The sequence below is a fragment of the Borostomias antarcticus genome, assembly GCF_949987555.1.
Source record: "Borostomias antarcticus genome assembly, chromosome: 32".
NCBI lineage: Eukaryota > Metazoa > Chordata > Actinopteri > Stomiiformes > Stomiidae > Borostomias > Borostomias antarcticus.
In genome coordinates, this window is record NC_140265.1 from 350,870 (window position 1) to 422,958 (window position 72,089).

At 45.6% G+C, this 72,089-nt stretch overlaps 2 protein-coding genes across 2 annotated transcripts in view; one reads left to right on the forward strand and one right to left on the reverse strand.

Annotated features, from left to right (window-relative positions):
- nalf1a (NALCN channel auxiliary factor 1a) overlaps window positions 1-8,552 on the forward strand; it is a gene marked incomplete at both ends in the record, with an annotated part of 46,606 nt that extends 38,054 nt beyond the window's left edge. The window contains 2 exons of the mRNA XM_084460517.1: window positions 2,950-3,121; window positions 8,254-8,552. Coding sequence (XP_084316643.1) covers window positions 2,950-3,121; window positions 8,254-8,552 — 471 coding nt within the window. The remainder of the gene's footprint in view (window positions 1-2,949; window positions 3,122-8,253) is intronic.
- Window positions 8,553-44,613: 36,061 nt separating this feature from the next.
- On the reverse strand, window positions 44,614-57,523 carry cckbra (cholecystokinin B receptor a; the record flags this gene model as incomplete). The annotated part of the gene is made up of 4 exons (XM_084460450.1): window positions 44,614-45,227; window positions 46,344-46,471; window positions 49,802-50,063; window positions 57,286-57,523. The coding sequence occupies 4 exons, from the start codon at window positions 57,521-57,523 to the stop codon at window positions 44,614-44,616; spliced, it is 1,242 nt and encodes a 413-aa protein (XP_084316576.1).
- Between the last annotated feature and the right edge of the window lie 14,566 nt (window positions 57,524-72,089).

The following is a 72,089-nucleotide window of genomic DNA, read 5'->3' on the forward strand; positions in this document are numbered from 1 at the left end:
CACACACACACACACACACACACACACACACTCACATTCCAGCGTCCAGGAGGTTGGACCAACCACGACCCCCTGACCTGTAGTTCACTGTACCAAGCCTTTACAGGAGCCCCGATACTCTGTGCTATTCACTCACTGAGTGGCGTTGTGTAATGGGTGTTTGATCACATACGTACAGCATCATGATAAGTAGGTTGAAGATATTGACCCATCTGACAGACAAACCGTATTCTGGAGCTCCATCGCTTTAAGCAAGGAAATGGTCAGGAAATGAATAGTGGACTGGTTTGGCAGAGCATCAGAAAACCTCTTGAGCCTGCATAATGATCACAGAGTGAGAGACAGTGCCCTCTAGTGGCGGTGGATGATATGAGCCCGGATGCAGATTCAATACAACTGTTCCTCCATGTCCTTGTGCAATATCAGTCATATCTTCATTGAATATTGAAGCGTGATCAAACCACATTGTACTGTAGCTGTGTTCACTCTTTCTGGAGGTTAATAGTGCCTGTAAGGCTAAACTGGATTGGTCTAAGCTCACAGATGAGGATGTGATGTTATACTACGGGAGAACTGATGTCCTTCTAAGTAATGTATATCTACCCAGAGATGCAATTATGTGTCCTGATGTGAATTGTAACAAAAGCTCTCACTGTAAGGACATCTGTCACATGTATAATTGTATTGTGGGAGCTGTGTATGAAGCTAGTAAGCCATGCTTTACTCACTCTGATAAAAGACACAGCATTAAGCCAGGGTGGAATAAACATGTGGCTGCTCATCATGCTGAAGCTAAGAATGCCTTTAAGGAGTGGGTCCTGGCCTGTAGGCCCAGAGAGGGGCCTGTCCTGGATCACAAAAAGCGTACTAACGCTCAATATAAATATGCAGTTCGTTATATCAGCAAACACGAACAAGTAATGAGAGCGGACTCTATGGCTGAAAAGCTCCTTGGTAACGATGCTACTGGCTTCTGGAAGGAGGTGAGAGCTCTGAACAGAGGCAGTACATCGTTACCATGTACCATAGAAGGAGTCTCGGGAGCCGACAACATAGCTGATTTGTGGAGACAACATTATTCTGAGCTATTCAATTGTGTTAAAAGTGACCCCTACAAAGTGGGCAACATTGCCAACAGTGACACAGTGGGAACAACAGCCAATGAGGTCTATCAAGCAATTACACAGCTGGCTGATAACAAAGCTAGTGGCTTAGATCAGATCACTGCAGAGCACCTCAAACTTGCAAGTCCGAGGGTTGCTGCCCTTCTCGCAATCTGTTTTACTGGCCTTATGAATCATGGTCTGCTGCCCGACTACATGCTGTCCGTGAGTCTGATGCCTGTCATCAAGGACAAAGCGGGCAAGGTGGGGAGCTTGGATAATTACAGACCGACTGCTGTAGCTAGTGTGTTATCAAAAGTCCTGGAAATAATTTTATTAGACAGATTATGCTTTTATTTAGGTACCACAGACAACCAGTTTGGCTTCAAGGCTACGCATGGTACTGATTTATGTATTTATGCCCTGAAGGAAAGAGTTGAAATATATAGAAGACAGAATTCCTCTGTGTTAATTGGTTTTATTGATGCGTCTAAAGCCTTTGATCGAGTCAACCATCATAAGCTGTTCCTAAAACTGAGTCAAAGAGGAGTGCATAACGGTATAATTAGGGTCCTGGCATATTGGTATGCCAACCAGAGCATGCAGGTCAAATGGGGTAATGCAGTCTCTGGATCATTTGGGGTTGGTAATGGGGTTCGCCAGGGGGGGCTACTCTCACCGGCCCTCTTTGATGACATGAACGATTTATCTGACCAGCTAAGAGGCTGTAAAACAGGATGTATGATTGGTAAACAGGATGTATGATTGGTAAACAGGATGTATGATTGGTAAACAGGATGTATGATTGGTAAACAGGATGTATGATTGGTAAACAGGATGTATGATTGGTAAACTAGATGTATGATTGGTAAACAGGATGTATGATTGGTAAACAGGATGTATGATTGGTAAACAGGATGTATGACTGGTAAACAGGATGTATGATTGGTAAACAGGATGTATGATTAGTAAACAGGATGTATGATTGGTAAACAGGATGTTTGATTGATAACAGCCTGATAAACCATCTTATGTATGCCGATGATCTGGCTATCTTCTCTCCTAGCAGTGCTGGGTTTCAACAGATGTTGAATATATGCTCTGAGTATGGTGTCCGATTTGATGTGAAATACAATGCTAAAAAGAGCGCTGTCATGATTTGTAAAACAAAAGGGGACAAAGATCTAATCTTCCCATCATTTCACCCATCAGGGGAAGTTCTATCTGTCTGCTGTAAAGCTAAGTATCTGGGACATGTCATCACAGATCAAATGTCTGATGATGATGACTTGTATAGACAGCGCCGCATGTTATATGCACAAGCTAACATGTTGGTTAGGAAATTCCACTGGTGCTCAGACAATGTCAAGATAAGCCTGTTTAGAGCGTACTGTACTCCTCTCTACACTGCTCCCTTGTGGATAAAGTTTAAAAAGGCTAGCATCCATAAGCTTAAGGTTGCCTATAATGACTGCATGTGCATATTGCTTAAAAAGCCAAGGTGGTACAGTGCAAGTGAACTGTTTTGTAGTGCAGGTGTCAATACGTTTCATGCCCTGTTGAGGAATCTGATGTACAAATGTATATGCCGACTGAATGGTTCTCAGAATCCCATTATTGTGCTGCTGTCAAATCCTGGTTTCAGTTCTGAGAGATACCAGTCACCTATGTGAGATACCAGTCACCTATGTGAGATACCAGTCACCTATGTGAGATACCAGTCACCTATGTGGAAACACTGGTATTGTTGCCTTTTTATAATTTTTGTTGTATGTGTTTTGTAATGGACAATGAGTCTGCATAATAAAAGTTGATTGATTGATTTCTCTCTCTCCCTCTCTCTCAGCTGGCCTATAAGCCCTGGCTGTGTGCGCAGTATTTCCCGACCACCCAGAGGCATTGTGGGAGGAAGGTGCCGTGTCGCCAGTACTGTCTGGAGGTGCAGCAGAGGTGTCCCTTCATCCTGCCCGACAACGACGACCTCATCCACGGAGGAAGCCCCAGCTTCATCTGCACAGGTGTTCTGCTCTGTCCCGTTATCATCTCCACACCTCCGCTCTGTTCTCCTCTCCTCTCTCTGTGTCTCTCCTCTCCTCTCTCTGTGTCTCTCCTCTCCTCTCTCTGTCTCTCCTCTCCTCTCTCTGTGTCTCTCCTCTCTCTCTGTCTCTCCTCTCCTCTCTCTGTGTCTCTCCTCTCCTCTCTCTGTCTCTCCTCTCCTCTCTCTCTGTGTCTCTCCTCTTCTCATACTCTCTCCTCTCTCTGTCTCTCCTCTTCTCATACTCTCTCCTCTCTCTCTGTCTCTCCTCTCCTCTCTTCTCATACTCTTTCTAGTGATCTCATTTGATCCTGTCCCAAAGGACACTTCCATACTATACGATAGTCTCTCTAGAAACCTGGTAAATTATCTCCAGTCATTGATAAATCGTCCTTCTGACGCCACCCAGTGGTCGTTGGGGGAGAAGCAGGTTAAAACGGCGTGTCCTTATGTGTTCATCACATCCTGCGGTAGTGATGCAGCGACAGGTCACGGCAGGGGGCGTGGCCCGGGGGGGCGTGGCCCGGGGGGGCGTGGCCCGGGACCACAGGCCCTCTCTGCCTCAGCTGGAGGATTTCAGCAGGTGCTGGAATTAAAAGGTGCTTTGATACTGAAGTATGTTGACTTCAATTGTCTTTTATTATTATGTCCTTATTCAGCTCTGCGTTGTGTTTTGATTTCAATAAAAGACGGCCCCCAATCTCTCTCAGATACCACACAGTCCAGTGTCCCTTCGTTCTGATGTATCCCAAGAATGAGTCTCTCAAACACGGGATTTGAGCGACAATCAAAAGCTGTTTATTACAGGAGGTTTATAGAATATAAAAAGACGATGGCATATAGTCTAATGTCGGCTTGCCTGCCTGTATGGCTGTCTGGCTCCAAATCAATTAATCTGAGCTCAAGCAAAGTTCTTATGGTTCGGGGGCGTCCCCGTCCCCCCCCCCCCCCCTTCCCCGATCAGACTGGTCTGGACCGGTCTGGTCCCTCCTGTGGCTGAGGCCTCGTAGGCGAGATAACCGGCCGACGCCTCGGCGCCCAGGTCTCTATCTAACCACAACAATTGGTGTCTGTCCACAGAATGTACCAACCATGGAACGTCACCCTTATCTCTGATGGGATGTATGTCTAGGGAAGGGAGACACTTTTCTTCTAGAAAACTCCGGCCGACAGCCACACTCAGGGGTCAACATCATACTTAAAAACAGCTGATAGATCAGGTTAAACCAAGACATTTCTCTGAAAATACTAAAGCACTAAAGAGTCGGCTATTAGATGGAGGCTTGTAAGAGCTGTTTTTTGTTGTTGAAGTTTTTTTCTGGTGGCATCAGTGACATTTAGGAGATGACACAAAGCATGTCACCAGAGGCTAGTCTTTTACCATGATGCATTGCGGTTCCACCTCTTCCTTATCGTCCTGTGAGGGAGGTCAAACCAAGGTCATTGTGATCAGACTCTGGCTGGACATCTACAGTAACTAGCCTAGGATCCCTGCTATTGTTTTTTCTATGCAGGTAACACATGACATCATGATTTCATTTCTCATCCATTCACCAGCTATACTATTATAGAGCTACGCTCGGCCGGCCTGTCTGTCCCTCTATCCGAACGTCCTCGGACACTGTCGGCCTGTCTGTCCGTCCGTCCCTCTATCCGAACGTCCTCGGACGCTGTCGGCCTGTCTGTCATCTGTCCGTCCGTCCCTCTATCCGAACGTCCTCGGACACCGTCGGCCTGACTGCATTCATATTCAGCACGCGTCTCTGCAGGGGTCTGGACAGACCGTAACAGGGTTGAATTTTTTATTGATTTAAAGTCGCACTGAAACGGACGTTTGAGATCATCTAACTTCCGTAGTTTGACGTATTTCCGATGCAAACAAGCTATGAGGGTGGGACATGTGTTTAGAGGAATTTGATTGGAACATTGACAAGCGGACGGGTTTTAAGAACTTTAGACAGATTCGATAGAAGGATAGCGTTGATTGACGGGTGGATGTCGTGAGGTTATTGGCCTAAAATCTAAGGTACCTGTTGTCGTCATTGCACGTGACCTACCGCTTTCCAGGAAGTAAGAAATGATATACTTTGATATAAGATTACAACAAAAGTAGAATTTTGTAATTTTTTTGGCACACATCGTTGAATAGGTGAACACTATGACCAATTATGTGAACCAAAATGGGACAGAATGCTTTTTTCATTTCAGTGCGACTTTAAGTTTTGGCTAATTTTAACATAAAATACAAATCCGAGCCGACAGCCAATAGAAATGCTGCTCTGAATAGAACCCCGCCCCCAGCGTTCCAGCTGCCCACTATAGAATTATCCAGCTGCTCATCAGCTGCAAGGAGCTGCAGCTTTGCCCAAAGTTAGTGTGGCTGCCCTGATACAAACACTGAGCTATTACCTCACACCAGTCCTGATACAAACACTGAACTATTACCTCACACCAGCCCTGATACAAACACTGAACTATTACCTCACCCCAGCCCTGATACAAACACTGAACTATTACCTCACACCAGCCCTGATACAAATACTGAACTATTACCTCACACCAGTCCTGATACAAACACTCAACTATTACCTCACCCCAGCCCTGATACAAACACTGAACTATTACCTCACACCAGCCCTGATACAAACACTGAACTATTACCTCACACCAGCCCTGATACAAACACTGAACTATTACCTCACACCAGCCCTGATACAAACACTCAACTATTACCTCACCCCAGCCCTGATACAAACACTGAACTATTACCTCACCAGCCCTGATACAAACACTGAACTATTACCTCACACCAGCCCTGATACAAACACTGAACTATTACCTCACCAGCCCTGATACAAACACTGAACTATTACCTCACCCCAGCCCTGATACAAACACTGAACTATTACCTCACCAGCCCTGATACAAACACTAAACTATTACCTCACACCAGCCCTGATACAAACACTAAACTATTACCTCACACCAGCCCTGATACAAACACTTAACTATTACCTCACCCCAGCCCTGATACAAACACTCAACTATTACCTCACACCAGCCCTGAAACAAACACTGAACTATTACCTCACACCAGCCCTGATACAAACACTGAACTATTACCTCACACCAGCCCTTATACAAACACTGAACTATTACCTCACACCAGCTCTGATACAAACACTCAACTATTACCTCACACCAGCCCTGATACAAACACTCAACTATTACCTCACCCCAGCCCTGATACAAACACTGAACTATTACCTCACCAGCCCTGATACAAACACTGAACTATTACCTCACACCAGCCCTGATACAAACACTGAACTATTACCTCACCAGCCCTGATACAAACACTGAACTATTACCTCACCCCAGCCCTGATACAAACACTGAACTATTACCTCACCAGCCCTGATACAAACACTAAACTATTACCTCACACCAGCCCTGATACAAACACTAAACTATTACCTCACACCAGCCCTGATACAAACACTTAACTATTACCTCACCCCAGCCCTGATACAAACACTCAACTATTACCTCACCCCAGCCCTGATACAAACACTGAGCTATTACCTCACACCAGCCCTGATACAAACACTCAACTATTACCTCACACCAGCCCTGATACAAACACTGAACTATTACCTCACACCAGTCCTGATACAAACACTCAACTATTACCTCACACCAGCCCTGATACAAACACTCAACTATTACCTCACCCCAGCCCTGATAAACACTGAACTATTACCTCACACCAGCCCTGATAAACACTGAACTATTACCTCACACCAGCCCTGATACAAACACTGAACTATTACCTCACACCAGCCCTGATACAAACACTCAACTATTACCTCACACCAGCCCTGATACAAACACTCAACTATTACCTCACACCAGCCCTGATACAAACACTGAACTATTACCTCACACCAGCCCTGATACAAACACTGAGCTATTACCTCACACCAGCCCTGATAAACACTGAACTATTACCTCACACCAGCCCTGATAAACACTGAGCTATTACCTCACACCAGCCCTGATCCAAACACTGAACTATTACCTCACCCCAGCCCTGATAAACACTGAACTATTACCTCACACCAGCCCTGATAAACACTGAACTATTACCTCACACCAGCCCTGATACAAACACTGAACTATTACCTCACACCAGCCCTGATACAAACACTCAACTATTACCTCACACCAGCCCTGATACAAACACTCAACTATTACCTCACACCAGCCCTGATACAAACACTCAACTATTACCTCACACCAGCCCTGATACAAACACTCAACTATTACCTCACACCAGCCCTGATACAAACACTCAACTATTACCTCACACCAGCCCTGATACAAACACTTAACTATTACCTCGCGCCAGCCCTGATTCAAACTCTTAACTATTACCTCACGCTAGCCCCGATACAAACACTCAACTATTACCTCACACCAGCCCTGATACAAACACTCAACTATTACCTCACACCAGCCCTGATACAAACACTTAACTATTACCTCACACCAGCCCTGAAACAAACACAACTATTACCTCACACCAGCCCTGATTCAAACTCTTAACTATTACCTCACGCTAGCCCCGATACAAACACTCAACTATTACCTCACACCAGCCTACTCTAGAATTATTTTGCCATTGCTCACATTAGTGCGTTCTATTTCCCACCCCATCCCTAGCTTGCAAACAATAGCCAAACCAAGCTATCATTCAGGAGGGACTTGTCAAACACAACAGCTGGGGGGAGATGGGCATATACAGTACTGTAATGGACTAAATGGACAATTACAGATTGCTCTAACGGGTATCAAGACTAGCAGATAAGTTAATTGGATGGGCGTAGCTGGAGTGATAGCAGATGTACGGCATTTATCTGGTGTCCATAGTGATCCAACGGGTATCAGAGCTAGTTAGTCATTATCTGATCCACGCTGTCCAGCTGTCCACAACGCTACACTCTCCATACTGCTCCTTGCTTGTGGACATGGGTTCATGGTGGTAGGGATGCTAAGTGGAGCACGTGAGGCCAAGTGTTGTCCTGCTCACCCTCTCTTCTGTGTCCCCGCCAGGACTTCTGGGTGACCAGCAGCCGGACGGCGAGGCCGAGTGCTGTGACGTCCGGTGGGACTCCAAACCCGACAACCGCTCACGCGGGACACTGAAAAGGACTCCGCCCTCCTGCCACCACCAGGGGGCCTCGGTCACCTCCGCCGCCGCCCCCAGACTGTGCAGCGGGCGTCTGAAGCTCTGCCTGCTGGTCCTAGTTCTCCTGCACACCGTCGTCACCATCACGGCGTCCCACAACTCCACGGGGATCAGCATGACAGCCGTGTTCTCGCTGGAGGAGAGCGCCCCCAGTGAGGAGTGACGGGACCACCGGCTCCTCCTGGCGTCGTCCTGGGCCCGAGCTCGCAGAGAGGAACCTCCGTGGTCCGATCGGACCCACTATGGCTACCTTGACTCCAACCAACAACACCCCGGAATGTCCCCGTCTCTCTGCGGCCCAAGCCACATGGGACACAGGAAGTGAGAGGGATTCAGCAGAAGCGGTTTGATTAGAGGCAGAGAGGGCTTGAGGCTGCACCCTTGGGGGCCGCCATCTCATCCTGTCACTCCAGGACCTGTCGCACTCTTTCTGTTCCTCCCTCGCCAGGATGTGTCGCGTCACCTCCTCCCCGCGTCCCTCCCCTCGTTCACACATTTGTGACGTTTTGGAATGTGAGTGGGTTGTCGTAGAGTATAAGGGCCAGAGGATACTAGGAAAAGATGTAGCCGACTTCATGTGTTTCTATACACCCATATCTTTGCCCTGACCAGTTTTCACTGCTTTCAGGTACCAGATGGTTGTTATGTACGATATACTTTTAGACCAGACTTGCTTCATCTCGTCATCGACATGCCTGGATTAGAGATGGAGGAACTGGATGGTGGTAAAGCCAATCTAGAGCAATAGTAGTCGGGATGGACGTGCGGGAGCACTTTCCTCATTGCAAATTAAAACTACGTACTATCTGAATGTGTGATGATTTTGAAGCCAGGTTTTTAGTGGCGTCTTCGGGATGCTAGCTCTCAGTGGTGTCGTCCTTCGTGGGTTAAAGGGTTCCGTGTCGATGGGCGACGCACCTCATTGTGTTTTTTCTATAGCTCGTTAAGCGTTATAAGTGTTGTGTGCGCGAGGGGCCTAGAAGGGCGTAGGTTCAGCGGAGCTCAATTTACCTCAAATCATGACTTGTTTTCGGAGACGCTGCCCACCCCATCACGGTGTTGCACGCCGGCGGCTTCTCTTTCCCGTGTGGAAGGGGTGTAACGCCGGTGGCCCTAGACACAGCACACAGGCGTCTGCTATGGGGAATGTTTTTGCGAGTTGGTATTGACACAATCAAATCGGTCAACCAATCAAACGGCCTCCTTCTGGCCCCGTTGTCACCTGGGTAATGTAGTGCGTGTCGTGAGCAGAGCTAAGGGCCTCAGCGTGAGGGGGAGGAGACTAAAGGGCTGATAACATTACTACAGTATTTCCTTCTGTTCTGTGCTGCTAGCTGGACTCTGACATCACGGCTCATGAAGGGGAAGATGGGAAATAGAGTCTTTTATTCACCCCCCCCCTCCTCCCCCCCCTCCTCATCTAACAGTATATATATCTCCACACTTCCTGGGATTGATCTGGACACACATACAACACACTACACACACAACACTACACAACACTACACAACACTACACAACACAACATACAGTACACAACACTACATACAACACACTACACACACAACACTACACAACACTACACACACAACACTATATACACAACACTACATACAACACACTACACACACAACACTACACAACACTACACAACACTACACAACACTACATACAGTACACAACACTACACAACACTATATACACAACACTACACACACAACACTATATACACAAACTACACAACACTACATACAACACACTACATACACAACACTATATACACAACACTACACACACAACACTATATACTGTACACAACACTACATACACAACACTATATACACAAACTACACAACACTACATACACAACACTACATACACAACACTACACAACACTACACAACACTACACAACACTACATACACAATACTACATACAGTACACAACACTACACAATACTACATACACAACACTACATACACAATACTACACAACACTACACAACACTACACAACACTACATACACAATACTACATACACAACACTACATACACAATACTACATACACAACACTACACAACACTACAGAACACTACACAACACTACATACACAACACTACATACACAATACTACACAACACTACACAACACTACATACACAATACTACACAACACTACACAACACTACACAACACTACATACACAATACTACATACACAACACTACACAACACTACATACACAATACTACATACACAACACTATATACACAACACTACACACACAACACTACATACACAACACTACACAACACTACACACACAACACTACATACAGTACACAACACTACACAACACTACATACACAACACTATATACACAACACTACACAACACTACACACACAACACTACATACAGTACACAACACTACACAACACTACACACACAACACTACATACAGTACACAACACTACACAACACTACATACACAACACTACACACACAACACTACACACACAACACTACATACACAACACTATATACACAACACTACACACACAACACTACACACACAACACTACATACACAACACTATATACACAACACTACACACACAACACTACATACACAACACTACACAACACTACATACACAATACTATATACACAACACTACATACACAACACTACATACACACCACTACACAACACTACACAACACTACATACACAACACTACACAACACTACATACACAACACTACATACAGTACACAACACTACACACACAACACTACATACAGTACACAACACTACACAACACTACACAACACTACATACACAACACTACATACAGTACACAACACTACACAACACTACACACACAACACTACATACACAACACTACACAACACTACACAACACTACATACACAACACTATATACACAACACTACATACAGTACACAACACTACACAACACTACACACACAACACTACACAACACTATATACACAACACTACATACACAACACTATATACACAACACTACACACACAACACTACACAACACTATATACACAACACTACATACACAATACTACATACAGTACACAACACTACACAACACTACATACACAACACTACACACACAACACTACACAACACTACATACACAACACTATATACACAATACTACATACAGTACACAACACTACATACACAACACTATATACACAATACTACATACAGTACACAACACTACACAACACTACATACACAACACTACATACACAATACTACACAACACTACACAACACTACATACACAACACTATATACACAACACTACATACACAATACTACATACACAACACTACACACACAACACTACATACACAACACTACACAACACTACACAACACTACACAACACTACACACACAACACTACACACACAACACTATATACACAACACTACATACACAACACTACACACACAACACTACACACACAACACTATATACACAACACTACACAACACTACATACACAACACTACACAACACTATATACACAACACTACATACACAACACTACATACACAACACTACACACACAACACTACACACACAACACTATATACACAACACTACATACACAACACTACACACACAACACTACACACACAACACTACATACACAACACTACACACACAACACTATATACACAACACTACACAACACTACATACACAACACTACATACACAACACTACATACACAACACTACATACACAACACTACACACACAATACTACACACACAACACTACACACACAACACTATATACACAACACTAAATACACAACACTACACACACAATACTACATACACACTACTACATACACACCAGTACATACACAATACTACATACACACTACTACATACACACCAGTACATACACAATACTACATACACAATACTACATACACAACACTACATACACAATACGACATACACAATACTACATACACAATACTACACACACAACACTACATACACAATACTACATACACAACACTATATACACAACACTACACACACAACACTATATACACAACACTACATACACAACACTATATACACAACACTACACACACAACACTACATACACAATACTACAGTATAGGCAGTATAGAGAGTGGTGAGAGGTCATTGAAGGCAGGTGTATTTGTGAACTTTGCATCTCCCACTCATTCTATTCCCATTTGCCTTGATTCTCTCTCATAGAGATTCAGATCCACAGAGAAGCCTGATGTTATTCTGTCAATCAACCAAACAACTTCACTGTTTAACTGAACACTCATGATCTCACCCCCTCCACCCTCCACCCTCCACACACTCATGATCTCAACCCCTCCACCCTCCACCCTCCACACACTCATGATCTCAACCCCTCCACCCTCCACCCTCCACACACTCATGATCTCAACCCCTCCACCCTCCACACACTCATGATCTCAACCCCTCCACCCTCCACCCTCCACACACTCATGATCTCAACCCCTCCACCCTCCACCCTCCACACACTCATGATCTCAACCCCTCCACCCTCCACACACTCATGATCTCAACCCTCCACCCTCCACACACTCATGATCTCAACCCTCCACCCTCCACACACTCATGATCTCAACCCCTCCACCCTCCACACACTCATGATCTCCACCCTCCACCCTCCACACACTCATGATCTCACCCCTCCACCCTCCACACACTCATGATCTCAACCCTATGGATCTATGCAGATGACCTCCCCTCATTCTTTCTGTTGTAAATATGTCCTGAAGAAGTGGGACCTCAAGATGGCCGCCCCCGAGAGACCGTCCTCCCTGCTGCGGTTTCTGTTAGCGTCCTCTTTGTCTCTTCTGTTACTAAATGTGGACAGGGTTAGGGTTAGGGTCAGGGTCAGGGTCAGGGTCAGGGTTAGGGTCAGGGTTAGGTTAGGGTAGGGTTAGGTTAGGTTAGGTTAGGTTAGGGTAGGGTTAGGGTAGGGTTAGGGTTAGGGTTAGGGTTAGGGTTAGGGTCAGGGTCAGGGTCAGGGTCAGGGTTAAGGTTAGGGGTTAGGGTTAGGGTCAGGGCTAGGGTCAGGGTTAGGTGGACAGCGCCGTGTCAGTCAATCCGCAGGAATGAGCTGAATGTAAAGCAGGGAGATTGAGATTGTCTGGGAGAAAATAATGATGACAAATGTTGGGAAAAGATCATTAAAAAGGGTTAAAAGATATACATAGATAAATTATTATTATATTGTTATCATATTGTCACAATAGAGATGCTTTAGTTTGCAATTTCTTTTTTTTTCTTTTTTATTACAAAAAGACTTTGATGAAATTATTTATAATGCGACCCAAAAGTTCTGATCTTTCCGGGACGTAAAGCAAATACAGACACATTTATTACATTTTGTTCAAAAGAGAATAAATAGAAATTGCTAAACATGACTTGTGTGTTTTCTTCTTATTTTCTCCCACGTCCACGTTATAAACTACTGTATAAACATTGACACTAAAATAAATATGTCTGATCATCTCATGAAAGCACATTTAAATCTTGTCTTTCACAGCAGGACGTTGCCAGCAGAGGAGTGTAAGTCCTGCGTCTTAATTCAGCAACTGGATTTCCTATAATAACAGACCTAGGTCCAAGAGCCATGTGAAATCATTTAAATTACTTATCTATGCTTGATTGTTCCTGGCTGGCTGAATAAATGGTCTCCATTGAGAGGTGTGAGGCTCACGATCCTGCCCATGAGACTGTTGGGAATGTGACCTTCGACCCTCCAAAATGTAAGTCCCCAAACAGACCCTGATTGGGCTGAACCAGGGTGTGCGCAGTCCCAGGTTGTACCTTTCTCAACCACAAGGTGTCACTATATAACCACAACACACTATATAGCCAACATACAAGCCAGAACAAGACACTGGACCGGTGTATGGAAAAAATGTGGTCTTTAAATCTTAAGAGCGACGCAGTGACACCTGTTACAGTGGTGCTGTGACCCAGACACAGCAGGGCTCTGCTCAGCCAGCTGGGGTCACTGTGGGCGGAGTGAGTTTAGGGGGAAGAGTGTCACCAAGTTGAATTGGTTAAACCCACTCCTCAGAATGAATAACGCACACCGGCGCCATCGAATCGCTAGCTTTTCAGTGGCGTAGCTGGCCAAGGTGGCGCTCATGAGAGGGGGGTCACGTGTGTGTAAGTAAGAGAACCCGAGATCGAGCCCAGTGTGGGTGAGTGAGGGTGGAAGCCATCCTGACGAGCGACGCGGTGACACGTAATACCTACAGTCCCCAAGTTCACATTGCAGACTCAAATAAGAAGCTTCCTATTTCACACATGTTATCTCCTTGAGTAGACGAATCCCAAAGTCCTTTTTGACACCATGAAGAATACTGTCAGTTCCGTACTGTCTACTGTACCTTTGGAATTGGAATAACACACACACACACACACACACACACACACACACACACACACACACACACACACACACACACACACACACACACACCAAAAAAGAAAAACCTTGTCTAGTCCCAACACCATGTGCCCACCCCTTTGCACTTGGCTCAACTCCTGTTGTTTTTAAATGTGCTAAAAGTGACTTGGCGTGACTTTGTAAAGGGCTGTTTACCCTGATGTGACCCTTTGTGAAACATTAGAGTGCCGCCCAGGCTCCCCGGCCCCATCCCTCACTTCTCATCGCCCTCTTGTCTGTCCATTCATCACCCTCAGGGCCAGCGATGACATTAAAGGAGACACAGTTGGGGATGAATTTGGGATGAGGGGCATTCGCATCAGAAGAGATTTAGAAGAAAACGGTTTGGCAAATAACATAGGCTAGATCTCCTTGAGGGAATCATCAGGTATGTGCTCTTCAGCGGACATTTTATAAACTTGCTCCAAAGCCTGTGGGGCATAGCAACAGTAACTGGGGGAGGGGCTTGCTACCTGAATAGGAAAGATCTATTCCCATTAGGGTTGGGCTTATGAACGTCATCGTTGACGTTCCCCCGCCCCCCTCGACAATGTCATCGTCCATCGGCGATGTTTAATAGCCAAAAATGATGGTTGAGAAAACATTGTTACATCGTGTTAAAATAAGTGCACTTTTTTTTAACACTTAGGCTTTTAAAATGAAGTTGTGTATTTATTAGAACAGCGAACTGGAGGTCGAGGCAGGCGGCATGCCTAATAGACTACTGTAGTCAATCTGTGAGAAAAGTGTACAAACATGAAAAAAAAAGCAACATACATGTTTTTTGGGGGGTATTTAGCTTATGAAATCTTCCCACTTAACATACCTAAAAGGTATTGTGATTATGAAAAAACTAAACGACCCAAAGAAGTTTTGGAAAGTAATAAATACCTCTTCTGGCTGAACCTTATATTATTAAAGACTCTTGCAGTCTATCTGATAGGTCAGCCATGCTTCACTGTTTTAACATTTTATTTCTGCTGGCTTTCGATTTGAATCTTTGTGTCTGGAAAAGACAGCTACTGATGTGCAAGTTGACACTGCTTGCCTCTATCAGGTAGACGTATTGATACTCCATTCCAATGTATGCCTAGATCTGCCTTTGAGGTCCATAAAGCATTAAAGGACAATGCTCGTTTTTGACAACCTGGACCTTATTTACGACATATTATAAGACGTTTCACTCACCGAGATCACTTTGGTGTAATTCGGAGGCCTGTAGAAGAAATTTAAAATCCAGCACGAGCCAAGTATATCCATGTAATGGCGGGGGACGGGGCACTGAGAATGCAGCTTCTAAAAAATCTATTTTCTGCCGCGAAACGGTTTTTTTCATCAATCTGTCTTTATGAATCGCTAGTTGTGCTTACATAGAGCGAGGGCTTGTTGTGGTTTTCACATGCCTCTGTAATATGATCTTTAGAAACGTCTTTAGAAACTAAATAAAGCTTCCCCACTTGCTCCAGCACGCATGCGCACAGCTAGACTGGTTTGAATCAGACAAACAGGGACTACTTTGTGTCTATAGGCAATTACAAATCCGAGCTGACAAAAATGACCTGTGGAGTTCCCCAAGGCTCCATTCTGGGGCCTCTTCTGTTCAACATTTACATGCTCCCACTAACTCAAATTATGGAAAACAACAAAATATGCTACCACAGCTATGCAGACGACACACAAATTTATATCACCATATCACCAGGGGACTATAATCCCATACAAGCGCTGAGTAAGTGCATTGAACAAATCAACGATGGGATGTGCCAGAACTTTCTTCAACTAAACAAAAATAAAACTGAAGTAATTGTCTTTGGAGCCAAAGAAGAACAATTAAAAGTCAGTGCTCAGCTCCAATCAGTAATGCTAAAAAACACAAACGAAGCCAGAAATCTTGGTCACATTAAGACAATTACAAAGTCAGCCTACTATCACCTGAAGAATATATCAAGGATTAAAGGATTTACTGTATGTCTCAGCAGGATCTGGAAAAACTTGTACATGTGTTTATCTTCAGTAGACTCGACTACTGTAACGGTGTGTTTACAGGTCTCTAAAAAATCGATCAGACAGCTGCAGCTGATTCAGAACGCTGCTGTTCGAGTCCTCACTAAGACTGAGAAAGTGGATCACATCACACCAGTACTAAGGTCTTTACACTGGCTTCCTGTCTGTCAAAGAATTGACTTTAAAATACTGCTGTTGGTTTATAAAGCACTGAATGGTTTAGGGACAAAATATATTTCTGATCTGCTGCTACGTTATGAACCATCCAGACCTCTCAGGTCGTCTGGCACAGGTCTGCTTTCTGTCCCCAGAGTTAAAACAAAACATGGAGAAGCAGCGTTCAGTTTTTATGTTTCACATATCTGGAACAAACTTCCAGAAAACTGCAACTCTCAGTTCTTTTAAATCAAGTCCGAAGACTTTTCTTTTTGCTGCTGCTTTTTATTAAATCAAATAAGTATTTATTCATACACTGCACTGTACCTTTTATCCCTGTATTTTATTTTTCCTGTATTTTATTTTAAATGTCCTTTTTTGCATTTCATTTTATATGACCTTTTATGTGTTGCACTTTGTCTTGATGCTTTTAATGTTGATGTAAATCGATGTATACAGATTCTTAGACCAGACAGATGGGTACCCGGAAGTCGCCAATGACGTGGGGATTTATTCATAAACAATAAGCATATAGTGGTTACAAAGACAATAGCCTAGCTTTACGCTAGGCAGAATACAATCTTACATTGTTATAATAGCAATTGTATCGTTACCGTACAGAGGGGTCGTGGCAGCAGAGCATTTAGGGAAGAATGCAGCATGAAGAGAGCACCTGTGGGGGAAGCATGCTAACAAGCTAGGATGCTACAGTCTGGCTGAAAAGCTAGGAGGCTAAGAAGCTAAAAGCTAACATAACAGTATGGGGCTGTCTTAAATACACTCTAACCAGGGGGACGGGGTGACATGTGACATATCAGGTTATTGTAGGACTGAAATCGGGCTTGATATTGTCAATTGCTTGATATTGTCAATTGTCAATTAGCCAGGTCAAGATTAGATCGTTGCTAGGGCGACTGGACATTCAAGTGGCCAGGCAGCACCCACGACAGCTTCATCTGGGCCAACTCGGGTGTGGGGCAGAAGGCTGCCAGAGGGGAGTATGGTAGGGGTGTGTTCCTTGAAGACAGTGGCTACCCTCTCCGAACCCACCTCATCACTTCAGTGGCAGATCCTCTGACCCCAGCTGAGCGGGACTTCAACTCTGCCCACGGCCGCACCAGGAGCCTGGTCGAGCGCACCATCGGTCATCGGGGGGGCTGAAGTTGTCTCCTATACCAACATATCTCCGACACTAACATGTCTCCTTGAGAAGCTCATGTTAACATATCTCCTACACTAACATGTCTCCTTGAGAAGCTCATGTTAACATATCTCCTACACTAACATGTCTCCTTGAGAAGCTCATGTTAACATATCTCCTACACTAACATGTCTCCTTGAGAAGCTCATGTTAACATATCTCCTACACTAACATGTCTCCTTGAGAAGCTCATGTTAACATGTCTCCTACACTAACATGTCTCCTTGAGAAGCTCATACTAACATGTCTCCTTGTGAAGCTCATAGTAACATGTCTCCTATACTACAGTAAGAGAAGTTGAGAAGATGATACTGTACTAACATGTGTCCTTGAAAAGATCATACTACAGTAACATGTTTACTATACTAATATGTCTCCTTGAGAAGATCATACTAATATGTCTCCTTGAGAAGATCATACTAATATGTCTCCTTGAGAACATCATACTAAGGAATCGGCAGAAACAGTTGAGCTTTTAGCAGAGGAAAAAGAGATCAAGCTCTCTTGTCTTTCTATAAATTTGGTCAGTAATAGAATGTGTGTCGGCCTTTTCCTTAGTGGACGACATGACAAAACAGGTCAAATAGTAAATGAGGTTATTATTTATATGCATTTAGGTTTAATAATTGATATGTCCCTTTTGGGGATGCTGTTATGTGCTGTGTAGCTAATGTAGCCTGGTACAACTTTCCCGTTTTCGCAAGCTCACATTCTGTTTCACTAATGCAGAACGGTCTGGCCTTCGCCTCCTCCAGGGCGATTAGGACAAAATCCAGACCATACCGGCCAATCAGGGACTGCGTTTTAACTGCTGTTAACCGCTGATATTGCAGAGTACTCTCTACATATTCCAGAGAGAAGCAAAAAAACAGTATCACCCAGGGGCCAGATAAGTGAGCTGTAAAAATTCTTCCCTGACCCCTCTCAACAAGGCGATCGAGCAAGCTCCAGGAGTATGTTTCTCTAACGGCTAAGAACATTTATAAAGCAATAAATAACATTAAATTACATTTTCAGAGTAAGAGAGGCTAAAACATCATAGGAGAGACATGGCAAACACTGGTGTATGTCTGTGTGTAAGTGAATGTGCCTGGGCCCAGATAGATATTACATGTGTGTATATGAGACATGCCATTATTACATTACATGTGTGTATATGAGACGTCATTATTACATTACATGTGTGTATATGAGACGTCATTATTACATTACATGTGTGTATATGAGACATGTCATTATTACATTACATGTGTGTATATAAGACATGCCATTATTACATTACATGTGTGTATATGAGACGTCATTACATTACGTGTGTGTATATGAGACATGTCATTATTACATTACATGTGTGTATATGAGACATGTCATTATTACATTACATGTGTGTATATGAGACATGTCATTATTACATTACATGTGTGTATATGAGACATGTCATTATTACATTACATGTGTGTATATGAGACATGTCATTATTACATTACATGTGTGTATATGAGACATGTCATTATTACGTTACATGTGTGTATATGAGACATATTATTACATTACATGTGTGTATATGAGACATGTCATTATTACATGTGTGTATATGAGACATGTCATTATTACAGCTGGCTCTACTGGTTTTTAACATGCATTTCCGTCTTTACATCCATGCTACTTTCATTTTTTGTATCATTATTTTTATACAATCAGTGGATTTCATTGGAAATTAGACCAGGGAAGCCAATGAAGGCTGTGAAAACAGATTATTGGTGTTATGACACCCTTCTGAGGAGCTGCTTCCAATTCCAGAATCTCCTCGACGACTCGGTGGGAGTGGGAGGAAGTGCAGTGTCACTTGGTTAATGTGTCTTCTTCCCCCGACACAATCTCTCTCCTCCTGGAGAATGTCAGTGATGAGCTCCAGTACCATGAACCCGGCCTTTCTGTCTCATTTAGATGAGTAACGGGGGTCGGTAGACACACGTCTCTCCCCATCTCTTTTTTCTCAGTGTGTAAATGTGTGCATTAGACTGCATTAGATGTTGCTTTAACATCAGGCCAGTGACAACAGGTGAAAATTAGTTCGCTAATCCTGGCACATTTACAATTGTAAAATTGTTGATTAATGTACGATGTCCCTGAATCAAATAAATCAATAAAGTTACTGAGTAGATCAGGAAATCGTCTTTTTTAGTCTCAGGATTTATACACTTCAATAACTGTGGAAATCCTTTATACAGACATTCTGCTGATTGAACTGAAAGATAAATTCAAAGTATCAACTATGATTAAAGCAAAGTAACTTGGATGGATATCATGAACGGATAGACAGAGACAGTTACTTGTTTTGTATTACCCCGACAATAAAGTGGATTAATTCATAGTACAAGAGTGCAAGTTTCACTGTGTAGGCAGACCAATCATTCACGAGTGACTTTTGATGTCTGAATCAAGTCACTGTACTCATTCATCTTGGCTGACAACATAAGGGAAAAGCACAAAGAAGTCTATATTTACACCCACATTTGTACAAACACACATACACGCACACACACACACACCTTCAAATCAATGCTGTCCGCCCACTGCCTGCTAACAGTTAGTCAGGGAGGTGAGTGAGGCGCAGTGCAGAGCAGGGTGGAAGGGAACGCTCTGTTCTCCCCTCAGACTAACAGCCCAGGGCCTGATTCAGGAATACTCCTGCAAGCTTCTTTCTCAAGTCAAGTCAAGAAAACTTTACTATCACCGAGGGGCAGATTGTTTCACAGCCAGCAGGAACCACATACCCAGGTTGCCAGCCAAATAGGTGTCGGCGCACTCGGCTGTGTTCTGGGTGTGTGGACTCGGGCAGATTGCGGCCCAGAATTGTCACGGCGTGATGGACATGCCCATGTCGTAGGACACGTCACGCCTATCAGGGGTGGATTTTACTGGTGAAATATCCATCGGTAAATCGCACCATATTCCTCATTCCACCTTTTAAACATGAAACCTCCTCGTTAGATGTAGAGTTACAGGAGAGCTTCACCGAGACATGAGGAAGTAGGTGTTGTAGACGGTGACTCAACGGGTGAAGGGCCTTGCTCTTAGGTATTTAGTATTTATAGGGTGGGCTGTGTGTGTACACACAATCACACACACACACACACACACACATGCAAAACACCCACTCTCAGGGGTCACTCATTAACTTTACACTAATGTAAAAGATAGACACGGCGGCTCCAATGCTAAATGTCACGCTTTTCTACTACAAACAAACTAACCCAAAAACAAGATTCCTTATTTAAATATCACAGACACACACACGCACACACATTACACACACACACATTTACACACGCACGCAAAACACCCTCGGGGGACTGATTAGCATAACAATGACTTTGATACAGTTGAATTACCTAAGCCGCCCCATACACACTACTCAGCCGTAAGAATAGGCGTGCCTGATGGTAGTGTGGACGTGGCTAAAATGCTTGAAATTGGTACTTCTGGCCATCTTAAAAATAATCACTGCCTTCTTAGAATCAGGCCTACTGTGCCATAATTATCTGATTATCTTATCTATAAGGGCTGTTACAATGGAGAAGACATGTCGGTTTGAGTGGAACACCATGTTTGCTTGGAAGAGAGAGAGAGAGAGGGAGAGAGAGAGAAAGAGAAAGAGAGACAATAAGAGAGAGTGCGCTACAGGCAAGGGCATGTCAGGTCAGTGGCCTGCTTGTTAAAAGGGTGTATGGGAGTCTGAGGAGTATATAAGCCTCGGGAGACTGGATGATAGTGGGGAGGGATGAGTCAGATATGGTGACGCTCTGGTTCTGGTTCTGCTGCCTCTCTCACACACTTCACCCAGCAGACAGCTTGCATGGAAGGAGGCATCCGGGGAATGGATGACTGACAGGATCAATTGGCAACTAAACGAATACAAATGATTGGCCTTTGTTGAAGTGTTAAACAAACACATCAGTAGCAAGAATAGGCCTGTATTCCCCTGTATGTTTTTAACATATAAAACCCCACAGCTCAAGAACCCTTCTGGTACCTCGAACCCTCCCACCAGGGCATGCTTTGAAGAAGAAAAAAATCACTAAAAGTCACACAGGTGCATTAGGTCCTCTACTCAATGTACAAAGATTAATTTTTTTAATTTTTGACAATTATGTTATTAATCGCTATTATTTCTGAGACAATTAATTGTCTAGCAAAATTTGTAATCGTTACAGCCAGCCCTAGTTTTATTGATCATTTTATGAAATCCATTGACTTGTATTGAAGCGACCGTTGTAGATGTGTAGATCAATCCTCAGAGGGGATTCAGGAAGTAACTACTTACGGTAGCTATTGTTATTGTTTATGTTGCTAGGCTACCTAGTTTGCAGAAGTTTACACATTTATGTGCTGCGACTAAATAGTTAAAAATAGTTAAAAAAGCCTTTCCAGATGAACTAGAATCTTACTTTATGGCGAATTATATGTCAGAATGCCAACTAACACCTCGGTGAGTTTCTTGTCTTTGAAATTGAGAGTTTAACATGTTTTTGAATGATTTTTCAAGGTGCCCACCCACATCCATTGTATGACCAAAACTGTGGTAGAGCAATTATCAGACTCTCAAAAGTGCTAGTTTTGTCAACGTTTTGATCTGAACCATTGTATTCAGTATGATCATAAGTAATTTAAAATAGGGCTAAACATGCATTTTCTCTTTACTACTCCTTTAAGCTCCTTTTGTTTGGCTTGGTTAGATTTCTTACACCATCCATTACACACATATCCACTCACTAAACTTCTGATATTACTGATACCTCATTTATATATTTCGTAGTCTTTTCTCGTGTTATTTCCATTACATTAATTAATGATGGTTTGGGCTGTGACTTGTTATGGAATTTTACAACTGGCCTCAAAACCTTCCAGATCTCAGCCCTTGTTCTTAAAACCTATTGATCCAGTCCCCTGCCTTTGCTATTCCAAACACATCTAAACCTCTGTCTTCCTCTCTTCTTTGCTATTCCAAACACATCTAAACCTCTGTCTTCCTCTCTTCTTTGTAAGGTCAAACACCCCTGCCATGACAGGAAGGATCACACCTCAGACTTCCCGTTTGGCCTAGGCCATTATTCCATTGTCTATATTCAAAGTGTACCGCGCTTTCTCTGTATCCCTCGACCGCTGTTGATGATGCCTGCCATTTAATATGACTATACAATGGGTTAGCCAATCACATCCCTGGAAGCGTCATACCTGTGTATTGCTTGAATATAAGGCCGCGCAAGACCTGACTGGGGCACTTCACTTGGATGAACCACTCACGTGCGTTGTCCTGAAGTCCTTGCGCTCGTATGTTTTCTCAATAAACCAGACTTAACCTGTTTGAGCGAATCTTGGCAAATCCTTTTTGACTAGATCAGTTGAAAATCTTCTACAGACTCGTGCAACCTTTTTGTTGCTGCTCTTACTAGCTGGGTCACAACACTACCAACGTCTCGGCTCCCATCCAACAGTTTGTTTGAAGTCAGCACATATCTGAAAGACAGTGGTCCGGAGATGAGAGCTTCAAATGCGTTGTACAGCCTTGCGGCTTGATTAAACAGTTAACCCGGATGTTTTGAGGTTGTAGTGAGCATGCCTCATTCTTGAGAGATATAAGCATTAATTTTTCATTTTCAACTGAATAGTCCTGTAGTTGAAAGCAGAGGCACTACACTACTAGTGGTGCCATTTATGGATTTTCATAGTAAGTTATTCATACAAAACACAATGTTATATATTCTGGTCAAGAGCGTTTTAGCTATCAGTGAGTCAAATGCACACGCACGCACACACACACACACACACTCTCTCACACACACACACACACACACACACACACACACACACACACACACACACACACACACACTCTCTCTCTCACACACACACACACACACACACACTCACACACACACACACACACACACACACACACACACACACACACACACACACACACACATACACACCCCATCCCTGTACCTCTACCCCTGCAGGTCTATGTGTGGGAGTATCCCTATGGAAGTGTCTCCTACCAGAATCAATTTCAAACCCTTCTCCTAACTTTCAAACCTCAACCTCCCAACCTTAGAGAACTCCTCCCACCTCAACCCCCCAACCTTAAAGAGCTCCTCCCTCCCCTAAACCCCTCCTGCAGTCTTCCAGCTGGAAACTGCCTGCTTCTAAAAAGACCTTCTTATTTACAAAAGCTTTTCATACTGTATCCACTGTATATACATAATTTATATCTTACAGAATGTTTTTAACAATATATTCAGCTTCATTGAGAGCATTATTTCAGCTCTTAGATGTTTTTCCAGACTCTTTCATTTACAGTATTAGCTCTCATGCCATAACCTGAAGATATGCTACTAACAGCAGACAGATCATTCCTGTGGGTAAGAGTCAAACAATCATTCAAAACATAAAAGACAGATAAATCTTTTATAGGACTTCACAATTCTAAGTAGATAATAAACGCGTTCCAAATCTGCTGTGAGTAAGTGTAACAGACGTACGTATGGTATAATTATCCCCCGGCTGTTGCTCGGGTCTCAGGAAACACAGCCCAGACACACGTGATGCCAATGAAACATATTCAATACCGACTGCTGTCTGGAGACCACGCTCTGCTCTGTTGCTATGGCTGTTTCCATAGGAGCAAGCCTGGACCGAAATACACCCCGAGCTACCGGGAGAAGAGGGAGGAGCCAAGACAGGATGTGGGAAACTTGAAGACCGCATCAGACTTTTGACACTTTGCTTGGAACAGGAAGTGAAGCAGCAGCACTGGCCAAAGATGTGATGCTTTACAAGCTGTCGGTCCCCGTTTGAGTCAGGACCAGAACCAGAACCAGGACCAGGACCAGGACCAGGACTAGACTAGGACCAGGACCAGACCAGGACCAGGACTAGACTAGGACCAGGACCAGGACCAGGACCAGAACCAGAACCAGGACCAGACCAGACCAGACCAGACCAGACCAGGACCAGACCAGACCAGGACCAGGACCAAGACCAGGACCAGGACCAGGACCAGACCAGGACCAGGACCAGAACCAGGACCAGGACCAGGACCCAGGACCCAGGACCAGGACCAGGACCAGGACCAGACCAGGACCAGACCAGACCAGACCAGGACCAGGACCAGACCAGACCAGGACCAGACCAGACCAGGACCAGACCAGACCAGACCAGACCAGACCAGACCAGACCAGGACCAGACCAGACCAGGACCAGAACCAGGACCAGACCAGGACCGGACCAGGACCAGGACCAGACCAGGACCAGGACCAGACCAGGACCAGGACCAGGACCAGGACCAGGACCAGGACCAGGACCAGACCAGGACTAGACCAGGACCAGTACCAGACCAGGACCAGGACCAGAACCAGAACCAGGACCCAGACGGAAAAGGCCCGTTTAGTGAGCTGTGTATCCTGTCAAGATCCTGTCCTGCACTCTCCTTTACTGTATGAGATGAAACAACATGAATCTTTACTGTATGAGATGAAACAACATGAATCTTTACTGTATGAGATGAAACAACATGAATATTTACTGTATGAACTGAAACAACATGAATCTTTACTGTATGAACTGAAACAACATGAATCTTTACTGTATGAGATGAAACAACATGAATCTTTACTGTATGAGATGAAACAACATGAATCTTTACTGTATGAGATGAAACAACATTGATCTTTACTGTATGAACTCAAACAACATGAATCTTTACTGTATGAGATGAAACAACATGAATCTTTACTGTATGAACTGAAACAACATGAATCTTTACTGTATGAGATGAAACAACACTAATCTTTACTGTGTGAGATGAAACAAGATGAATCTTTACTGTATGAGATGAAACAACATGAATCTTTACTGTATGAGATGAAACAACATGAATCTTTACTGTATGAGATGAAACAACATGAATATTTACTGTATGAACTGAAACAACATGAATCTTTACTGTATGAACTGACACAACATGAATCTTTACTGTATGAGATGAAACAACATGAATCTTTACTGTATGAGATGAAACAACATGAATCTTTACTGTATGAGATGAAACAACATTGATCTTTACTGTATGAACTCAAACAACATGAATCTTTACTGTATGAGATGAAACAACATGAATATTTACTGTATGAACTGAAACAACATGAATCTTTACTGTATGAACTGAAACAACATGAATCTTTACTGTATGAGATGAAACAACATGAATCTTTACTGTATGAGATGAAACAACATTGATCTTTACTGTATGAACTCAAACAACATGAATCTTTACTGTATGAGATGAAACAACATGAATCTTTACTGTATGAACTGAAACAACATGAATCTTTACTGTATGAGATGAAACAACACTAATCTTTACTGTGTGAGATGAAACAAGATGAATCTTTACTGTATGAGATGAAACAACATGAATCTTTACTGTATGAGATGAAACAACATGAATATTTACTGTATGAACTGAAACAACATGAATCTTTACTGTATGAACTGAAACAACATGAATCTTTACTGTATGAGATGAAACAACATGAATCTTTACTGTATGAGATGAAACAACATGAATCTTTACTGTATGAGATGAAACAACATTGATCTTTACTGTATGAACTCAAACAACATGAATCTTTACTGTATGAGATGAAACAACATTAATCTTTACTGTATGAACTGAAACAACATGAATCTTTACTGTATGAGATGAAACAACATGAATCTTTACTGTATGAGATGAAACAACATGAATCTTTACTGTATGAGATGAAACAACACTAATCTTTACTGTGTGAGATGAAACAAGATGAATCTTTACTGTATGAGATGAAACAACATGAATCTTTACTGTATGAGATGAAACAACATGAATCTTTACTGTATGAGATGAAACAACATGAATCTTTACTGTATGAGATGAAACAACACTAATCTTTACTGTGTGAGATGAAACAAGATGAATCTTTACTGTATGAGATGAAACAACATGAATCTTTACTGTATGAGATGAAACAACATGAATCTTTACTGTATGAGATGAAACAACATGAATATTTACTGTATGAACTGAAACAACATGAATCTTTACTGTATGAACTGAAACAACATGAATCTTTACTGTATGAGATGAAACAACATTAATCTTTACTGTATGAGATGAAACAACATTGATCTTTACTGTATGAACTCAAACAACATGAATCTTTACTGTATGAGATGAAACAACATGAATCTTTACTGTATGAACTGAAACAACATGAATCTTTACTGTATGAGATGAAACAACACTAATCTTTACTGTGTGAGATGAAACAAGATGAATCTTTACTGTATGAGATGAAACAACATGAATCTTTACTGTATGAGATGAAACAACATGAATCTTTACTGTGTGAGATGAAACAACATGAATCTTTACTGTATGAACTGAAACAACATTAATCTTTACTGTATGAGATGAAACAACATGAATCTTTACTGTATGAGATGAAACAACATTAATCTTTACTGCATGAGATGAAACAACATGAATCTTTACTGTATGAGATGAAACAACATGAATCTTTACTGTATGAACTGAATCAACATTAATCTTTACTGTATGAGATGAAACAACATGAATCTTTACTGTATGAGATGAAACAACATGAATCTTTACTGTATGAACTGAAACAACATGGATCTTTACTGTATGAGATGAAACAACATGAATCTTTACTGTATGAACTGAAACAACATGAATCTTTACTGTATGAACTGAATCAACATTAATCTTTACTGCATGAACTGAAACAACATGAATCTTTACTGTATGAGATGAAACAACATGAATCTTTACTGTATGAACTCAAACAACATGAATCTTTACTGTATGAACTCAAACAACATGAATATTTACTGTATGAGATGAAACAACATGAATATTTACTGTATGAGATGAAACAACATGAATCTTTACTGTATGAACTGAAACAACATTAATCTTTACTGTATGAACTGAAACAACATTAATCTTTACTGCATGAACTGGAACATGAACCTTTATGAGCTGAAAAAGTTGGTACCAGAATGTAAAACAGCTCTCACAGAAAGGGTCATTACATTCAGTTACTTAGCAACTAGACAGGAGTGTCAAGGTGGAGGGCGTCGATCTCAATAACATGTTTTTCCGAACCCTGGTCACGCGTCTACAGTATGTTTGCTAGTTTGAGAACCCTGGTCACGCGTCTACAGTATGTTTGCTAGTTTGAGAACCCTTGAGACATGTGCTGCTTCTATGTTGGCTAGTTACAGAACTACTTTCTATTTTTATTTTTATTGATTGAGATAAAACCCTGGGGAGCATCGGGAGTAAAAAGTAACACAAGATACAGAGTTTCACATTTTAGTATCAGAAGAAATATCTCAGTGCTACACCGTGTTCATGTCATGTGTTGAGCTCAATGTTTGTTTACCCAAATCCTGTGTAAATGAGTGTTTGGGAGGATCCGTTCACTAATAATTAAGTACCATGTTGCCTCTGTGGTTATTTGCATATGAAGAGGGTACATACTGTACATTCAAAGCCTGCATACATTTACAGTAGAACAAACTGCACTGACAAAGGAAACCATACAGTAGTATTTCAGGTCTTGTAGGACGTCCGAGTGTGAAGACAGAGATCAAGAAGGTGAACGTTTAGGGATCATTAAGCTGAACCATGAGAAGATGGAGAGGTGAAATAATAATAATACCCACGGAGAGGCATGAGTCACAGGGACATGCTGAGAGAACCTGGTGCTCCCTGAGAAACACACATTACTCAATAACACTGAGGGGAATGAAGAGGCAGATAAATTGTGGCGGGTGCAGCTGTGGCTCAGGAGGAAGAACAACAATCTTGGGGTCGGCGGTTCAAATCCCGGCTCCTCCTGTCCACATGTTGAAGTGTCCTTGGGCAAGTCGCTGAACCCCAGATTGCTCCCGATGAGCAGGCTAGCACCTTGCATGGCAGTTGGCCATTATTGGTGTGTGAATAAGTGAATGAAAGGCCATCATTGAAAAGGGCTTTGGATAAAAGCGCTATATAGCCTAAGAGCAGTCCATTTACCTTTTACCATTTAGGTGTGAAAGAACTACAGATGAACTCCCAGAACTACAGATCCCTCCTGGCCCCGCCGCCCACTGTCACAATTACATCCCGCGTGCCCGAGCAAAGAAAACCACCTTTTGGTGTTTACTATAGTCCGCCCGCCAAATGATTCCTCGCTGGCGCCAGACACGGCCAACACCACCCGGACTTTACATTCCCCCGGCTGCTGCCTCACTTGCTCGCTCTGGCCGGGGTGAGCGTGACAGGATATGACCTTCCGGGGTGAGCGTGACAGGATATGACCTTGGAAACGCAGGAAGAGAAACGGTCCAATCACCTGTGAGCAAACGGTCCATCTCGAGAGTGCGGTGTGTGGTAATGGCAATAGCGTGCTCACCAGATAATTGACACAATCAGTCGTCTTATGATCACAAAGGATGATGGGCCAGACCTTACCCAGAGCAATACACGACACATGAAAGGTCAAAGTTCAGGGTCACAGTTCAGAAATTGCTATTCTCTGTTCGTTACACGACACAATCAGTGCTGAATATAGATGTGATAATGGATATTCACAAGGAGGATGAACAATGTGTGGCTTGTGTGTAATCAGGCTTGTGTGCGGGTGTGAGAGTCAGGTGTGTGTGTGTTGGTTTGTTCATACATCTTCTGTCCTTGAAGAGCGCAAACAATCAAAACCTGCTCTCAGAATTGATTGCAAGATGACGTCTTCCCATTCCATGAACCTTTCTTTCAACGCTCTTCAGAGCAAATGAGCCCCTGTCTCATCATGTCGTTACTGTGATATTGTAGCGCGCTGTCGTTCCTCAGACTGTGACAGTAACAGCATATGTATGCAAGCATTAATCACATCATGCATCATGAACATGCGTTGATGACTCCCTTGCATACAGTGCCATCAGTTTTTGCGTCACTAATGTTTTTCCCTCATGACTCACGCCTAGCGGACTGGAACATGGCGAGCGAGTCCGTGTCCTGTAGCCAGCCGTCAGCCTGGGAAGGGTCCCTCGACGTCCACGGACGCCGAAGCTCTTTGGTGTCACCTCCCCGATGATAATCGTATCCATTTGGTGTTTCAGCCAAACGTGGAGGGTTTGAATGTGTGCGTGTGCGTCATCAGAGCTATTATACCACATTAGCGGAGAAGAACCAGGCGGAGAGGGAGTAGGAGGGTCTGTGTGAGGGGAAGGGGCGCACACCTTTGAGTGGGTCATGGAGAAGATGAATGGCCTGTCTGACCCTCTAGGTTGGGGAGAATGGGAAGGCCGGATCCATTTGTAGGGTGTCAGCGGCATCGCTAGTGAACTCCATCCACATGCTACACAACAGAGACAAATACACAAAAACACACATACAGTACAAGTACCCCAAAAAAGGATGGAGAGAGAGTTTTCCTTTTCCCATCTCTTTTCTACCATTACAGTACCTGAGCAAAATGTATTACACGCAACCATACACGTACCTGTGTTCAACCAGGTCCGGTGCACCACTGTATAAGCGGGCTTTGCCTTCACAACTGCTCCTAACATAAACTTTCAGCGAGCAGACTGTGGGTTCAGCAAAGTCTGCGCCATGTGCCAAATCCCAAGGTGGGCGAAGACGGCACACGCCGGTCAGAAAACGCTTAACCAGGGGATGTCCATAAACCGTGCTTTTGGCGAACCCCTCATGACACTCGGAAATAGCGCGTCCTCATGATCCACCAGGTGTTGAAGAATCTCAGTGATTTTGCTGGTTCAAAAAGCCAGCCACAGTTGATTTTCCAGTTGCAGCTTTTGGGCGAGTGACACAGTCAAAACGCTTTAATTGCCGTAAAAGCAGAAAAAAAGGGGCCGCCGTTCGAACTGAGGGTCCAACACCGCCGAAAGTACACGTAGAACTCATCAAGCGTGTAGCCGTTCTACCTGTCGAAAGCACAGGGAAAGGCTCCGCCTCTCGATTCAGGTCCGTGACTGCCGTCGGAAGGGCTAGCGCTCTGCTAGATCCCGCCGGCAGTCGGCCAAGGTATTGTGACACATTTAAAACAGGGCAGTACGGCCATGGCAGACCTGGGCGCACACATCCCCTTGCTAACCTCAGAAGTGAGACTGGCAGGTGTCACGTCTGCTAAACAGCAGGAGATGACAACGTGGCTTGGACTTGAGGGCGTGACACGTTTAAACAAGCCCGTGATGAGTCAGTAGCTCTTGTCGAACATTGAATTGTCACTGTACCGGCGGGACTGGTGGCAGTCAGTACCACTAGCATAGTAAGAGACGCCACCACTATCCGAACTGAACATGTCAAAGTTCCCTGATGGGATCTGAGCGGCTCGGGCCTGGCGTATTCATAGAACCCCGTGTTTTCACATTACCGGTGAGACCTGCAGTTGTCATGTCTGCTGTTATAGCAGTTACACGGTTGCTCGAACTGGACACATCAAAGTTTTCCGATGGGACCGGAGCTCTGAGCGGCTGGGTCCTATCGTTCTCACAAACGTACCCCCCTTCTTTTTATGTGCCAGAGGGCTACAGCACTGCTCTGTCGTTTGTTAGCTAAGCTAAGCACAACATGATATGCCGACTGTACATTATTCCATTCAGACAGGTACAGAATAACCAACTATGACCGCAACCAGCCAGGGAAGCGCTGAGCTAGACCCCGCCGGCAGCCGTATTGAGGGTTATGGGGCGAACAACTGGACCCTAGTGAACATAGACATTTTCCCTGCCTCAACAGTTGAGTCCAGCGGTTGTTACGTCTGCTGAGGTAGCAGGGAAGACACCGCAGCTCGAACCGGAGTTTTCAGATGGGGTGTTGTCGCCTTATTGGAAATGTCCCCACCGCCGCTCTTAAAAGAGTGTGGGGGGGGGGAGGCAAAGACAGTCACGCATCTCGGTGCACCGTGGTTAGGTGTGTCGCTTCTGTCCCCGAATCTGGAGGTGGGCAGCCTAGTCGGGACCAGGCCGGGCTGGGCACTGTGAACCGGCTGGGCAGGGAGAAGCGGGGGCGCTGGGCCGGAGGCCCCCAAGGCCGGGCGATGGGCGGGCCAGACATCGTATCCGGCTGTTTGGGCTTGTTACGAGACTTGTAACAGCCGCACCAAACAAACCAGATTTGCTTACCGGAGGGTTAACTGAGTAACTGGATGACGAGCCACTAGCATCATGGGCTTCTGAGGCTGAGTAGTCGTCGGCCTCAGAAAACTCTTCGTCCTTTCTCATCATCAGACGGAGGGAGGGACAGCACAGGCTGATGAAGTGGAACGCCGACATCTTCACCACCATCTGAGCCGCCGTATCACAGGATCTCCGTTCCCCAGCGGCGGCAGGCAGTCGAAGAACTGTGCCTGGTGAAGCCGTCCTTGCAGAGTGGAAGTTCCATGTCACTAGAGAGGGTTCTGCAACCCCATAGCTTCTCAGGCAGACTAGACAGCATCGGCCCAAGGGACGCCGCCGGCTCCTCAGTGAGTCGTTGGCTACTCATCTTCTTTCTTCTCAGTCTTCTTGCGAGCTGAAAATTTCAAAGGAGCAGTTGTGCAGGCGAAGCCCACTTATACAGTGGTGCACTGGACCTGGTTGGGAACAGGTGCGTGTATGTTTTTTTTTCTTAAGTCAATTGTAGCTGGCTAGGTTTCACTAGCCAATAGGAGCTAGCCCTGTGGGGTGGACCTCCATGAAATAGAACTGACATTGACAATGTCCAGACTCAGTGATCACAGACTGGCCATAGAGACCGGCCCACACAGGCAGACCTGGCTGTCTAGAGAAGACATGCTGTGTCAGATCTGTCCACAGAGAGATGGAGACAGAGCAACATTTCCTGATAAATTGTCGAACATATGAGGAAATTAGAACAAAGTTCTTTACAAAAATGTAATGTAAACTCAAAAACTGTGATCCACTCTCTGACCAGACTAAAATGCATCATATACTTTGAGAACAGTGTCAGCGCCATAGAAGCAGCAGGATATGTGAGAGCAGGTCACAGCCTGAGAGAAAACCAGCTCACAACAACACATCACAGCTGTAATGTAAATGGACTGCACTTTTCCACCTTAGCGGCACTCAAAGCACTGTGCAATGGCCTCTCATTCACCCATTCACACACACACACCAATGGCAGTAGCTGCCATGCAAGGTGCTAACCTGCTAATTGGGAGCAATTTGGGGTTAGGTGTCTTGCTTAAGGACACTTCGACATGTGGACAGTCGGAGCTGGGATTCGAACCGCTGACCCTTCGATCATTGAACGACCCGCTCTACCAACTGAGCTACAGCCGCTGTAGTTAATCTCCTCACAGCTCACACTCTGCCTCCTCACTTACTCCACTACTTCAGGATCTGTTTTTGTTTCTTTGTTCATTTATGTATTTATTTTACATATGATATTTGATTTTATATTAATATTTTTTTCGTTAATTGTGTCTCTATTGGCCTATTTTATGACCCATCTTTCTATCTATCTGTTAGTTTACTTAATTAATTTAATTAAATTAATTGTATACTTCATTTGTTTTCTTATGTCATTATTGAATTGTATTCTTAACACTTTGGCAATATTATTCACTGGACATTCATACAGTACCAATAAAGCATATTGAATTTAATTGATAGACTGTGTTGTTTATAGACAGAGTCTACTGCATGTTTTCATATTTCAGCCCTGTCTCACTTTCTTTTACCCCTCTCTCTGAAATGAGATTTTTTAAATGCTAAGTATACATAATATTTTAATGACCTGCTAAGGTTTTCTATACTGAAAGGACAGATTTGACCTGGCAGAATCTGTTGCTATGGAAATGGTTAGTTTTGGCGCACACATAATCACTGCTCATTGAAAACCTTGAATCCTCTCATGAGCTTCTCATCTGCCAATGCTTGTGACTCCAGTGCAGTTAAGGACTATGAAACTGAATGACTCCAGTGCAGTTAAGGACTATGAAACTGAATGACTCCAGTGCAGTTAAGGACACTATGCAACTGAATGACTACAGTGCAGTTAAGGACTATGACACTGAATGACTCCAGTGCAGTTAAGGATTATGAAACTGAATGACTCCAGTGCAGTTAAGGATTATGAAACTGAATGACTCCAGTGCAGTTAAGGACTATGAGACTGAATGACTCCAGTGCAGTTAAGGACTATGAAACTGAATGACTCCAGTGCAGTTAAGGACTATGAAACTGAATGACTCCAGTGCAGTTAAGGACTATGAAACTGAATGACTCCAGTGCAGTTAAGGACAGTTTGAAACTGAATGACTCCAGTGCAGTTAAGGACAGTATGAAACTGAATGACTCCAGTGCAGTTAAGGACAGTATGAGACTGAATGACTCCAGTGTAGTTAAGGACTATGAAACTGAATGACTCCAGTGCAGTTAAGGACTATGAAACTGAATGACTCCAGTGCAGTTAAGGACTATGAAACTGAAGAGGTTCTCTCCTTTTTGGTTTTGTCAAACTGTCTCCTAATTTCTGCTAACAATGCTAACAGTGCTGAGCTAACCTACTCCGGGGCAGGTTACTGTAGGGCTAACATGCTCAGGGGCAGGTTACTGTAGGGCAGGTTACTGTGGGGCTAACCTACTCCGGGGCAGGTTACTGTAGGGCTAACATGCCCAGGGGCAGGTTACTGTAGGGCTAACATGCTCAGGGGCAGGTTACTGTAGGGCTAACATGCTCAGGGGCAGGTTACTGTAGGGCTAACATGCTCAGGGGCAGGTTACTGTAGGGCTAACATGCCCAGGGGCAGGTTACTGTAGGGCTAACATGCTCAGGGGCAGGTTACTGTAGGGCTAACATGCTCCAGGGCAGGTTACTGTAGGGCTAACATGCTCAGGGGCAGGTTACTGTAGGGCTAACATGCTCAGGGGCAGGTTACTGTAGGGCTAACATGCTCAGGGGCAGGTTACTGTAGGGCTAACATGCTCAGGGGCAGGTTACTGTAGGCTCCAGATTTTGGATCAAAACATATGAAGCACTGACTGATCAATCCAGATAGGACCATCTGTGAATAGGACCATCTGTGAATAGGACCATATGTGAATAGGACCATATGTGAATAGGACCATATGAGAGCGCCTCTGGCGGTTTGGTCCTGATATCTGCAATCCTCAAAATCCTCTAGAGGGTATATTATGGTATGGAGGTCGATTTTTTTTCTTTCTTTTTTTTCCTTCTTCTTCTTTTTCTCTCCCTGGAGGTAGATTTCTATCAGGTAGATTTCTATCAGGTAGATTTCTATCAGGTAGATTTCTATCAGGTAGATTTCTATCAGGTAGATTTCTATCAAAAATACACATGCTCCTCTGGGTTCGTGTTTGTAGGTGAAACACCTCTCAACTTGGGTAACATTTTCAGATGTTTCCAATGTTCACTTTTTAAAAAGCTTAGCTTGTGAGTTTTGAGAGAAATATTTTGCACTTCTAAGGTTTTGATTTGCAAGTGACAATTCTTCTTCAGCGCTATTTATTTATAATGTATAATCATAATCTACTTATGTATTAGTAATAAGTGAGTCAACATTGAGAATTTCATCCATATGATGGTGTTCCTGGTAGAAATGTAGGGGGCTACAAATCTCGTCAGGGGGGAAATCTTTTTACGAAGTTGAGGTGTTTGCGTGTGATTGGCAAAAACACGTTTGCGGATAACACCTACGAACACAAACTCCGAGGTGTGTATATTGTGTGTGTATTTTTGATAGAAATGTACCTCCAGTCCATATGGGCTGTATTGAGTGAGCAGCTCATTGTGCTGGTGAGAGCTCTCACTGAGAGAGATCAGACAGAGAGAGATCAGACAGAGAGAGAGCTCAGACAGAGAGAGAGGTGTGAACAGGAAGGAGAGACATCTACCAATGGATGGACACATCAAATAAAGAGATGCTCCAAGCTGGAGGTGAAAAGTGCACACACACACATGCACACACACACACACACACACACACACACGCACACACACACACACATTGCACATGCACACACGCACACACACTCAGGTACTTAGTACATGTGTACATTATCATATTGAGGGGCTGAAACACACCTGGGGATAAAACTGAAGTCCTAAATAATTCACTTCTATTTACCCTGTAGGCACATCACAGGGTACTGGGTACTCTCTCTCTCCGTGTCTCTCTCTCTCTCTCTCTCTCCATGTCTCTCTCTCTCTCTCTCTCCATCTATCTCTCTCTCTGTCCCTCTCTCTCTCTCACACACACACACACACGCACACACACACACACACGCGCACACACACAGAAACCACTACAGTCAGAGTGAGTTGAATAGTATGCTCACTCTAATCAATCAAACAATTGCATTTCACAAACATTTATTTTCATTTATTTTATATTGTTTTTGTTGATGAATATTTTACATGAGACACAGAAATACCTGAAACCCAGAAAAACCAAATAGTGGGAGAAGAAGCTTTTAAAAGCCAGGAGATCATGAAGTCGGTCACATGACTTCCTGTAGGAACTGGCCCAGTACAGGACACTGGCAGTGTAGGACAGCGCTGTCCCTCAACAGATGGGGACCCAAATCCAGCCCAGTCACGAGTTAAGGATTATAATTAAGCTGTCAGGACGGGTTCGGTAAAAAACTTTATCTCAAAAACACACAAACATGAGGTTTATGACCTTCTGAAAACTATTTTCAAAGCAACTGACAGGGAATCTGACAACATGTCAGCTTGCCTGAGGGCAGGAAGGTAGAAGTCCCCTGCGTTCATAAACGAACACTTTGAGGTTTCCTCAGGGAGAAGGATGAAACTAAATACACTATAATATTCACTCATATCACCAATTCAAACATCAAAGGGAAAATGGTGAGAGGTGTGATTTCCATGATATTTATTTATCCCGAAATATACAATTTGGAAGTTTTAACACAAACCTTTTAGGCAACATACTAGCAGAAGTAAATGAAGGCCACTCCATTCTCTCTACAGTAAAAACCAACAAAAAAAAGAAAAGAAAAAGAAAAAAAGGATTAAAATCCCAAAGCTTTCAGATACAAACACAGATAACACACAGTTCACAGCACAAACAGCTGGAATATCAGATCCATATCATTTCATAACAAGCCTCATGTTCTCTGGCGTGTGTAATCCTGTAAGGGAACTAACTTAATGACACATTTCTGGGTCACTGCAAATACTGAGCAACAACAACAACTGATCAAAAAGAGAGATCAATAATATAAACAGCGTATTCTCAGTTCATTTAACGTTGTATTCTAACCTCATTATGGTCCTGTGATAATTGTGTTTGAGTCACAAGGGTGGCGTGTCCAAGCGGTGGATTGAAAAACAAGGCGCGGTTCCTTCATGGCGGTTCCTTCATGGCGGTTCCACATGAGGAGAGAGGCACAGCTGAGACAGCGTGATTAACGAGCCTCACGTAAACACAGAACACACCGACACCCCTGCCACTTAATTTATGTTATGTGCTGTGACATTGAAAAACAGACCCAGAACACGGCCTTGGTAGCACGGGCATTAAAGAGCTCTATCGGTGTCAGAGGGGACATTAAATCCAGATACGGTACGTCCCTCAGGTCCTCTGAGCAGTACGTCCCTCAGGTCCTAGAGCAGTACGTCCCTCAGGTCCTCTGAGCAGTACGTCCCTCAGGTCCTCTGAGCAGTACGTCCCTCAGGTCCTAGAGCAGTACGTCCCTCAGGTCCTCTGAGCAGTACGTCCCTCAGGTCCTCTGAGCAGTACGTCCCTCAGGTCCTCTGAGCAGTACGTCCCTCAGGTCCTCTGAGCAGTACGTCCCTCAGGTCCTCTGAGCAGTACGTCCCTCAGGTCCTAGAGCAGTACGTCCCTCAGGTCCTCTGAGCAGTACGTCCCTCAGGTCCTCTGAGCAGTACGTCCCTCAGGTCCTCTGAGCAGTACGTCCCTCAGGTCCTCTGAGCAGTACGTCCCTCAGGTCCTCTGAGCAGTACGTCCCTCAGGTCCTAGAGCAGTACGTCCCTCAGGTCCTCTGAGCAGTACGTCCCTCAGGTCCTCTGAGCAGTACGTCCCTCAGGTCCTAGAGCAGTACGTCCCTCAGGTCCTCTGAGCTTTTAATGGTTCCTAGAGCCAGGACTAAGCCTGGGGAGGTCCTAGAGTCAGGACTAAGAGGCATGGGGAGGTCCTAGAGTCAGGACTAAGAGGCATGGGGAGGTCCTAGAGCCAGGACTAAGAGGCATGGGGAGGTCCTAGAGTCAGGACTAAGAGGCATGGGGAGGTCCTAGAGTCAGGACTAAGAGGCATGGGGAGGTCCTAGAGTCAGGACTAAGAGCCCTGGGGAGGTCCTAGATCCAGGACTAAGAGGCATGGGGAGGTCCTAGATCCAGGACTAAGAGCCCTGGGGAGGTCCTAGAGCCTGGACTAAGAGGCATGGGGAGGTCCTAGAGTCAGGACTAAGCCTGGGGAGGTCCTAGAGTCAGGACTAAGAGGCCTGGGGAGGTCCTAGAGTCAGGACTAAGAGGCATGGGGAGGTCCTAGAGTCAGGACTAAGAGGCATGGGGAGGTCCTAGAGTCAGGACTAAGAGGCATGGGGAGGTCCTAGAGACAGGACTAAGAGGCATGGGGAGGTCCTAGAGCCAGGACTAAGAGGCATGGGGAGGTCCTAGAGTCAGGACTAAGAGGCATGGGGAGGTCCTAGAGCCAGGACTAAGAGGCATGGGGAGGTCCTAGAGCCAGGACTAAGAGGCATGGGGAGGAGGTCCTAGAGTCAGGACTAAGAGGCATGGGGAGGTCCTAGAGTCAGGACTAAGAGGCATGGGGAGGTCCTAGAGTCAGGACTAAGAGACCTGGGGAGGTCCTAGAGCCAGGACTAAGAGGCATGGGGAGGTCCTAGAGTCAGGACTAAGAGGCATGGGGAGGTCCTAGAGCCAGGACTAAGAGGCATGGGGAGGTCCTAGAGTCAGGACTAAGAGGCATGGGGAGGTCCTAGAGCCAGGACTAAGAGGCATGGGGAGGTCCTAGAGTCAGGACTAAGAGCCCTGGGGAGGTCCTAGAGCCAGGACTAAGAGGTCCTAGAGCCAGGACTAAGAGGCATGGGGAGGTCCTAGAGCCAGGACTAAGCCTGGGGAGGTCCTAGAGTCAGGACTAAGAGGCATGGGGAGGTCCTAGAGTCAGGACTAAGAGGCATGGGGAGGTCCTAGAGTCAGGACTAAGAGGCATGGGGAGGTCCTAGAGCCAGGACTAAGAGGCCCTAGAGTCAGGACTAAGAGCCCTGGGGAGGTCCTAGAGCCAGGACTAAGAGGCATGGGGAGGTCCTAGAGCCAGGACTAAGAGGCATGGGGAGGTCCTAGAGTCAGGACTAAGAGGCATGGGGAGGTCCTAGAGCCAGGACTAAGAGGCATGGGGAGGTCCTAGAGTCAGGACTAAGAGGCCTGGGGAGGGTTAGGGTTAGGGTTAGCCAGGGTTAGGGTTAGGGTTAGCCAGCCTCTGGAACACGCTGCCAGAGGACCTGAGAATATCTGAGACCGTGGTCATTTTTAAGAAAGATCTTAAAACATACCTTTTAAACATTGCTTTCATCCCATAGCTTTACTTGTTGTAATATCTTAGTGTCCTTAATTTGCATTCTGTTTGTATAGTTTTTATTCTATTTGACATTATCTTTTAACTTTTATTTTTCTTTTATTGTTTCTTTTAAATCTGTTCTCACTGTGTTTATATGATTTATGTTTTTATCCGTCTCCTTTTATGTAAAACACTATGTGCTACATTGATTTATATGAATGGTGCTATAGAAATAAAATGACATTGACATTAAAGATTTCTACTACTAGTAACTACAGCTGTAGCTCAGTTGGTAGAGCGGGTCGTTCAGTGATCGAAGGGTCAGTGGTTCGAATCCCAGCTCCGACTGTCCACATGTCGAAGTGTCCTTGAGCAAGACACCTAACCCCAAATTGCTCCCAATGAGCAGGTTAGCACCTTGCATGGCAGCTACCGCCATTGGTGTGTGAATGTGTGTGTGAATGGGTGAATGAGAGACCATTGTAAAGCGCTTTGAGTGCCGCTAAAGTGGAAAAGCTCTATATAAGTGCAGTCCATTTACCATTTATCACTAACAAAAGGTAATTGCTGGATAATTTCCTAGTAATAATGTAGATATTACCTGGCTATTACCTGTAATGTAAAGAAGTACCAGCCAAGGCACTCTAGAAAACTAATGCCGGGCTCAGACTACAGGATTTTTGGGCCGATTTACCCCCGATTCACCCCTCCTGACAATCGGAGGAGAGACCTTGTCTGTAACATTGGTCGGGGCCGATGATCGGCCCAGATGATCTTGTAATGTGAGGGGTTTACAGATCCAATCTTAAACCTCCCGATCGGCTCACAGACCCATCGGGGCGGCCCCGATAATATCAAACATGTTTGATATTTAAGATTATTACGTCCCGACTTTACAAGTGAGACGGCGAGACCAGTGGTTCGTTGCTCCCTCGGGCACGATAAGATCCTGTAGTGTGTGATGAGCCGTTATTTTCAAATCTTGCTGTGTGTGCTTGTTTGAGATGCGCAAGAAGAATATCTGTTAAGATTCTCCTCATGTGCGTGATGTAACCCGATTTCGAAATTGGTTAGGCTTTTAAATATCCTGTAGTGTGAGCCCGGCATAACTTCATTAAGGTCCTGTGATAGGATGTGTGAAGGATATCTCTGAGGTGATAGGATGTGTGAAGGATAGGTCTGAGGTGATAGGATGTGTGAAGGATAGTTCTGAGGTGATAGGATGTGTGAAGGATAGTTCTGAGGTGATAGGATGTGTGAAGGATAGGTCTGAGGTGATAGGATGTGTGAAGGATAGTTCTGAGGTGATAGGATGTGTGAAGGAGTTCTCTGAGGTGATAGGATGTGTGAAGGAGCTCTGAGGTGATAGGATGTGTGAAGGATAGTTCTGAGGTGATAGGATGTGTGAAGGATAGATCTGAGGTGATAGGATGTGTGAAGGATAGTTCTGAGGTGATAGGATGTGTGAAGGATAGTTCTGAGGTGATAGGATGTGTGAAGGATAGTTCTGAGGTGATAGGATGTGTGAAGGAGAGTTCTGAGGTGATAGGATGTGTGAAGGATAGATCTGAGGTGATAGGATGTGTGAAGGAAAGCTCTGAGGTGATAGGATGTGTGAAGGAGCTCTGAGGTGATAGGATGTGTGAAGGATAGATCTGAGGTGATAGGATGTGTGAAGGATAGTTCTGAGGTGATAGGATGTGTGAAGGAGCTCTGAGGTGATAGGATGTGTGAAGGATAGTTCTGAGGTGATAGGATGTGTGAAGGATAGTTCTGAGGTGATAGGATGTGTGAAGGATATCTCTGAGGTGATAGGATGTGTGAAGGAGCTCTGAGGTGATAGGATGTGTGAAGGAGCTCTGAGGTGATAGGATGTGTGAAGGAGTTCTGAGGTGATAGGATGTGTGAAGGATAGATCTGAGGTGATAGGATGTGTGAAGGATAGTTCTGAGGTGATAGGATGTGTGAAGGATAGGTCTGAGGTGATAGGATGTGTGAAGGATAGTTCTGAGGTGATAGGATGTGTGAAGGATAGTTCTGAGGTGATAGGATGTGTGAAGGATAGATCTGAGGTGATAGGATGTGTGAAGGATAGTTCTGAGGTGATAGGATGTGTGAAGGATAGTTCTGAGGTGATAGGATGTGTGAAGGATAGTTCTGAGGTGATAGGATGTGTGAAGGATAGTTCTGAGGTGATAGGATGTGTGAAGGATAGTTCTGAGGTGATAGGATGTGTGAAGGATAGTTCTGAGGTGATAGGATGTGTGAAGGATAGCTCTGAGGTGATAGGATGTGTGAAGGAGCGCTGAGGTGATAGGATGTGTGAAGGAGCTCTGAGGTGATAGGATGTGTGAAGGATAGTTCTGAGGTGATAGGATGTGTGAAGGATAGGTCTGAGGTGATAGGATGTGTGAAGGATAGGTCTGAGGTGATAGGATGTGTGAAGGAGCTCTGAGGTGATAGGATGTGTGAAGGATAGTTCTGAGGTGATAGGATGTGTGAAGGATAGTTCTGAGGTGATAGGATGTGTGAAGGATATCTCTGAGGTGATAGGATGTGTGAAGGATAGATCTGAGGTGATAGGATGTGTGAAGGATAGTTCTGAGGTGATAGGATGTGTGAAGGAGCTCTGAGGTGATAGGATGTGTGGAGGAGCTCTGAGGTGATAGGATGTGTGAAGGATAGTTCTGAGGTGATAGGATGTGTGAAGGATAGTTCTGAGGTGATAGGATGTGTGAAGGAGCTCTGAGGTGATAGGATGTGTGAAGGAGCTCTGAGGTGATAGGATGTGTGAAGGATAGTTCTGAGGTGATAGGATGTGTGAAGGATAGGTCTGAGGTGATAGGATGTGTGAAGGATAGTTCTGAGGTGATAGGATGTGTGAAGGATAGCTCTGAGGTGATAGGACGTGTGAAGGAGCTCTGAGGTGATAGGATGTGTGAAGGATAGGTCTGAGGTGATAGGATGTGTGAAGGAGCTCTCTGAGGTGATAGGATGTGTGAAGGATAGTTCTGAGGTGATAGGATGTGTGAAGGAGCTCTGAGGTGATAGGATGTGTGAAGGATAGGTCTGAGGTGATAGGATGTGTGAAGGATATCTCTGAGGTGATAGGATGTGTGAAGGATATCTCTGAGGTGATAGGATGTGTGAAGGAGCTCTAAGGTGATAGGATGTGTGAAGGATAGCTCTGATTGGCCGCACTGTGACACTCTGTAGCCTGAGCGTAGCGTAGACGACAACACAAGTTCACCAGATACACCGGACAATCACAACGTGCGTGGATGGGTCTAAAACCGCACCACGACCAGAACAGCAGCTACACGGGTTATTAGGGTTTTAGGAGGCAGACACGTGTTACAGTAAGGACTTGTATTTCATTGGTTCAAGCTGAGGTGGATTTGTAGAGAGATTGGAAACTATCGCCCCCTGGAGGCCAGGAAGAGAGAAGCCGCAGCAGTCGACCTGTTTGTGTGAGGAGCACCTGGATGACTCCCACCAAGTATCGACAGCAGTCTCTGGGTGATAATCGGCTCATGCTGCCCTGTGGTATAATGTTGCATTAGTTACAGATGATAAACAACCACGTGATGATAACATAAATACTGTATGAACGTAATGTACTGTCAATGAACTGCAAACTGTGGATTTTCAAGAGCAGCCGTTTCTCCTGAATGGAAATGTTTTGGCCGTTGCAGTGCATTTGTACCATAGATGTTTTCAAACTTAGAAAGTGTTTTGGATTTGCAGTTTGTTGACCCTTCTTGGCCACCGTACAGAGGTATTAACAAAAAGATCCCTTTTTTTTTGCACACAGAAACACACAGAGAAGCTCTTACACTATTCAACACAGTAGGCCTACAAGCACAGAACATAAATAAAAGATTTAATTGGATGCCACCATGTCACCTTGTTCATCACTTCCCATGTCCCTAACAGCTCCCCCCGCCCCCTCACTTCCACCCACACTCCATCCATCCCTTTACAACCTCCATCCCTCTCTCCCTCCATCCCTCTCTCCCTCCTCCACCTCCATCCCTCCTCCACCTCTCCCTTCTCCCCCTCCATCCCTCTCTCGCACTCCTCCACCTCCATCGCTCCTCCACCTCCATCCCTCCTCCCCCTCCATCCCTCTCTCCCTCCTCCCCCTCCATCCCTCTCTCCCTCCTCCATCCCTCCACCCCTCTCTCCCCCTCCATCCCTCTCTCCCTCCTCCACCTCCATCCCTCCTCCCCCTCCATCCCTCCTCCACCTCCATCCCTCCTCCACCCCTCTCTCCCTCCTCCACCTCCATCCCTCTCTCCCTCCTCCACCTCCCTCCTCCACCTCCATCCCTCTCTCCCTCCATCCCTCTCTCCCTCCTCCACCTCCATCCCTCTCTCCTTCCTTCACCTCCATCCCTCCTCCCCCTCCATCCCTCTCTCCCTCCTCCCCCCCTCTCTCCCTCCTCCCCCTCCATCCCTCCTCCCCTCCATCCCTCTCCCTCCTCCACCCCTCTCTCCCTCCTCCCCCTCCATCCCTCTCTCCATCCTCCCCCTCCACCTCCATCCCTCTCTCCCTCCTCCACCTCCATCCCTCTCTCCCTCCTCCACCTCCATCCCTCTCTCTCTCCTCCAGCTCATCCCTCTCTCCCTCCTCCCTCCTCTCTTCTCCTCCCTCCATCCCTCCTCCTCCCCCCTCACAGGCCGGCCGTGCTCACTGTGGTGTAGCTGCACCGGGACACGGAGGTGCCCATGGTTTGCGTGACATCGTCCCCCTCCCGGCCCATCGTCGCCCTCCCCCTGCCCCTCCCCCAGCGCCCCGCCCGGCAGCAGAGCGGGCGACGCGGGCAGTAGCGGGCGACGGTGGCGAGCAGCGCCTTGCGGAAGCGCGTGTTCATGAAGCAGTAGATGACGGGGTTGACGCAGGCCGAGGTGTAGGACAGCAGGTGGATGAAGGAGATGGGCGCCCCGGAGAGCGCCCGCTGGGCGGAGTGCAGGTCGAAGGCCTTCCAGGTGTTGACGGAGTACAGCGGCATCCAGCAGACGAAGAAGAGCGCCACGATGATGATGAGCATGCGGATCACGTGCTTCTTGGCCACCAGCTTGGCCTGCGACGTGTTGCTGCGCGGGCGCTCCGCCCTCGCCCTGGGGGCGACGCCCGCCGCGCCCTCGTCAGAGCCGGTGAGGGCGGACAGCTCCATGGCCGCCGCCGCCGGCCTCTTAGACACCTGGATGTAGCAGCCGTCGCCGTCGTCGTTGTTACCGTTGGCGTTAATTGCGGCGCTGTTGTTTTTGATGCCGCTCTTCAATACTGCAGTGGGAGGGGGGGGGGGTTGGGGGGAGGGGGGGATGGGATGAAAAGAGTTAAAAGGGAGTGAAGCTACAGACACACCGATCCAACATCAAAGAACTAAGGGTGATGAAGAACCGAGGATGATGAAGGACTACAGCCGACGGGAAACTAGTGCGCACGTTCTGCGCCTGCGTGAGATGAAATAACCCTCCGTACCAGCTGTGGTCTGGATCATCAAAAAAAGGAATAAAGTACTTTTTGTGTTGTCAATCACTGTATCTTGCCGTTTTTAATCTAACATTATTTTGTAGGGATTTGGGACTCAGCACTTTGAAACAGGAGATTTATAATTGTGTCTCTGGCTCGAACGAGCCTCTTTTCCTCGTGAGTCCAAATGATTGATGTACAAAATCAATTTTTTTTTGTATTTTAATCAAACTTAACAATATAGAGACGGTGTGTGTGTGAGCGGAGCAACGTTTCAGTGATCAACCAATCTCCTATCTTTAAAGAGAAACGCCTGGAAATCTCTGAATCAGCATTTCTGAATCAGCATTTCTGAATCAGCATTTCCAGGAGCGCGATTCAATTTGAGCTGCAAGCAGCAGGTCCTGGACGGTGGACGTAGACTCAGCCAGTTCTCACTCAGCCGTGTGCGATGGTCAAGCCTTTATTACGGGCGATCTATGAATCTATAGCCTAACGTATTAGTCTCATTCCTGCCCCTAGTATATTACGCTATATGAGCTGCTAATGTAGCCTACATGATACAGGTCATAGGTGATATTTCTGCTCTTTCAAGTAGCCTACTGTAAAAGGCTACTGCAGGTCACTCCTGTAACTTCTGAAATCGGAGCGATGTCTCTTTTCCCGACGCGCCCGCTCGCTCCAACGCCGATTCAACACGCTCAGTCCCGGGTGACACCGCAAGAACTCGGGCCGCCGACGCTCGCGACGCCTGTGGGCGGCCGATGACCGGCCCGGTGTGTCAGGGGTTTCAAGTTTCAAATCTTCTGCTTCTTTTCTGAGAGCAACATCCAACGGCAGACTGGACTCACTGGACACACACTCACACAACTCCAGACTCCACCTGCAGCTCAGTATGTTGCAGTGAACACAAAGATCACGTCTCACCCGTAGCCTCCCGGCCCTGACCCAGCTCAAACTGGATGCTCCTGTACAGCTCTCTGGAGATCAGGCCATAGGCAACGATCATCACCAGCCCAGGGATGAAGAACAGGATGGACAGTAACAGCAGATACCTGAGAAAAGAGAGAGGGAGCAAGAAATGAAGGGAAATGAATGACCAGTATATAGAAATATAGAAATCACCACGCGGTCACTTTGATCTTGACATCATTTGATGGCCTTTCATCATCCTCTCAGACTAATGCGCACACTTTGTGCAGCAGCAGATGACAGGAGCGCCGTTGTGCCCCGCCCCTTCCCCCACAAGAGAGCTGGGAGAGGAAGTCCACTGTGATGTTCTGATGTTGCGTGGGCGTGTGATTCTCTGAACTCATCCTCCTCAACTCGCCTTTCATCTGCCGGCGGCCCTCGGAGCGAGGAGAGCTCGCCTCTGACAACCAAAACGCCTTTTCATCACTCGGCCGTTTGATAAGAGTCGCTAATTCCACAGACAAAAGGCAGCGGCAGGAAGTGGGCGCGGGGAGCAGGAAGTGGGCGCGGGAAGCAGGAAGCGGGCGCGGGGAGCAGGAAGTGGGCGCGGGGAGCAGGAAGTGGGCGCGGGGAGCAGGAAGTGGGCACGGGGAGCAGGAAGTGGGCGCGGGGAGCAGGAAGTGGGTGAGGGGAGCAGGAAGTGGGCGCGGGGAGCAGGAAGTGGGCGCGGGGAGGACGGGGGACGGGCGGGGAGGGTCCGGCAGACGGACGCTCTTTGATCCAGAGGATCTCTGCCGTCAGCTCCCAGAGGGCCGAGGGGCAGAGCACAGATCGTGTCCCCACGGCACGGTGGCAATTATTTCCGTTCTTTGAACACAGACAATAACAGAAGGTATACTACATAAAAGCCAAAACATAACAACGGATGCATAAATCATCTTCTGAATCACTTTTTATTTTTTTTGATTTTTTGAGGGCGAATTATATTACCCCCGTCTAAGACAAAAACAGATGAGGGGTCCAAAATCAAACCCCTTATAGTTCATTTGAAGAGGGCAGCTGCTGTTTAAAGATTCAAGATTGCTTTTATTTGTCACATGTAGCCTAATGTACGGAGAAACCTCACAGTGAAATGTACGCTACAGATAAACTCTTATACTCAATCCTACATGTAATGTGTGTGTACAAGTTACACATTTACAATTTACAAAATTACAATTTAAAAATTAACACAAATTACACTATAAGTAACACTATAAGTAATAACAGATGCATAAATCATCTTCTACTTTTGAACGTCAGAGGGCGACCTGAGAATAATCCACTACAGTAAGAATAAAAACAGATGAGGCGTCCAAAATCAAACCCCTTCTGGATCCTTTGAAGAGGTCAGGTTCTGTGTTCAATTATGAATCAGATGGATCAAAATCCATTCTTCTTTGCGAGATCACACTTATTATCTGGACACTTCGCCTTGTCTCCGATCTCTCTCCGTTTCTCGGCTCTCCCTTTAACTTCCCTTATCTCTCTGCCTCTCTCGCCCTCTCTTTAATTATCATTCCGTCTCTATCTCTCTCTTTCTTTCTTCCGTTGTGTTCGGGTTTGACAGACAGTGCCCTGACAGAGTCTCTGGAGCGAAGCGCACCACATGAATAGAGAGAGATCTACACTTCTTTCCAGCGGTCCTGGGAGAGTCTCTATTTCCCCCTAATTGCCGTGCTCCGTTTTCTTACAGTTGTTTATGTAGGGATTCATGGAAAGACCAGCGCAGCGAAATGAAGCAGCGATAGAGCAGCCGTTTACTGATAAGAGGATTTGCTCACTGTGAACTCACACTATTGAGGGGGTGGGAGGGGCCTTTCTGGATTCAGACCGGCTCTTAATAAACCCTGCGTCCTCGGGGGGAATTCAGTTCAGTTCCCTCTCACTTCACTTCCCGTCTATCATAAGATTGCTTCTCTGATCCTCGGGCCGTTCAGGCGATTCATTTAGAGGACGTATCGTCTTCCTCCTGTCACTGCAGGTGGACTGCATCTGTGCTGATTCTAACTCACGCGTCAAAGGAAGTGGAGGGAAGGTGAGATGAAGCTACTTTATGGACAGAAATATCGGAAAACAGCCCAGATTGCTCCAGAGCCAGGAGAGACCCCCACTCTGGATAAAACACAGCTCAATATGACCCCCCCACTCTGGATAAAACACAGCTCAATATGACCCCCCCACTCTGGATAAAACACAGCTCAATATGACCCCCCCACTCTGGATAAAACACACCTCAATACGCCCCCCCCACTCTGGATAAAACACACCTCAATATGACCCCCCCACTCTGGATAAAACACAGCTCAATATGACCCCCCCACTCTGGATAAAACACACCTCAATATGACCCCCCCACCCTGGATAAAACACAGCTCAATATGACCCCCCCACTCTGGATAAAACACACCTCAATATGACCCCCCCACCCTGGATAAAACACAGCTCAATATGACCCCCCCACTATGACCCCCCCACTCTGGATAAGTGTTCCTCTCGTTTTACTCAAAACCTCAACATGGTTGCTTTAAAGCCACTGAGGAAGACAGAAGCCAAAACATCTGGCGTTATTAAAGCCCATCATGTTGAAGAGAGGAACATGTTTCCAGAGCTCGGGTCGTTCTGACCTGTTTCAGGGTAGATGATGCCTTCAGCACTAGATTATGCTCTTAGTCACTAGATGATGCTCTTAGTCACTAGATGATGCTCTTAGTCACTAGATGATGCTCTTAGTCACTAGATGATGCTCTTAGTCACTAGATGATGCTCTTAGTCACTAGATGATGCTCTTAGTCACTAGATGATGCTCTTAGTCACTAGATGATGCTCTTAGTCACTAGATGATGCTCTTAGTCACTAGATGATGCTCTTAGTCACTAGATGATGCTCTTAGTCACTAGATGATGCTCTTAGTCACTAGATGATGCTCTTAGTCACTAGATGATGCTCTTAGTCACTAGATGATGCTCTTAGTCACTAGATGATGCTCTTAGTCACTAGATGATGCTCTTAGTCACTAGATGATGCTCTTAGTCACTAGATGATGCTCTTAGTCACTAGATGATGCTCTTAGTCACTAGATGATGCTCTTAGTCACTAGATGATGCTCTTAGTCACTAGATGATGCTCTTAGTCACTAGATGATGCTCTTAGTCACTAGATGATGCTCTTAGTCACTAGATGATGCTCTTAGTCACTAGATTATGCTCTTAGTCACTTGTTTTAGAGAGAAGATGCACTTGTGAGTTCTGGTGAGTAGTAGAACATTGGCTCTTCCTACGTTAAATGCAATTATTGTTAGTCGCTTTGGATAAAAGCGTCTGCTAAATGACTGTAATGTAATGAGTAACTCAACGCTGGGTTAAAACGGAAGAAACCGTGTTTTTTTGTGAGTGAGCAGGTTGTTAAACGGGGAGCCGGTCTGGACCACCCACCATGTCTGTTCCACCTGGTCGCTGGGCCAGGTCAGGCGACACATGTGACCCACGCTGCTGTCGGCCTTGGGGAAGGCCTTGAGGGCGCTGAAGACTGGGTAGGGCGCCATGATGACCAGAGACAGGGCCCAGGTGGCGGCGATGACGCGGTAGGCGTGTGACGGCGTCTGCCAGGCGCGGGACTTCAGGGGGTTGCAGATGGCGCTGTACCTCTCGATGGCGATGGCCACCAGGCTGAAGGTGGAGATGCTGACAGAGATCCCTGCAGAGAAGAGGAGGAGGGGGAGGGAGGAGGAGGGGGAGGAGGAGGAAGGAGAGGAGGAGGACGGACGGAGAGGAGGGGGTGGAGGAGGAGAGGGAGGAGGAGGAGGAGGAGGGAGAGGGAGGAGGAGGAGGAGGGAGAGGAGGGGGTGGAGGAGGAGGAGGAGGGAGAGGGAGGAGGGGGGGTAAGTGGTTAACCCGTCCCATCGTCCTTCCCTCAAGGCCAGCCCAGAGCAGACAGTAGGCGCGCCACGTGAGACGAAACTAAAGCTTCTTTTCTCTATCTCATTGTCAAGGCCGGTCATGGAACAACAATCCATTTCATGCACTCAGAAAGACAAACAGCCCCCCTGTCTTGCTTGTGTGCTGGAACTCTAATTGCTTTTCAAAACCCAGACTCACAACTGCGTTCAACTCCAGGCTCACAACTGGATTTTCAGTGAAAATCCCTCAGCCCAAGAGCTGTGTTTGCATATATGAATATGCATAGTCTGGGGAGAAAGAATGCACTCAGCACACCAAGTTGGATTTGATTAAATGGCGTTAAAATGTTAACACATACATTACATACCAGTCATTGCTTTTATCCAAAACGACTTACAATATACAACACAAGTGCATTCAACATATAAGTAATTAAAGCAGCTCAACGTAGGATGTGGTATTTTTGTGATTTGGTGCCCCCTACAGGTTCACTTTTGCACACTATTTTCTTAACCAGTGTTAAAGTGCCCAAAAGCTTGTCAGTAGTGATGTTGAAGTCATCAAGCAGAGTGCAGAGCCATCGTCTGGGAGGTGTGAGACTAATGAGCTCCTCCAGGAACTCACCCTGGGGGCCTGGTGAGAGATACACCACACTGGTGGTGGATCTGACTGGAAGAGTGACAGGAAATGGCGCCCAGAGATGGCATCGATGCGAGGGGAGGAGGGGGGGAGGGGAGAGGAGGGAGGGCAGGGAGGGGGGGCAGGAGAGAGGAGGGAGGGCAGGGGGGAGGAGGGAACCCTACTGCACTGGCCGGCCTGCCTCTCCTTCAGGAAGTGTTGGCAGACTTCCAGTCCTCCGTCGAGGGCAGAGCCAGAGCTGAAGACCATGAAGGCTCATCTCTGGATAAGGTTAAGGATGAAAAGGTCAAGAAACCACATATCTGCAGTCAACATATACATTCTCCCATGAGAAATCCCTCCGTCTGCCCTATGGCCTACGCACTCCTATAATCCTCCCTTTAATAATAACCTGCAGTGGAAGAATGGATAAGATGGTTTATTCTTATCTACGAGTGAACCGGAGTCCTTTTAAAGAGGAACTCTATGTGTGAGTTTTGGGAGCAGATTTTACAAAGCTTGCTGGCCAAGCTTCTCAGATGCTTAAGACTCAGTTTTCCTCCATCCAAACAATCCCACCTCTATAAGGCAGCAGCAGCGTACGTTATAAGGCAGCAGCGTACGTTATAAGGCAGCAGCGTACGTTATAAAGCAGCAGCGTACGTTATAAAGCAGCAGCGTACGTTATAAAGCAGCAGCGTACGTTATAAAGCAGCAGCGTACGTTATAAGGCAGCAGCGTACGTTATAAACCAGCAGCGTACGTTATAAAGCAGCAGCGTACGTTATAAAGCAGCAGCGTACATTATAAGGCAGCAGCGTACGTTATAAGGCAGCAGCACACAATGTAATGAGAACAGTGAATGAAGGAAAGAGGGAATATGTTGAGAAGATGGAATTAACATTTAAACAACGTGACCACAGAAGTGTGTGGTGGGGATTAAACACCATGAGTGAATACAAGGGATCTCTATCCTCCTCAAGAGGTGAAGACACTGCTCTTATGAACAGCCTGGACACTTTCTATGACTATAAGGGATCTCCATCCTCCTCAGGAAGTGAAGACACTGCTCTTATGAACAGCCTGGACACTTTATTTTAATTTTAACACTTAAATCTTTATTGTATTTCCCATTTTCACTCAGACAAAACAAAACAGTGTCAGGGGCTCTGCACTCTCACAATGTCTGTCACAATATCAATATACGGTCGTCCAATGTCTGTTCACCCACGTTGATGTCGTTAAAAAGGGTCCTGTATCGCGACCATTTCTCCCATTTTATTTCAAATACATCCTCTGGAAGTCTTAACCTGTGGGTAAATTTCTCCATCTTATAGATCTCCTCCACAATACCTGGCATTGTTCCTGGGTGGGAGGGTCTGGTTTAATCCACAGCCTCGTTACTGCCTTCTTACTAGCAGACAATAATACTTTAACTATGTATTTATCCTCTCCTCTTACAATATAATTCGTCAGTCACCCCAAATACAGCACAGTACATGATTGAGGCAGTGCATATTCCAATATTCCTTCCAATGTCTTACATGCATCATCCCAGTACTGATCCATCTTGCCTGAGCACTTCTATGCTCGCTTTGAGACCAACAGCAGCCGGACAGCCCTCGCACCTGAGGCGGAGGAGTGCGGAGAGGAAGGTGTTTGAACAGGTGAACACCAGGGAAGCTGCAGGACCAGACCAACTGGCTCTTGTGTTCACAGTGATAATCTACCTGTCCCTGGCCCAGTCCATCGTCCCCACAAGCTTCAAGAAGTCCTCCATCATCCCCGTACCCAAGAAGCCAAGACCAGTCTGCCTCCATGACTAGCGCCCGCTAGCTCTCACCTCCGTGGTGATGACTTTGAGAAGCTGGTCAAGGAACACATCTGCTCCTCACTGTCCAGCACTAGACCTCCTACAGTCTGCATACAAACCCAACAGATCCACAGATGATGTAATGGCCCACATCCTCCACACTTCCCTAACCCACCTAGACAAGAGCAAGGGGAACGTGTGAGACTTCTGTTCATTAACTACAGTTCAGCTTTCAACACTATAACCCCACCCAGACTCAACACCAAGATCAGGGTCCTGGGGAAAAGTGAAGTCCTTTGCAAGTGGATCCTGGACTTCCTGTCAGACAGACCTCAGGTGGTGAAGGTAGTCAACCGTACCTCATCCTACCTCACCCTCAACACAGGATTCCCCCAGGGCTGTGTGCTATCGCCACTACTCTACTCCCTGTACATGCATGACTGTATAGCTACCTTTGATACCATCATCAAGTTTTCTGACGATACAGCAGTGATAGGCCTGATCACAACAATGATGAGAGGGCCGACCTGGAGGAGGTGAGGGATCTGACCCAGTGGTGCCACGGAAACAACTTCCATCTGAACGTCAACAAGACAAAGGAGATGGTGGTGGACTTTGAGAGGAAGCAGGAGAGGAACTACACCCCTCTAATCATCAACCTGTAGAGAGAGTGGACAGCTTCAAGTACCTTGGCGTCCAGATCACCAAGGACCTGACATGGTCAACACACACAGACACTGTGGTGATGAAAGCACGTCAGAGACTGAACCACCTCAGACAGCTGAGGAAATTCAGAGCGTCCCACCAGATCTGACGAAGCTTCTACTCATCCACGACCGAGAGAATCCTGACTGGGAATATCCCCACCTGACTGGGAATATCCCCACCTGACTGGGAATATCACCACCTGACTGGGAATATCACCACCTGACTGGGAATATCACCACCTGACTGGGAATACCACCACCTGACTGGGAATATCACCACCTGACTGGGAATATCACCACCTGACTGGGAATATCACCACCTGACTGGGAATATCACCACCTGACTGGGAATATCACCACCTGACTGGGAATATCACCACCTGACTGGGAATATCACCACCTGACTGGGAATATCACCACCTGACTGGGAATATCACCACCTGACTGGGAATACCACCACCTGACTGGGAATACCACCACCTGACTGGGAATATCACCACCTGACTGGGAATACCACCACCTGACTGGGAATACCACCACCTGACTGGGAATATCACACCACCTGACTGGGAATATCACACCACCTGACTGGGAATATCACCACCTGACTGGGAATATCACCACCTGACTGGGAATATCACCACCTGACTGGGAATATCACCACCTGACTGGGAATATCACCACCTGACTGGGAATATCACCACTTGACTGGGAATATCACCACCTGACTGGGAATATCACCACCTGACTGGGAATATCACCACCTGACTGGGAATATCACCACCTGACTGGGAATATCACCACCTGACTGGGAATATCACCACCTGACTGGGAATATCACCACCTGACTGGGAATATCACCACCTGACTGGGAATATCACCACCTGACTGGGAATATCACCCCCTGACTGGGAATATCTCCACCTGACTGGGAATATCACCACCTGACTGGGAATATCACCACCTGACTGGGAATATCACCACCTGACTGGGAATATCACCACCTGGTACGGGAATATCACCACCTGACTGGGAATATCACCACCTGACTGGGAATATCACCACCTGACTGGGAATATCACCACCTGACTGGGAATATCACCACCTGACTGGGAATATCACCACCTGACTGGGAATATCACCACCTGACTGGGAATATCACCACCTGACTGGGAATATCACCACCTGACTGGGAATATCACCCCCTGACTGGGAATATCACCACCTGACTGGGAATATCACCACCTGACTGGGAATATCACCACCAGACTGGGAATATCACCACCAGACTGGGAATATCCCCACCAGACTGGGAATATCACCACCAGACTGGGAATATCACCACCTGACTGGGAATATCACCACCTGACTGGGAATATCACCACCTGACTGGGAATATCACCACCTGACTGGGAATATCACCACCTGACTGGGAATATCACCACCTGACTGGGAATATCACCACCTGACTGGGAATATCACCACCTGGTACGGGAGCAGCAGCTCTCAGGATCACAAGGCCCTACAGAGAGTGATACGGTCAGCGGAACGTACCTTGGGGGGGCCACGCCCTCACCTCGAAAACAGCTACTCCAGAAGAAGCAAGACCAACAGAATCCTGAGAGACCCCAGCCACCCAGGCAAGGACTGTTCTCTCATGTAAACACACATGGCAAGCATGGAGAGACAAGCATGGAGAGACAAGCATGGAGAGACAAGCACGGAGAGACAAGCATGGAGAGACAAGCATGGAGACAAGCATGGAAGCATGGAGAGACAAGCATGGAGAGACAAGCATGGAGAGACAAGCATGGAGAGACAAGCATGGAAGCATGGAGAGACAAGCATGGAGAGACAAGCATGGAGACACAAGCATGGAGAGACAAGCATGGAGAGACAAGCATGGAGAGACTCAGGAAGAGCTTCTCTCCGCAAGTCATCTGGCTCCTGAATGACTCTATATAAGGTATAGTACCACTATACCCCCTGGTACCCCCCCCCCACTCCCCGCCCCTAGGATGGATTATTTATTATAGCTAAAGCATGTATATAACTCACCCATCCATGTCCCCCTTCTATTTATTTATTTATGTATTTATTTATGTATTTATTTATGCATTTATTTATTTGTTGTTTGTTTGTTTGTTTATATCCATAAATCCATCCATATGTACGTAATCCATTCAGACCGGTATCTATACCATCTTACCTTCATCTTATACCATATATATATACCGTATATGCATTGTATTCATTATGCAATTTGTACATTATGTAATCTCTAATTTAGTATTTTGAAAGTTGAGTATTGGAGTTTAGTTTATAATTTTCATCATGTCACTGTGACTGTACACCTGTACATTATCAAACACGTGACACATCAAAGGATTCTTCAATCTCCCTGACTGCATACTTTGATGAATACTGCTTGATGAAAGTCACACACTCATACACTGCATACAGAAGCATTCACCACACACACACACACACACACACGCGCACACACACACACACACACACACACACACGTACACACACACACACACACACACACACACACACAGTAACAATAAATAATGCACAGAGAAGCCACGCTCTACAGGAATATCTACAGGCGACTCCCTGGATGGATGGAGCTCTAATGTGAGGTTGTAACACATTTTCTAAGGTTATGAAACTAAATCAATGTTAGAGGAGAGTTATTATGGGCCTGTTCATTGATTGCTTTTCCATGATGGAACTCTATTGCCAATGGGCTGCCCTTGTACCGCTCAGATTAATGAGGGTCTCAGAACCAAACTCACCTGGAAAAACCGTGTTGAAAATACATGAGTTCTGTCTGTACAGGCTGGAGATAGAGGGCTCTCCAAAAGGTTTGACTGGTGATCTGTGTGTGTGTGTGTGTGTGTGTGTGTTTCTCTCTCTCTCTCTTCCATGTTCCCTCTGTTCCTCTCGTCCTGTAACGTTATGCCCTGTGGGGTCGGAGTGTGACCGTTCCCTGTAGAGTCAACATGATTTATCTCATTCTGATGTGTGACCTCCGCTGGTGCCCTAAGGCCAACGTCCTCTCACAGTCACAGACCTACAACAGCACCCTATTCTGAACACGCAGTCATATTGAATATACCACATTTCATTATGTAATATTTCAAATAGACAGGGTGGCATGAATTCATTCAAAACCATTTTGGAGTCCAGGGAGCATCACGCATAAAGCATTTGGTACTATTTTCATGAAAGGTGAATAAATTACTCATGAAAGGTGAATACATGATTCCGGTCGTACATATTAGTTGTATTTCTGTAGTTTGGACTTTGCTTTACCCAGATGTACCTCCCAGTTCTTAGAATCACAACAATGAAACACTACAAATAATGTTACACAGCATTGAACTCGACTGACCTCAACCCATAACATTGGCATTCAAAGTGCCACACTTCTGCAAGGCTCATAGCCAGACCTACCTCCACACTTCTATGAGCCTCACATAGTCAGACCTATCCCCACACTTCTATGAGCCTCACATAGTCAGACCCACCTCCACACTTCTGTGAGCCTCACATAGTCAGACCCACCTCCACACTTCATCTACGCTGTGCCAGTGCTGGGAAAAGGACTGCTTGGACTCATTACCATTCTAGGATAGGGGGAAAAACACTGCATTTCTTTAAACCAATTATAATCGTCTTAGGCGGAGCGGTTTCTAGGTTGTTATTGTTTCACGTAGTCTGGATTGAATCTGATTGGGCCGACAGCACTGATTGGGCAGTAATAAACAAATGACAAGGCTTATCCCCAAAACCTACATCCGTTGAGTCAGACCTACACTTCTACCAAGTGATCCACACGCAACTAAAGGGACTTTATAGGGAAGCCTTACCCATGAAGTAAGTGACAGTCTTGCACATGGCAGCTCCGAAGATGAAGTCCCCAAGGATGTTGGGGATGAGCGTGAAGGGCATGCAGAAGACAGCCATCATCAGGTCGCTGAGCGCCAGCGACAGCAGGAAGGAGTTGGTGACGGTGCGCATGCGCTTGTTCAACATCAGGACCGCAATGATCAGCAGATTCCCGAAGACGCTCAGCAGGAAGATGAGGGAATAAAGAAGAATCCGCATCTCTGGGAGGGAAAGGGACGGAGAGAAAGGGATGATTTCAATATTTTACTGTACTCTAAACACAGTTCATAATCATAGCTAGTCTCTAAGTTCCTGTGAACACAATAGACATACTTCATTGGTATTCGGCCCTGCACATAGCTGTGTACACTATGCTCGCCACTGGCAGCAGCTAGTTGAGCATCAACATCAGTGTGTGAGAGAACGCAGCGCCAGAGGGCTTCCAGGAGGCCCGGCGCTCAGACATGGCTCTTGGGGTTTGAGGCTGGGTTCTTGGGGTTTGAGGCTGAGGGGATGTGACAGGACAGGGGTCCCGCTGGCCGGGGCAGACGGGGTGACCCAGAGAAGGGAGGGTTAACCGGTGAGCTCAGACGACGCTCAGTCCAACGCTACACGCTGCGCACCCTGACTCATCTTCCTGTCAGATATCTGGAGGCGTCGCCAGCCTAGCGAGCCACAGCCAAGCGTTAGTTCCACCGTGAGACCAGGGCATGTTTCTGGGGAGCCAGAGACATATTCAGTCGAGCTTTGAAAATCGATATCACCGATGTGGGAATACAAATAGAAAACATATCTATGGAAAAAATAGCCCGTTTTGCTTCAATAACTGTAGAGGAGGCATGTCTTTCAACCATACACTCAGTTCTAATTGGGCAACTATTTCAACTGCTGACTCTTGTGTCTAGCCCGGCTTGTGTTTATGATCCTGTCGCAAACTGGTAATATATCATTTGACTGTGGATTAGCATATCAATTAGCATATCAATCACACAGTACAGAATAATTAGCATATCAATTAGCATATCAATCACACAGTACAAAAGGAGAATCCTTTATGGAGTAGATCCAGCCACTCAGTAAAGACTAACACCTCCAGTAGACCCCAGTCACTCAGTAAAGACTAACACCTCCAGTAGACACTCAGTAAAGACTAACACCTCCAGTAGAAACCAGCCACTCAGTAAAGACCAACACCTCCAGTAGATCCAGTCACTCAGTAAAGACTAACACCTCCAGTAGATCCAGCCACTCAGTAAAGACTAACACCTCCAGTAGAGACACCCAGTAAAGACCAACACCTCCAGTAGAAACCAGCCCCTCAGTAAAGACTAACACATCCAGTAGAAACCAGCCCCTCAGTAAAGACTAACACCTCCAGTAGACACTCAGTAAAGACCAACACCTCCAGTAGACACCAGCCACCCAGTAAAGACTAACACCTCCAGTAGATCCAACCACTCAGTAAAGACTAACACCTCCAGTAGAAACCAGTCACTCAGTAAAGACCAACACCTCCAGTAGACACCAGTCACTCAGTAAAGACTAACACCTCCAGTAGAAACCAGCCACCCAGTAAAGACCAACACCTCCAGTAGAAACCAGTCACTCAGTAAAGACCAACACCTCCAGTAGATCCACTCAGTAAAGACTAACACCTCCAGTAGACACCAGACACCCAGTAAAGACTAAGGCCTCTGGTTCATAGTCAACCCAAGCTACGCTGACGCGGCTCTACGCACGTATTTTGGGTCACTCTGAGCGCGCGGGATCGCCGCCTTGCGTCAGCGCCCCTATCTGTTCGTGTGAAATAGCACTTGCGCTCGCGTCAAGTTACAGTACACATTTCTGCAAGACACACATTGCTACGCACTGACGCGTCAACGTCACCTTGCGTAGCCTTGCGTAGCTTGCGCTAGCGTAGCTTGCGCTAGCGTAGCTTGCGTTGACTATGAATGGGCCCTAACACCTCCAGTAGATCCAGCCCTTCACTGAAGACTAACACCTCCAGTTGACAGACACCATGACATTAATGACAATATGATATAATGTCAGTGAAATTAAATGGGAGAGAAGTGATACGTAGCTAAGATCCGTCAGTGAAGCTAATGCGGCGCGTCCCAGACGACGAGCGGAGACCCATGCAATCAACCTCAGGTGCATTAGGCTGCTACTTGGCGGCTACACGCACTGCTCTTATGGACTGGACAAACTTATACATTTGTGCTGATATCAAAGATGATGACATGGTCGCCAGTGGAAACAATGGTGATGATGGGGCCAAATAGTCCTTATGATGCTAGTGGTGGTGGTGCTGATAATGATGATGATGATGATGGTGAAGATGATTGATGATGATGCAGCCACTTACTTTCTCATTCCTGTAGGTACACAGCTATATATATATATATAATGTCTATATGTCTACCTACGGTAGGAAGTGGAATTGATTAGTATATATATATATGATGTCTATATGTCTACCTATAGTAGGAAGTGGAATTGATTAGTGCTGATAAGATGTTGTAAGGACAAGGAATAACAAGAATTCCAATGCACCCATACCTGTTATATATATATACTGGTTAAATGGAAAAATAAACATTCTATTCCTCAAAGTGAAGTGAGAGAGATGGGAGGGGTAGAAAGAGACTAACAGACAGGCAAACAGACAGACAGACAGACAGACAGACAGACAGACAGACAGGGACAGACAGGCAGACAGACAGACAGACAGGCAGACAGACAGAGAGGGGCAGACAGACAGACAGACAGACAGACAGACAGACAGACAGACAGACAGACAGACAGACAGACAGACAGAGGAAGAGAGAGGGACAGACAGAGGAAGAGAGAGGGAGAGAGAGAGGAAGAGAGAGGGACAGACAGAGGAAGAGAGAGGGACAGAGAGAGGAACAGAGAGAGGGACAGAGAGAGGAAGATAGAGGGACAGAGAGAGGAACAGAGAGAGGGACAGAGAGAGGAAGAGAGAGGGACAGAGAGAGGAAGAGAGAGGGACAGAGAGGGAGAGAGGGACAGAGAGGAAGAGAGAGGGACAGAGAGAGGAAGATAGAGGGACAGAGAGAGGAAGAGAGAGGGACAGAGAGGGAGAGAGGGACAGAGAGAGGAAGAGAGAGGGACAGAGAGAGGAAGAGAGAGGGACAGAGAGGAAGAGAGAGAGAGGGACAGAGAGAAGAAGAGAGAGGGACAGAGAGAGGGACAGAGAGAGGAAGATAGAGAGAGGGACAGAGAGAATCCCACATCAATGCACCGATGCTTCTATAGAGTGAATTGAAGTGAATTATTTAGGAGTGTAATGTTAGTTATGCAGCACAGAGGAAAATTATTCCATACTTTTGTTTCAGCCTGATCAAATAGTTCCTAAGCCTACAGAACATGTCCTGAGTATCAGCTGTCTTACTGGGGGGAGAGATATGAGAGGTATCCTTTGAGATGACTTCACATGACAATACATCAAACACTTCTTGCTAAAATATCCGTGGCACGGTAAAATGGCAAACGGAATATTGTCTCAGAAGTTATGAAGCAATAGGCTATAAAGTAACCTAACAGAATCAGGCAAACTTTTATTTCCACTTTTTTTCACAGTCACGGCTGATAATTAAACGCAATTGCGTCCTGTTGGGAACCCTATCTCAAACCCCAGCACAGAGGCTGAATCTCGTCAAGTTATTCATCCACAGACCTACCTTTCTGCGTAGCGACTGGTCTCAGATCAGCAGACGCATTGCTACAGGTGGTGTTCGTAACTTCCAGGCTGATAGACGAGTTCCCCGCTGCGCTCAGACAGTCCAGGAACTCAGTCACACTCTGATTCGACGTTTCTGAAGCCATTCTTGTTTCACTGTGAATCAAAACCACATTCTAGTGCATTCCTTAACTTTCCATCGTCCTGATTGAACCAAAGAAAGTCAGTTAAACCCAGAATGTAGATCCTCGGCTTGTGCGCAATTAAGTACAGCTGATAATCAAGGAAAAGGAAAAAACACCTGTCCGTTCAATTAGCAGATGATTCAAACCCAGAACCAGCAGGAGCGCACGGGCTTCCCGTAGACATGGAGGGCGAGTAGCGATCCTTCACAGTGAATAAGACGGCGTTTTTACACTCACCCCCTCCCCTCTCTCTCTCACCCTCCCTCTCTCTCTCTCACCCCCTCCCCTCTCTCTCTCTCTCACCCTCCCTATCTCTCTCTCTCTGTCTCCCTCCTCCTCTCTCTCTCTCCTTTCACACACACACGCACGCACACACACACCTCCCTCTCTCTCTCTCCCTTCTTTCTCTCTGTCTCCTCTCTCTCTCACCCATCTCACCTTCCCCTCTCTCTCACCCTCCCTATCTCTCTCTCTCTCTCTCTCTCTGTCTCCCTCCTCCTCTCTCTGTCTCTCTCACACACGCACACACACACACACACACCTCCCTCTCTCTCTCCCTTCGTTCTCTCTGTCTCCTCTCTCTAACCCATCTCACCCTCCCCTCTCTCTTACCCTCCCTATCTCTCTGTCTCCCTCCTCCTCTCTCTCTCTGTCTCTCACACACACACACCCACGCACGCACACACACACCTCCCTCTCTCTCTCCCTTCTTTCTCTGTCTCCTCTCTCTCTCACCCATCTCACCCTCGCCTCTCTCTCACCAACCTCCCTCAGATCTATATATCTCGCACACACCTGCCCCTACCCCCCCTCTCGCGCACACCTGCCCCCACCCCCTCTCGCTCGTACCCTTGTGTTTGCGTGGGCAGTAGGTAAGTTAATGCCCTCCAGAGGTGAAAACTTGGGTATAGCCGCCCATTTGCTCATTGTATATACAAAAAAGAAAAAGTACAAATGCAAAATACACTATATATATATATATATATCCATCCATCCATCCATCCATCCATCCATCCATCCATCCATATATATATATAGTGTATTATGCATTTGTACGTTTTCTTTTTTGTATATACAATGCTGTAGCCTATTTTGTATTCAGTAACACAGTCAATCTCAACACATTCCTGTGCAGAGGGCAGTGGGATGAATGTTTTATTAATACACCGTGTGCCGTTGGGATATGTGCTCCAATCAGGGGTGAAGGGTCAGAGTCAGCGGGGGGTCCTGAGGGGACCATCACCCTCTCATCAGGGACCATCACCCTCTCATCAGGGACAGGGGGTCCGGAGGGACCATCACCCTCTCATCAGGGACAGTCCTGGAGGGACCATCACCCTCTCACCAGGGACCATCACCCTCTCATCAGGGACAGGGGGTCCTGGAGGAACCATCACCCTCTCATCAGGGACAGGGGGTCCTGGAGGAACCATCACCCTCTCATCAGGGACAGGGGGCCCTGGAGGGACCATCACCCTCTCATCAGGGACAGGGGGTCCTGGAGGGACCATCACCCTCTCATCAGGGACAGGGGGTCCTGGAGGGACCATCACCCTCTCATCAGGGACAGGGGGTCCTGGAGGGACCATCACCCTCTCATCAGGGACAGGGGGTCCTGGAGGGACCATCACCCTCTCACCAGGGACCATCACCCTCTCATCAGGGACCATCACCCTCTCATCAGGGACAGGGGGTCCTGGAGGGACCATCACCCTCTCATCAGGGACAGGGGGTCCTGGAGGGACCATCACCCTCTCATCAGGGACAGGGGGTCCTGGAGGGACCATCACCCTCTCATCAGGGACACGGGGTCCTGGAGGGACCATCACCCTCTCACCAGGGACAGGGGGTCCATCACCCTCTCATCAGGGACAGGGGAAGACCGCTGGACTGTCTTAGGTCCAACTTCACCAGGATATGGAGGCATACTCTGTCTATCTATCTATCTATCTATCTATCTATCTATCTATCTATCTATCTATCTTATATCTAATATCTATCTATCTATCTATCTATCTTATATCTAATATCTATCTATCTATCTATCTATCTATCTATCCATCTATCCATCTATCCATCTATCTATCTATCTATCTATCTATCTATCTATCTATCTATCCATCTATCTATCTATCTATCTATCTATCTATCTATCTATCTATCTATCTATCTATCTATCTATCTATCTATCTATCTATCTATCTATCTATCTATCTCTAGGATGAAGGAGCGCTCTGTGTAACCCAGTCTCTCCCGGTAGCAAAGAGTTCTGAAAGGATTTCATAGGCAAAGCAAGCAAAGTATTTATTTACATGTAAAGATCTTGTCATTTAAAAAAAATCATATATGCATGAATCAATAATTACATGGAAACTCTTTTTGAGTTACCTATTCAAAAGCAATGGATGGAAGATGGCCTAGAAGTTGCCAAGACATGCAGCCTACATGAATATGCCAAACATTTTGGTGGAAGAGCATTTAGGCAACAAGGCAACTGATTTCAGGTCAGCGTCACTGGGGGTTCCATCCGGCTGCACTGCACTGCCCTCTGGTGGCTGGACAGAGACAAGACAGGCTGTTCCTGTATGGGTCGCATGCGTGAAAAGGGCATTTTAAACCCTATCAATCACAATATCACAAAGCTCAAACATTTGTCTGGGATATGGATATCTCAAGACATGTAGCCTACTTGGTAGGCTAAACATTAGCTGTATGCATTACTCAAATAGGAGCTTTTTGGCTAGTTTATTGGTAGAATAGACTTTAAAATTCTGCTACTAGTCTTTAAATCTCTCCACAGTCACACACCTGAATACATTTCAGGCATGATTGCTAGATACTGTATGTGTATATTAAGGTGTGTGTTATTTAATGCGGCTCTGCAGTAGTCTGAGGAAGAGCCGGGAAGGCTCGAAACGTTACACGCTTGGTAAATGATTGTGAAGTGTGTGTGTGTGTGTAAATGATTGTTAAGTGTGTGTGCCATTGAAGTTAAAGAAATGTTATTGCTTATGCTTGCTGCAAATGGTTCTGCTTGAGGCCTTGATGCTTTGCCTATGGATCCATTAGTTCCACATCTGTCCTGTCTGTACCTGTCTGGGGGTGGCTGTAGCTCAGTTGGTAGAGCGGGTCGTTCAGTGATCGGTGGTTCGAATCCCAGCTCCGACTGTCCACATGTGGAAGTGTCCTTGAGCAAGACACCTAACCCCAAATTGCTCCCAATGAGCAGGTTAGCACCTTGCATGGCAGCTACCGCCATTGGTGTGTGAATGTGTGTGTGAATGGGTGAATGAGAGGCCATTGTAAAGCGCTTTGAGTGCCGCTAAGGTGGAAAAGCACTATATAAGTGCAGTCCATTTACCATGTATCACTTACCCTCCTGTACTGCCTCATTCTCTGTACCTGACCAGGAAGCTGTGGCCTCTTGTAAAGGACCTGTTGATCTGTGAATGTGGGCTGTGTTACCAGGGGGGATCCCAACCCTCAGAGCCAGCTTGACCTGCTTCATCTGAGGCACTAGCCTCCTGTGTGTAGTTATAATAATAGCCCTGCTAATAATAATAATAATAATAACAACAACAACAATAATACACTTTATTTGTATAGCACCTTTCATATGCAGAACATCCATATCCATGCACAGAGTGCTTCACATAAAAATACTGAAAATCAGATGGAAGATAAAACACAATAAAAAATAATTATGTTAAAAAATAAACTTATAAAAGTGAAAGAATGTCCGTTCTACCTGGCGTGTCTGCTAATGATCTCCTACGTACAGAATCTCTCTCGTTGTTCTCTGTTCTCACGTAGATAAAGGCGAGCATTGTGAGGTTAGCAGTCATCTCTAACCACACGCCCTCGCGGTGCGTACGTGCTACTGTGTGTTTCCCCCTGCCTCTGGTTTCCTGTCCTGCTTCTTCTTCTCTCTCTTACCCTGCCACTGGTTTCCTGTCCTGCTTCTTCTCTCTCTAACCCTGCGGGTCTCTGCAGAGCCCCTGGGACAGGAAGTGATCAGGGGACAGAGCAGAAGACAGGAAACTACACAGGAAATGAACATTATGACAACCTGCAGCTGCTAAGGTCCACAGAACTGCTACAGTGACTAAGATCATTCAGGTTGACAGTTGAGATTTACAATAATCCTATTTTAGAGTATGCTCAAACATTCAAACCTTTCTTTACTTGACGATGATGATGATGATGCTTACAGGATGAATAACCCATGACACTATGTAAACATACTGTAGAAACTTACATTGTGCTCTCTAATGATATCCCAGAGTGGCAGCATGTACTGTAGTGAGAATAGTGTAAGAGTTTTATTATGTTTTATTATGACCTATTAGCCTAGAATGTAACGTCGAACACATTAACTAGTCATTTGATTGTTGAGGCCTGGTTCTAAGTGTTCTCTATACGGCTAGTAATGCCTTGGAGGATTCAAGACGGGGAGAGCGGGGAAGTGGGCGTGTTGTGATGTTCCACGTACCCCTAGGAGCTCGCTGAGGTGAAGAAAGAACCCAGTACAGTGTCTGTGTGAATCAATAATACACGCTACCTACAACTATTACAATAGTAATAGACCAAGGCAGTTCCCTTGTGCAATGTAAAGCATACAAATATAACAACGTACCAAGGTGATGTCATATGATGATGATCTGTGTTCCTGCTTGCTGTCCCATGAGTCAGGGACAAGGGTGTCCCTCCACACTGATACCTGATGGCTCTTATTCTTAATGGTAAATGACTGCACTTATATAACACTTTTCCAAAGTACTTTACAATGGCCCCTCATTTACACATATACTGTAAACACCAATGGCGGCAGCTACCATGCACAGTGCTAGCCTGCTCATTGGGAGTCTACTTGGTAGGCTAAACATTAACTGTATACATTACTCAAATAGGAGGTTTTTGGCTAGTTTATTGGTGGGCCTTTTGTTCAGGATGATTCAGAGGTTTTTGGTTAAGAACAGAGATATGCAGTGGTGTAGGCTAGCTTACTAGGCCTACCTTAAGCTTTCAGCGCCCAACACCCGGACAGCACCACCACAACCAGGGTCAGAGCCACGAACAAGACTACGCGTGTGATGTTCACCATGACGACACATTTATCTGAGGGTCTTTTCTGTTGCAGCAGAGAGAAAAAACATTCTCAGTTTGGTAGTAGGCATACACAAGGTGTCTTCATTGTTGTGTTCATAGCTGGCTAGTTTTCCGCACGTTTGTTGTGTCTCTGTTGACATATTTAACGGTTATCGCCATCAACCAACTGCATAATATTCAAAAGTCACTCGCCTTTCAAAGAAAATATTGCTAGCCGGCTAGCTAAAGCAACAATAACAGCATCAATATTTTCTGTAAGGCGAGTGACTTTTGAATGGTAGGGATTTGTTACGAAAACAAACAAAGAAAAACATACAAATACAATATACTGTAGGCTAATACTATACACACAGTATTATGTCTGTGCTCTGTATTGTGTGTATAAGTAACAAGCAGCTTACCTGAGACAGTCACATTGATTAAATGTCTCATAACAGACCCATACGTGCACCGATATAGACCAGCGTCACCAGGGGATATATTGGTGAACTTAAGGAATTAAATTATGGTTATTATGGAATGAAATTCCATTGGGAGCAATTAGGAGTTCAGTGTCTTGCCCAAGGACACTGACATGCATTCAGGAGGAGCCGGGATTCAAACCGCCAACCTCGATCGTTGAACGACGAGCTCTTCCTCTGAGCCACAGCCGCCCGCATGGAGACTATAGAGAAGCTTCGTAGCGCGGCTCGACCAGCAGCAAATCTGTCACACGCAGAACGCATCATCAAAATGTACACAATACTATATGTGGTTTGATTTTTTACATTTTCACTACAATGTCCAGTGAATTAAGAGAAGATACTATAGAATCTCCTGATTTATGTAGTTTATTAGTATTTTTATAATGACATAATAAGTGAAAGCTCACTACAGACATATGAAGTCCTTGTGTGCTACCGCTTGAGGACGAGGAGAAGGGGACACACAAGGAGAAGGGGACACACAAGGAGAAGGGTGGGGGACGGTGTCTTCGGTCCTCCGCTGCGCCCAACGTTGGGATCGGCTGTACGTGACAGAAATGACATACGTACATGAACATAACAACACTGCATGTACTGTAGCTAATGCAGAACACGTTAAAGCTACGCTCAAGAGAGAGTGCTTCACTGAACCGTGTGTGAGACAGGACTGGAACAGAGAGGATCAGCTGTTTAGAACCCAGAACGGTTCCACCTGACATGAAAAGGGTTCTATCTGTTATACTGTTCCATAGCACTCTTTTATGTGTGCAGAAGCAATATATTCAGTGATGTTAAAGGTATAATATGTAATATGTGGATTAAAATGAACATTTTTTCAAAAATAATACATCCATAGGGTTGTAGTATTGCTTTTCGATAAAAACAATTTTTTTGTCTGAAATTATTACATAATGAAATTTTGACGGCCCGACAATAACACTCTGTTGATATCATACCAGCCAATAGTATTACAGCGTTGGTACTGCGCGCTGGGTTGCCAGGTGCTATTCTAGCTTCACCACTTTGAGATTAGCAGTAGCCAGCTAACGTTATACTTCCATGAATTAGCAGCATTATAGATGTTGGTTATTGTGTGTGCGACTATAAAACGGCAGCTTTTCCGTCCACTTCCGCTCACTCTTTTCAGCTAAACGTTTGGTAAAATGGCCGAGTTTCGTCGTCCTGCTTCTCCGCCTGAGTCCCGTCGAACCGTGCGATACGAATCTCAAAAGCTCAGTGACCGAAGGAGGAGCAAAAGTCAGATAGATATCGGGCCAGTCTTTGCTCGTTGGACGGAGTTTATGGAGTTTCATGGGATAAAGTCGCATTGTGATATGACTACTTTTCTACTAGACCGGTAAGCTAGCTAACTAGCTATCGTTATCTTTCTTGGAATCTGCATAGCCAGACCTAACGTCATCTCCACACTACAGCATCTAACGTAACTTATTACATGGCACTCTGAAATACTTGATTGTGATTACTGATTAGTGTAACGTTATGTTCCTCTCGGAGTGAAGATCTTATCACAGTATGACTGAAACTGTGCATTCTCTGGCATTTTGGCGACCAATACGTTGTGGTGTTGCAGATCTTATCTTTAGACACGAGATAGGGGAAATAATCCACATATTACACCTTTAATATATATATATATATATATATATATATATACACACACACACAAAATACAGAAAGAATACAACAACATTCACTAATGATAAACTAAAGTTGTGTACTCTCCTGTACTGTAGTTATAGTTGTGCTGTAAACAACTGACACATTACCTCTGACAGTGATGTTAATGAAGTGTCCCATGGCTTCGTCACCGGAGTTCTCACATTTTGCGTGGCACTGAAAGAGGCCCTGGTCATCTGGGGTCAGTCGTAGGAAGTCTGTGATGACCCGTCTCTGTCTGATCACGGGGTTTTCTCCGAGCGTCTCGCTGACGGTGGTGAGGTACCTCAGAGGATCACTGAGAGGAGACGACGTTCCCTCTTTATGGGAACACCAGGAGATGTCCACGAGGCCACATGGTCCTGGCTCATATTCAGCGTCGCAGGTAAGCTGTAACGACTGGTTCTCTATCCCGATAAGATGGGCTTTGGCGTAGTTCACCTTCAGCACATCTGGAGAACACAGCAGTCTGAGATGGTGAAATACCCTTTGAAACACACATGTACTGTCAGCTCAACTAGCCCTCTGATAGCTTAATATTTTAAAACAATCATTATTTTCAGCTTTATGTTACATTACATTACATTACAGTCATTAAGAGACGCTTTTATCCAAAGCGACTAACAATAATTGCATTTAACGTAGGAAAAGCCAATGTACTACTACTTGCCAGAACTCACAAGTGCATCTTCTTTCTAAAACAAGCGATATATAATCACAATATGTGATTTACTTTTGTACATAGGCTACTTAAATAAAACATTGAACATCGGTGTGCTATATATCAACAGTGTTGCCAAGATAAATATTATTAAAAGCTCTAACCTGTGCCTGAAAGAGGTGACATACAGTTCCAGAGCACCGCCAGACCCAAGAAGGTCAACGAAGGAGATCCATGGCACAAAGTCATCCTCAAACACGCTCTCACTGGCATCACAGGGTCCTCAGGACATACATGTGCTGTAGCTACTCACCAGCATGAGTGACTGTACCGACTGCACATGAGTTACACCAGATACAGGATACACCCACCTTAGCTCCAATATCTACCCATCACTAGCGCTGGTGCATTCACTGTGTATCGTGTGTATGTGTGTGTTTGTGTGTGTAGGGGGATTGGATTTGAATTGGATAGTCCCAAGGGGCAATTTGGTTTGCAAAGAGTATTCATTGTAAGAAATACACATAAAATAGATAAATAAAAGAAAAATGCTCTACATATGGTAGATGTAATCAAAACTAAGTTGCAATGATCTAAAGTGTGTGTGTAATAGCATTTGAAGTTTTGTTTCCCCCCTTCATGAAAACCACATCAGCTCACTGGAGTTTCCTGTGTTGAGCAATATGGCTAAAAGCACAACTTGAAAGGGTGCTAGCTATTTACTAGCTCAGAGAGTTCTGTTTTTTGTGCCACCTCATGGTGAAGATGTAGTTCAAACATACTTAGGCTGAATCCCAATTCACCCCAATCCTTGAGGGTGTCAAGTGCAGGGCTAAGGGCAAGGGCTACTCTACATAGCCCTCGAAACTGGGGGTTTTCAGACCCACACTTCAAAGCAAGGGCTGAGCAAGCAACAAAATAATGCCACACATTTTTAAAATACTAATGTTGTGCCACAGAATCGTTTTAAAGGGATATTCTGGGATTTTTTAACTATTCAAATTAAATACGAGTCAAGTCTCTTGGGGATTATTTTGTGTCTATTAACCATCAGTTTTGAATTCAAACTGTCGTGTAATCCGTTCTGGTTTGGAGACCTATATTTCTGTCTGATCTGAAAATATTTAGTTATCTTATATTTTCTACATGCATACCTGTAGCAGAATGTGTGTAGGTCCTGATCACCTGTAGTACTGATTGATTGATTGATTGATTGATTGATTGATTGATTGATTGATTGATTGATTGATTGATTCATTCATTCATTCATTCATTCATTCATTCATTCAATAAACAGGACGAAGAAAACTTACAAACCTTCCACCGATCCAGCACCCAGCAGATACTGGACAAGTCAGTGAATGTGTGTGTGTGTGTGTGTGTGTGTGTGTGTGTGTGTGTGTGTGTGTGTTTGTGTGTGAGAGAGAGAGAGAGAGAGAGAGAGAGAGAGAGAGAGAGAGAGCGTGTGTGAGTGAGAGAGAGAGAGAGAGTGTGTGTGTGTGTGTGAGTGTGTATTCCAGGGCAACTCTGGTCCTTTGCATGACAATGTCTCAGCTCTGAGCTCTGCCCTGCCACACACACACACACTCAGACACAGACCAGCAGGACGACGTCCACGATGCCAGTGTCCACTTCTCTCAGCCCAAGACCCAGGAGGACCACCCCCTCTCCTCCACCGTCCTATCACTGGGCCCAAGACCCAGGAGGACCGCCCCCTCTACTCCACCGTCCTATCACTGGGCCCAAGACCACCCCCTCTACTCCACCGTCCTATCACTGAGCCCAAGACCCAGGAGGACCACCCCCTCTACTCCACCGTCCTATCACTGGGCCCAAGACCCAGGAGGACCGCCCCCTCTACTCCACCGTCCTATCACTGGGACCCAGGAGGACCACCCCCTCTACTCCACCGTCCTATCACTGGGCCCAAGACCACCCCCTCTACTCCACCGTCCTATCACTGGGCCCCAGGAGGACGTCCCCCTCTACTCCACCGTCCCCAGAAACAGGAAGAGGATGTGCAGCACGCTGCTATGAAGTTCAACCGTCCCGAAGCTGCCCCCCTGTGGGCATATCCTGTCATTACAACAACATAATACACTTGCTCTCATGTGAATAATCCTGTCATTACAACAACATAACACGCATGCTCTCATGTGAATAATCCTGTCATTACTACAACATAATACACTTGCTCTCATGTGAATAATCCTGTCATTACAACAACATAACACGCATGCTCTCATGTGAATAATCCTGTCATTACAACAACGTAACACGCATGCTCTCATGTGAATAATCCTGCCATTACAACAACATAACACTCATGCTCTCATGTGAATAATCCTGTCATTACAACAACATAACACGCATGCTCTCATGTGAATAATCCTGTCATTACAACAACATAACACTCATGCTCTCATGTGAATAATCCTGTCATTACAATAACATAACACAATGCTCTCATGTGAATATATCTGATCTGGCTTGAATGCGATGCTCTCACCTGTATACCGCATGTTGTGTGTTCTTATGTGTTGGTGTGATGTCTAGTTTGTGTTGTGTGATATTATACAGTATGTATTGTGTGTATATAGTTTGTGATTATGAGTAATGAGTGTTTCTTTCTTCATTTTTCTCAGAGATTCTGAGGACCCTTCTAAACTCTACAGCATGGTTAACAAAGTCAGAACCTGAACACTCACAAACACACACACACACACACACATGCAATCACACACACACACACACACACACACACACACACACACACACACACACACACACACGCACACACACACACAATAGAGCTTGGCATCTGTATCAATGATGAGCACATCTGTTCCCATGGGGGGGAGAGGGGGGGCGGGGTGGGGGGGGGGGGGGGTATAGGAGCTCCCAGTCTCACCCTTGACGACCTGACCCCATTCACCTTATTCACACGGCGGCCATTTCTCTCTCACGTCACGCTCTGGGTGGG